The sequence below is a fragment of the Herpailurus yagouaroundi genome, unplaced genomic scaffold (assembly GCF_014898765.1).
Source record: "Herpailurus yagouaroundi ecotype Mexico unplaced genomic scaffold, PumYag 162520, whole genome shotgun sequence".
In the NCBI taxonomy this organism is placed as follows: Eukaryota; Metazoa; Chordata; class Mammalia; order Carnivora; family Felidae; genus Herpailurus; species Herpailurus yagouaroundi.
In genome coordinates, this window is record NW_024423242.1 from 1 (window position 1) to 60,268 (window position 60,268).

At 39.2% G+C, this 60,268-nt stretch overlaps 1 protein-coding gene and 1 pseudogene across 1 annotated transcript; one reads left to right on the forward strand and one right to left on the reverse strand.

The window, feature by feature from the left end:
- The first annotated feature begins 29,118 nt into the window (after nt 1-29,118).
- LOC121026808 (histone-lysine N-methyltransferase SETD2) lies at nt 29,119-59,060 on the forward strand. The gene is made up of 10 exons (XM_040469589.1): nt 29,119-29,134; nt 30,804-35,167; nt 38,326-38,457; nt 42,032-42,160; nt 44,420-44,543; nt 45,527-45,604; nt 47,542-47,639; nt 50,154-50,280; nt 58,494-58,628; nt 58,881-59,060. Exons 2-10 carry the CDS (start codon nt 30,849-30,851, stop codon nt 59,043-59,045), a joined length of 5,307 nt encoding a protein of 1,768 aa, XP_040325523.1. The 5' UTR covers nt 29,119-29,134; nt 30,804-30,848; the 3' UTR covers nt 59,046-59,060.
- LOC121026809 (phosphatidylinositol N-acetylglucosaminyltransferase subunit C-like) lies at nt 39,742-41,050 on the reverse strand (annotated as a pseudogene).
- Nucleotides 59,061-60,268: the final 1,208 nt, after the last annotated feature.

A 60,268-nucleotide genomic window follows, 5' to 3' on the forward strand; every position in this document is an offset into this window, starting at 1 on the left:
CGGGAAGCCGGAGGAGACCGCCGAGCCACGGGCCGGCCGGGTTGGTGGGTCTTCCGTGGCGGTTGGGCCGGGCTGGTGGGGGAGGGGCGGCCACGGCCTCCGCCGCCGCCGCGTCCTCACCAACCCGGCCGGCCCGTGGCTCGGCGGTCTCCTCCGGCTTCCCGCGAACCCCTCAGGCCGCGCCGCAGGCGCAGAGACCAAGGCGGAGGAGCTGCCGGTGTCGGAGTCAGCGAGAGGGCACCGGCGAGGGTAGGCCGCGAATCCCCGGGCTCGGGTGGAAGCCCGGCCCGTCGCCCGGCCTGTCGCCCGGCCTCCCGGAGACGGCGGCTCGGACCGGAAGGGCCTAGCGTGCGTCGCTCGGCCGGGGTCCGTGGAGGGTCCGCGCTGCACTCTCGGGTTGTTTTTTTTTTCTCCCCGTCCTGGAACTCGATCCCGGCCTCGCAGTGCTTCCGGCTTCAGCTTCTGTACCTTTGGCACTTGGGTTTTGTAATGGTGGCGAGGTTTGTGTGGCCCCGATGTTGAGGTGACACCGGGTTTGTTTTTCCGCCTGAAAATGAAAGCCTTCGGAGGGGCATACGTTCTCTTCCAGATTGTGGGATTTGCACACTTTGGTACACTACTTCCTTGGTAACAGGAATCTTTTACCCTAAATGGATGACTTTCTGCCGCTCATAAAGACTTAAAAACGGAGGATCGTGTGAGGATTCTCTAAAGAGACAGCGTTCCAGAAAACTGAAATAGTTTTGCCCGGCCGTATTTTTTCAGACTTGGGCAATTTTTTTTTTTTTTTAACACATTTCTGTGGAGGGCTGTAGCTGCTACTGTATCCAATACCTCCCGAGAGCTTCCACTCCAGAGCCTGGCTTCACTTCTTTCCCTCCGCCCTCACAAGACTATTGTTTTAAAAAGCTATTCTTAAACTCCATTTGCTGGTGTTGGTCGGAGTCTACCTAGAGATATGAACGTACGACTCTTCGCAAACTTAACGGTTGGTAGGGATTTCGGTTGAAACTGTCACTTTTGTGAGCAGAATGATTCCAAGAGATTTGCTCTTTTGACACATTTTACCTTAGCTCTGCTATGGCTTTTTTTTTTTTTTTTTTTTTAACTCTTTGCCCGAAGCTTTGCAACTTGGTCCAGTCATGTCTGTATCTTACTTTTAGATTTAGTCGCAACACAGAAGGATTCTGTTGGGGTGTTGATGGTTTCTGCACCGAAAGAGAAGTACTTACGCTACCTTTCTAAACAAACTCTTAACTTACAACAGTAAGTTGTCCCTACACGGCTTTATCCTTTCATGGGTTCCTTGCTTTTAGGTTAACATTACCTTGATTAGGTTTGTTTTGATTTACTGCACAATCCTCAGTCCAGTGACAAACCTCATGTTATATAGGCTTTGGGTGTGAGACTCAGAAAACCTCAAACAACTCTGTATCATGATCCAATAAACACTTATTGAACGGTTGTACAAAATAACATGCTATCCCTTGATCCGACTAAATGCCTGCTTACAGTTTTTACTTGGTTGTGTGGCGAAGTTCAGAGGCTTTAAGGATGACATCCTTCCACTTTTTTTGGGAAAACATTTTTCGTATTGTGTGGCAAAATGGACTCAGAAGTGCATCTTTGGTGGACCTAAGTGGGAAAGAATCAAGAATGTTTATTGTTTTACACAAGGTCTTGAGAGTTTTTATTTTCACTTCTTTTCTGTTGTTACTGCTTTGGATTTCTAAGTGACTGAGTTCCAAAGGGGGGTGGGTGGGTGGGTGTGTGTGTGTGTGTGTGTGTGTGTGTGTGTGTGTGTGTGTATTAACCTGCATGGAGTATATGGAGAATTATAAAATGTTTTCTGTTATAACGTAAGAGCTAGAGGGGATCTTCGTCGGCACCCTGGACAATGTCACTTGTCTTTCAGGTGCAGAAACTGAAGCCTAGAGCGTGAAGTGACAGGAAACCCTGTTGAGGTAGCATGTATACGCTGCCAGTCAGTCATGATACTCCTGGATAGACCAGAGCAGTACAGCGTAGGGGTAAAGAACTCGGATTTCAGAATCAGACCTACCTGGGCTTGTACACTCGTTGAACCTTGGGCAAGTGACTCCATGTCTCTAAGCTTGGGTTTTCCCATCTTTGCAGTCAAATGCTCTGCCCCCGAGCTCTACCCCCAAGGTTTTCCCATCTTTGAAATCAGGATCCTGACGGTAGCGACCTCATAGGGCTTTTGGGAGGATTGAATGAAAATTATGTGTGAAGAGCCCTTGGCACAGAGCGTGGCCTCTGTAAATGCTTCTCTCTCTCTGGGGTTATTAGGGAAAAGTTAAAAGAGGTAGGATTGTAAGTCAAGCTTGAAAAGATGAGGTGGGCTTGAGGGGGTGACATGACCAAGTGTCCCTTTTAGACTTTAGGTAGTTTGAAATGGTTCTTTGACACGGGAAGAAATTGAGGCACAAAATGTGAATTTAGTTTGATTGAAGAAACAGTTGGAGCCTGATGTTCTGTGTTTGTCTTGTACTCAGTCTTTAATCAGGCACAGCTGGGAGACCTGGCTTTTTTCCTGTGGCACATAGGATTGTATTTCAGGTGAAAATGGCTGTAATCACCTGAGTATCTGTGCGCTAGGTGTTTGCTATTGGGGCCAGGTGTTGAGGACGCTGCAAATTAGATCCAGTTAAAGTCTTCAAGGAACTTCTCTAATGAGAGAGACAGGCAAGTACTTAACAATGATAGAAGTGCTGTTCTTTGAAAATTTTTTTTTAATTTTTTTCAACGTTTTTTTATTTATTTTTGGGACAGAGAGAGAGCATGAACGGGGGAGGGGCAGAGAGAGAGAGGGAGACACAGAATCGGAAACAGGCTCCAGGCTCTGAGCCATCAGCCCAGAGCCCGACGCGGGGCTCGAACTCACGGAGCGCAAGATCGTGACCTGGCTGAAGTCGGACGCTTAACCGACTGCGCCACCCAGGCGCCCCAGAAGTGCTGTTCTTTGAACATATGCGTATTTTGTACCAGACACAGGCACGCTAGGGGTGGGTGGTATACAAAACACGCAAAATTTTGGCCTTATGGGCACCCCTCCTAGTGAGGGGTGCTAATGAATAATATAGAATGTTCAAAGGTAAGTGCTTTGAAAAATGGAGCAGGGTAAGGAGGATCCAGAATTTCGGGGGAAGATGTTATAGTTTAAAATGAGGTAGACTGGGTGAACCTTCTTGAGAATGATATTTAGGCAAAGATTTAAAGGGACAGGGATTAGCTGTGTTAATATCTGGGGTGAAAGCATTCCAAGCAGAGGAAATAGTTCCAAGGTGCTGAGGCAGACCTAGTGAGTTCTGCCTGGTGTGGCTAGAATGGAGTGGACAAAAAGAGTGATATAACTTGGGTTAGGGTGGGGCGTAGATCTCACCGTGCTTCGTAGAGCCTTTATGAGGACTTGGCCCAGAGTTTTCAATAGAGGAATGACATAGTCTGTTTTCAGCTTCAGGCAGGGGGGAACAGCAAAGCAAGGAGACTTGAAGGTAGCAATCTGGGAGAAAGATGCTGGTGACTTGTAAAGTGGTACTAGGACATGGTGAGAAATGACTGGATTCAGGATACACATTGAAGATCAAACCAATATGGTTTGTTAATAGATCAGATGTGGCAGATGAGAGAGGAGCCAAGGATGATTCCCAGGATTTTGGTCTGAGCAGTTAGAAAGATGGGATTTGCGATCAACCAAGGTATATATGACTTCGTGACCAGAGCAAGTTTGGGAAATAGATTAGGAATTCAGTTTTAGACATGGTAACTTTGGGATGCCTGTTAAACATTTGGGTTGAGTTGATATCCAGGTCAGACCCTGGAGACTAGACATGTATTTTGTGGTCATTAACTTAGTATTCAGAACCACAGCATTGGAAGAGATCACCAAGGGGGCCAGTGTAGAAGGAGACAAGAACCTGGGAGTGATCCCTTTAAATTGCAGTATTAAGAAGCTTTTGTTATATAGTGTGCCTTACATGGAAGGCATCCATAAACTTAGGGAGGGAAATTACCTCTTTACTACCTCTAACTAGGAGTTAGCACTTTGTTAAATTACCGATGTAAACAGCAAACTACAGTACTATTAGCAGTACTTGTGATTTTACTACTAGACAGGTCACAGATATTTTAATAATGTGCTGTGGTTATTGTTGATGTCTCAAAATACTGTTGATGTTTATCATTACATCCAAGTTATAGTAGAGATCTACCACTACTACATTGTTAAGAAGTATATATATTACTGTATCACACATTGGGGGTTTTTGTTCTCCATGTAATTGGTTTCATTTATAATATATATTTTATTTTATGCATTTAAAAATATTAAACTGAGAAGAAATCTACAGGCTTCATCAGACTGCTAAAATGGTCCAAAGAACAAAAAAAGTTAAACTTGGGGCTCTGGAGCCAATGGTTCCTGGTTTTAGAATTTCACCTCTTAATAGCTTTATGAACCTGAGCAAGTTTCATAATTACTCTCTGCTTTGGAGTCATTTTTTACAAAGTGGGGATCATAGTAGTATTTTCTGTGAAAGGTTTTATGAGGACTTAAAGATAAGGACAGTGTTAGATCTTTTATGATTAGCATTGAATGCATCTAGGAAGAAGAGTACAAGGCACCACGATAGGAAAAGCATGGTGAATTTAGCCAAAGTTTATTAACTGGGAAAAAATATTTCTACGTGTTCTAATAAAATACAAAGCAGTGAGATTATGCAAATGCTCATAAAATCCTTGTAATTCACCCTAGAGTGGGAATAGAGATACCTCAGGAAGCTGTGTAAGAGAAATATTTCTGGGAAGATTTCCTGGTTAGAAAGCCTGATGAACTATCCTAGTGCTTAGAACAGAGTATATACCTCTCCAGTATTCATGTTCCTCTTTGCTCTTTTTAAGATTTCAGGCGGACCATTCTTCTGACACATTATGTCTTTAGAAAGGTATCAAGCAACTGTTGATACAGTTGTGTTTTGCTAAGAAATGTTCAAACTGCCAAGACCTCCTTCATACATATAACATTATCAGCCAATCATACTTTTGTAGTTTCCTCAGTGGGAGTTTGATATACCCAAATCTTTTTTGCCATTTTTTTTATTGTCCTAATTGATTCCCTTTTAAAAATAGAAATGTATTATAATTTAGTCTTTAACAGATACGTATAATTTCTCTTGACTTGATAATCTGTGTTTTTCTGTGAGTGTTGTCAGTTTTTGAAGAGAAGCTAGAATAGTCATATGCTGGATGACAAAGGATGACTAGCCGGGGTTACAGAATCAAAAGTTGACGTTCATTTCTGTTAATTCTTCCAGGGTACTGTAGAGTACTTTATTTTGTAATGCACTAAGAGCTATTATTATAAGGCCCTGTGAGACCATTCGTATTAGAAACTGAACCATTACATCTGGAGGCACCAAACATCACGTTTAGAATCCTTCCTTTCTATTTGAGAGAAATCTACTCTGGAGTGGGGGAGGCATTTTATTCTGAAAAAATTTCAAACTTACAGAGAAGTTGTAAGAATAGTATAATGAATTTCCATATGCTGTTCATCCACATTAACCGGTAATTGAAAGTTTGTCCTATTGATGTATCTTTCTATATAAAAAAATAAATATACACGTGTTTATTTTTGTCTGAATCAAGTTGGAAACATCAAGACCTTTCACCCCTAAATATCTTCATTACCTTAGAAGCTTTCTCTCAGATAACCAATGTACAGTAATCAAATTCAGGCAATTTAATATTTGTACCTATACTGTTAACTGATAAAATGTTTGTATTTAAATTTTGTCAGTTGTCTCAATAGTGTCCTCTCTTTTCAGTGTAGGATTACAAATTTCTTTTAATTGTGATGCCTCTCAGTCTTTAATCTCTGAGGAGAGAGCTTGAAATTCAAGCTTTGGAGGTACTCTATTATTGTCTTTGTACTTACCACAATTGTGATATTTCAAGAACAATAACAGTGTCTGGTAGTATGTTTTAAATAGTTTATTTATTTATTTATTTTTAACTACCAAAACAATGGATGCTTATTGCAAAAGGGTAAGATAATGCAGATGTTTATAGAAGAAAAAGTAAAAACCCACCCTTAGCATTTCGTCCCTGCTCCATCTCTCCAAATTCCACGTCCAGGAGGGTAACCAGTACTAACAATGTAGGGTATACCTTTCCAGACCTTTTCCTTTTGTTTTTTTGTTGTTACTTAAGTGGAGTCCTACTACATATATCATTCTGTCTTTTTTCTACATACTGTATTCTCTGCATATTTGCATTTACAGGTAAGATATACTTATCTTTTTTAACAGGCAATATTGAGTTGCTTTATTTTCTTAAGGTGTCTGGTTGTCATGTTAAACAGTTTAAAAAGGCCTTGGGACATGTTGTGCTGTGTGGAAGGGGTCTCCTTGCAAATACGTTTCCCCACAGGGTGAGTATATCTGGTAATTTATAATAGTATTTCACCATTTTGTGTAGACTTTGACTCCTCTACTTCCTTGCTTTTAAAAAATCTATTGTGTATACTTATTTCTATTTGTCCTGTCTGGTGCTGGTGGATTAAGTAGTTTTTATTTCTGCCCTACTTAGATGAGTTGATTGGTTATTTTAAAAAGAAAACTCGAGGCATTTAAGTACAGTTTTTTTGAAAATAGTTGGTTTGAAGCTGGCCAACTGAAAATTCAATGGGTTTGTTTTTCATAATGGGATTTATATTTGGAAGTCTACTTGCATGGATTCAAATGAGAGGGAGTTTACCTTGTGTAATTTTTGGTCACTGTGTGCTAGTAAAATGTTGTATTTGAGTTCCTTAGGTTTGGAATTCACGTATAATGTATTTTAATTTGACAATCTTTTTTTTTTTTTTTTTTTTAATTCTAGCTAGTGGTTAGTTACTTCAGTGCCTTTTCCAGCTAAGCAAACACATTGGTCATTTAGATGGAAGTTGGTCTAAATTCTTAAAGATGCTTTTTAGAGTGCTTTTTCTGTCAGATGCTAACATCTCACAGGTGATTATATCGTTGGGTTGGTGTGGGTGTTGATAGGAGTGTGATCATGCTGGGAGGTCTGCTTTTTGGGAGCACTGCTTGTGGGCTTGCAAGAGCCTGGAGCAAGTGGTGGTTTCTGACTGTAGTTCTTTCTGCTGCCACTTCCTGCCAAATGCACTTAGATTCTCTTTGGGGAGAATTGGTTGTATAGTAATCATGGATATTTGCTTCATGATTAGCTCTTTGTGGAGACCCATGGATTAATTCTACTTTGAGTCTTTTGTCTGATATTTGGCCTCTTAGTGAATGGTTACTAATTACATATTTTCTACTTTAGTAGGCAGATGCTGCCAGGTTTAAAATTTTTATGAATTTTTGGGGCGCCTGGGTGGCGCAGTCGGTTAAGCGTCCGACTTCAGCCAGGTCACGATCTCGCGGTCCGTGAGTTCGAGCCCCGCGTCGGGCTCTGGGCTGATGGCTCGGAGCCTGGAGCCTGTTTCTGATTCTGTGTTTCCCTCTCTCTCTGCCCCTCCCCTGTTCATGCTCTGTCTCTCTCTGTCCCAAAAATAAATAAACGTTGAAAAAAAAAAAAATTTTAAAATTTTTATGAATTTTGTGTGAATGTAAAGTAGAGCTAATATTTTTCATAAATTACATAGATGGCAGCAAACTCTTTCTCTGGAAATCCATTTATTCTGATCTGGAGCACACACAGACTTCCTAAAATTACTTAGTTAAAAATACAACTCTTCCATTATTTTATCAATTCTAGACCAGAGTATCTGTGTCAACTATAAAACATAAGCTACATGTTTTATGATGCTACTTTTGTGCTAAAAATTACCTAAAGAGATGAATTTTGTTGACATACAGTAAAACTTTTTGTTAGTAGTAGGTGAAAATATACTCCTAAAATTTTCCCCAAGATAACCTTAATAGGTATGCTCTTTAAGCTTAAGTTTACCACGTCCTTTAATAAATAGTTTATTGTATAATTCAGGAAGCCAATTGTCCCAATCACGAAAAGTATAATATAGCTTTTCTGGAAGATTAACAGCAGTTTGTGTAACACAGTAATGTTAATAGCTGAATATTAACACATTGAAACAGTGGTAGTTAAATAACTAATGTTTCCCCAATTATAATAATGCTTGCATTCATTACAGAGACAGTGAGACTACCAAGAAATACTTGATGCCCATCTTTATTTGACTACTTATTAGAGAAGATAACAATAGTGCTAGAAGATATGAATTGGGGCAGGAGTTAGAACCTGGCTGTGATAGAGAACATTTTTTCAGCTATGCATATGATAGCTACAAAATTTGTTAGCTGGGTGCTTTTCTGAAATGTACCCATTGCTTAAGTATTTTTGTTCCCATCATGACTACTTTCCCACATAAATATTTTAAAAGATAAGTTTGCATGCATGTGCATTTTTATAATTCTCCAACTTTTAAGATACTTCAGGTGATTGCTAATATGAAGCATCAGGAAAGGCTAAACATTTCATTAGAGCTGTCTATCAGCATTCATGCATTCTCTTGCTCCTTTTAGGCTTGTTTGGGTCTATCTATTGCTAGGACCTAAGGGGTTTTGTCTCATGTACTCAAAAATCCAAGGAACGTGAGGAATATGTTATGGAGACTCTTTTTTTCTAAAAAATTTTTTTTAAATGTTTATTTTTGAGGGGGAGAGAGACAGAGACAGACAGCATGAGTGGGGGAGGAGCACAGAGAGGGAGACAGAATCTGAAGCAGGCTCCAGCCTCTGAGCTGTCAGCACAGAGCCCGACGCCAGGCATGAACTCGTGAACCACGAGATCATGATCTGAGCTGAAGTCGGACGCTTAACGGACTGAGCTACCCAGCGCCCCGAGACTTATTCTTCTAAAAAGAATCTCGGGGCGCCTGGGTGGCGCAGTCGGTTAAGCGTCCGACTTCAGCCAGGTCACGATCTCGCGGTCCGTGAGTTCGAGCCCCGCGTCAGGCTCTGGGCTGATGGCTCAGAGCCTGGAGCCTGTTTCCGATTCTGTGTCTCCCTCTCTCTCTGCCCCTCCCCCGTTCATGCTCTGTCTCTCTCTGTCCCAAAAATAAATAAACGTTGAAAAAAAAAATTAAAAAAAATATATACAAAAAAAAAATCTTTAAAATTGAGGCTTTTTTTCTCTAGGATAGCTGATGCTTTTTATACTGAAAAAACTGAAAATTTTATATGCTAAGCCTTAAACTGGAAGAAAATTATAAAGTTATATTCAGAGTTGGTGTTATTTTTTTTTTCATTATAATCAAACCTTTTAAACCTGATGCTAAGAAAAACTAGCTGAATTGAACTCTTGACTATTCAGCTAACATTTGTTGAATGCCAACCTTGTGATAAGGCTACAGAAGTAAGTACAGTGAGCTATAGCAGGGACATCTAACCCAGACTGGTAGAATAGAGGGGTAGATAGTTGGGGAGGGCTGCTCAAAGGATGTATACTTAGTCTGAAAGAATGGGAGTTAGGCAAAAAGGGTGAATGGAGGATGCTCTAGGATGACACTGAAGGGTAGGGTACATAGAGAAGATTGTCCCTATGTCCATTTCCTGTTAAAGATTCCTCTGCATTTGCCCCATTGTAAGCGGCTGAGCGGCACAAGAGGTGTCTTATGTAGGGAGGCCTTATTACCTTACCTAATGACTTCTCATTCCTCTGGCTTCCCCTGTTTTTTCCCCTTGACTCACTCATTACCGTGGTTTACCATGGCTTACCATGGCTGTGATTGTAAAAGGCATGGAAAATTGTGTCTCTCATTTTATAAATAAGAGAGGAAAAGAAGGCCTAAAGAAATTCAAGGTATGCTCACTAGTTTTGTGGCAGTACCACAACTTGAGCAAGGTCTCTTCGTTTAACAATTTGTCAAAGACTAACTTTTTAATGATACTAGGGAATACCATTTATATTAGCTCTGCCATTTATAATCAATTGGATATCAGTATTCTGAGTTAACTTATTTTCCTAGGGGTCTTCTGGATTAGTCTTGAGGTACTTAAAATAATTTAATTTGGAGGGTGCAGGGGATTCCCTCAAGTTATTTCTTTTCTCCAGTTTTGCAAATACATATGCTAGAGGATTAGAGGGCTGAACATCAGTCATCTCAGCAAAAGGTACACTGGATATGTGGATGATCCAGATCTGCTCCTTTGGCCAAGTGCCTTAAGTAGTCTGAAATCTTCATTGGAAATGAGCTTCTAGGAATTTTTAATCCCATGAGAAACTGCAGCCTTTATGTCATTCCGTATATTAAGGAAAACCAGAAGTACATAGGTAGATAACTTGCCTTTGTTAAGAGAGCTAGTAGGAAGAGAAGGTACACACCCCAGCTAATACACCAGATCCCCAGCACCACAAGCCTGGCAGTGTGCAAGTAGCCCAGACGGGCCACGCCACCCCACAGTGAATCCCGCCCCTAGGAGAGGGGAAGAGAAGAGGGCTAGTAGTTATTTTTGTCTTCGTGTCCTGCATAATACTGCACTGCTGTTTGTGCATTTGCCTTACCAGTTCATGCTCTGTCCAAGTGATGAGGTAGTTCTAGTTCAAGGGTTCTCTTAGGACTTTAACTCAAGGTTTTGGGACAAATGGACACATCTCACAAGTAGTGATAATGAACATATTTGTGAGACCATAAGATGCCAAAGAGACATCATTCCTTGTTTCTGACACTAGGGAATCAAAGTAGTTATGGCTTAATGGGAGAGACTGTGTTATCATGGCTACTGTGAAATAAACTTGTATGTAGCTTGCTTAGATGTCTATAGATATTTTTTCTATTTGAATTGTTTGGGAAATTAGACCATTATTACTCTTAACTTGTTCTAATTTGAACACCAAGACCCTAACTTAATGATTCTCTGATCCCGGAATTTGTATCATTAAAGGTTAATTTAAAAACCAGTGCTTAAGTCATGGAGCTGAAAAGTAAAAAAATAAATAAATAAATAAAAAATAAATAATAATAATAATAATAAAAAATAAAACAAGGGTTGGTGTAAACTATGGCTCACAAGCCAAGTCTGGTGGACCACCTATTTTGTACCTATGAGCTAAGAGTGGTTTTTACATTTTTTAATGGTGGGGGATAAAATCAAAAGAATACCTCGTGACATATGAAAATTATATGAAATTCACATTTTACTACTTATAAATGAAGTTTTGTTGGAACACAGCCACACACACAAAAACCAACCTCCCCCCCCCACCCCCGCCCCACCAAAAAAACCCCAGTGCTTATTTTTATGGTATTATGTAGATAGAAAGAAGATATAAAAGGTTGGTGAATGCTTAAATTGAGCCTAGATCATACTTTGATGAAATTTCTTGGTTAGTAAATTTTCTAATCTTTTGTTTTCATCAAAAGAAAGTTTGAAGAGGGTAAGTAACATTGTTTTCTCTCCATGGAGTTTCAGATTAGTTCTAGTTTAAGCCTAGGTTTAAACTAAATTGCTTTTGAGCTCATCAACAAATATCATACTTTGATTTTGTAAGAGGTGTGGTCTAGAATAGGGGTTGGCAAACTAGCCAGTGGGCCAAGTCCAGCCTTGCCTGTGTTAGTACAGACTATGAATTAATAATAATTATATCTTTTAAGTGCTTAAAAAAACTGAAAGAATAGTATCTTGTGACATGTAAAATGATAGGACATTGGAGTTTTTATGTCAGTAAATAGAGTTATTAGAGCACAGCCACACTCATTCAGTTATTGTATATGGCTGCTTTCACACAAGAGTTGAATAGTTGTGACAGAGACTGCATGGCCTGTAAAGCCTGAAATATTTACTTTCTGGCTCTTAATAGAAAATTTGCCTATACTTGCTCTAGAACACTGATGAAAAAAATCATTTCCAAGACTGCTTATGTAAAGTTTTAAGATAGGTTAAATTTTCAGGAAAGCATGGCCCATCCTAGTTTTATGCTTTTTTAGAGTGTCTTGGAAAGAAGCTCATTGTACCCCAACTTGGCATTAGTGATGAATATCACAGTGATATTAGAATAATTCTAAATAGGGGCGCCTGGGTGGCTCGGTCGGTTAAGCGTCCGACTTCGGCTTGGGGCATGATCTCACGGTCCGTGAGTTCGAGCCCCGCGTCGGGCTCTGTGCTGACCGCTCAGAGCCTGGAGCCTGTTTCAGATTCTGTGTCTCCCTCTCTTTCTGCCCCTCCCCTGTTCATGCTCTCTCTCTGTCTCAAAAATAAATAAACGTTAAAAAAAAATTTTTTTTTTAATTCTAAATTATTATAAACTTTTAAGAAGAAGCTTTAAACTTTCACGTTGTTTTTCTCTATATCAGTCAGAATATAGAATTTAAGGAATTGGTCAAAAGGGTTTTTGGAGAACTGAGAAAATGAAAAGGGGACTCTGAAGGTAGTGGTGATAGAAAGGCAGGAAGTAACTACCCATCTTAGCGCTGAGAGGAAAAAGGGAAAAAGGGTGTGGTTCTCAGAACCCGGAAGCTTGGAGTAGGGCCCCTTTGAGCTGAGATCTCTGAGGAAGGGGGTATTGGACATGCTGGTGTCTGAGGAGTTGCAGTCAGGCTGGTCTGGGATTATGGAAGAAAGGTAGAAACTGCAATCAGCGCCCGGGAGAAGTGTATTCGTGGATCAATACATGTGGGAACTGTGCCCAGTAGGAAGGAACAAGTTCCCTCCTACCTTTCCAGCTTTTCAGTCTTCCTCTAGCACATGCTATTTGTGTCAGAGGAGCAATGTAGTTTACTGTCACAAGAGTGTAGAAAGTGTGGGCAGGGAGCTGAAAGTATCTTAATAGAGGACAGATGGTCTAAACATATTGAAACATTTCTCAAAGCTCCAGGTAAGAAATGATTCTAGTATGTTTTCAGGAATCTGGGAAGGTAAAAAAGAAATCCAAAAAGAAGATTTTTGATATATTTTTTAAAATATTTATTTTTGAGAGAGTGCAGCAGAGAGGGTGACAGAAGTTCTGAAGGGGGCTCTGCGCTGACAAGCAGAGAGCCCCATGTGGGGCTCGAACTCACGAACTGTGAGATTATGACTTGTGCCGAAGTTGGATGCTTAACTGACTGAGCCACCCGGGTGCTCCGATGGTTTTTTTTTAAGTTTATTTATTTTGAAAGCATGTGCAGAGTTTGCTAGGGGGAAGGGCAGAGAGAGAGGGAGAGAGAATCCCCAAACTGATAGTGTGGAGCCTTATGCGGGGCTTGAACCCACGAACTGTGAGATCATGACCTGAGCCAATATCAACTGACTGAGCCACCCAGATGCCCCAAAAGGAAATTTTTGACAAGCATCATGAAGTGTGTGTAGAGGTCTTTTTTTTTTTTTTTTTTTAAAGGTCCTGATATCTGTTCCTCACACATTCTTTTTTTAAAGTAAAATCCTGGCTTTTGTTTACCTTGGTCTGTAGGAATGAAGAATATCTGAACTTTGTTAGATAACAGTAAAACCCTAACATATAAAAAATGGGGACTTTTTGTATATGCTTCAGTTTTGGATTTTCTATTACCTAACAGGAGAGTAAGTCCAGTTATCAATTATTAGGAAATAAGGGGTTCTAAATAGGATAAAGCCAATTTGCACATCATCTAGTGTTTCTCAAACTGCCTGTAGTTTATCATGGATTGGTATACCTTAAAAACATACAATAAAAATGAAGTCCTAGAAAAATGAAGTGAAAAATTAAGAATCCAACGCCACTGGTTGAACAGTTTTGTATCTTCATTGTGGTGGTGGTTACATGAATAGTTTTGCATAGAGCTACTTGCACACAAAAATGAGTATGAATGCAGGTTAAAAAGAATGGTGAAAACTGAATAAGGTCTAATCTGGTGAACAGTAATGTACCAATGTAAATTTCCTGGTTTTGATATTGGACCCCAGCTACGTAAGATGTCACCATTGGAGGGGACTGGGTGAAGTGTACAGAGACTCTTTGTACTATTTTTGTGACTTCCTGTCAATCTGTAATTATTTCAAAATAAAAAGCTTAAAAAAGTATAAGCCAACTGATCACTGGTCAAGGTCAAATTGCTATAAAAGTTTCCAAACTCTGGTCTCAATTTCTGTACTTGTAGATATGTAACAAACTTAGCCAGATGGCACTGGCCTAAAGACTACAGTTAAGTGTAACTTTTCAACTTCTGTAGCTACTCTGTATTTTTACCATTCTCCTCAATCTCTCTCTACCTTTCACCTCCTACTTCTGTGTCTCTATTAATTTGTTTAAAATTATTTACTATGCACCTTTTTAGTGACAAGACCTGGGGATATAAAAATGAGGAAGGTCTTTGCTATTTATGCTTATTTTCTAAAAGTGGAGACTATTTTTTTTTTTAAGTTTATTTTGAGAGCAAGAGCATGCAAACAAGTGGGGTGGTAGGGGCAGAGAGAGAGGGAGAGAGAGAATCTGGAGCAGAACCCATGCTATCTGTGTGGAGCCTGACCTGGGGCTCAATCCTATGAACCGAGAGAGATCATGACCTGAGCTGAAATCAAGAACTGGAAGCTTAACTGACTGAGCCACCCAAGTACCCCAAGACTATTAAAAAAATTTTTTTTCTTAATGTTTATTTTTGAGAGACAAAGAGTGTGAGTGGGGGAGAGACAGACAAGTCACACACACGCACACACACATGCGCACGCACACACACATGTGCACACACACACACACACACAATCCCAAGCAGGCTCCAGGCTCCAAGCTGTTAGCACAGAGCCCGATGCGGGTCTCGAACTCATGAACCGAGAGATCGTGACCCTAGCTGAAGTAGGCTGCTTAACTGACTGAGCTACCTAGGCGCCCCAAGACTATTTAAGTTTATTTATTTATTTATTTTTAAATTTTTTTTAAAGTTTATTTATTTTTGAGACAGAGCATGAAGGGGGGAGGGGCAGAGAGAGAAGGAGACACAGAATCAGAAGCAGGCTCCAGGCTCTGAGCCATCAGCCCAGAGCCTGACGCGGGGCTCGAAGTCACGGACCGCAAGATTGTGACCTGAGCTGAAGTCGGATGCTTAACCGACTGCGCCACCCAGGCGCCCCAATTTAAGTTTATTTTTATTTTGAGAGAGATAGCAAGTGGGGTAGGGGAGGCGGGGCAGAGAGAATGAGAATCCCAAGCAGGCTCTGCACTGTCCACACAGAACCCAGTACAGTGCCCGAACCCACGAACTATGAGATCACGACCTGAGCTGAAATCAAGAGCCGGACGCTTAACCAACTGAGCCATCCAGGTGCCCCGAAACTATTTTTTTTTTAACTGAACTGTAATTGACATCAGTATCTTATTAATTTCAGGTGTACATCATAGTGATTTATATTTTTATGCATTATGAGTAAATGCTGTTGTTAAGAATCTTACAAATATGTATCCAAATTGCTAACAATGCCCATTTATTTTGCGTATTAACTGTGTGCCAGGCACTATATGGAGGATTTTATTTATTTTTTTTAAGATTCTATTTTTATTTTTTTAAATTTTTTTTCAACGTTTTTTATTTATTTTTGGGACAGAGAGAGACAGAGCATGAACGGGGGAGGGGCAGAGAGAGAGGGAGACACAGAATCGGAAACAGGCTCCAGGCTCTGAGCCATCAGCCCAGAGCCTGACGCGGGGCTCGAACTCACGGACCGCGAGATCGTGACCTGGCTGAAGTCGGACGCTTAACCGACTGCGCCACCCAGGCACCCCTAAGATTCTATTTTTAAGTAATCTCCACACCCAACATGGAGCTCGAACTCACAACCCTGAGATCAAGGGTTGCATGTCCACCTACTGAGCTGGCCAGGTGACCCTACGTATGGAGGATTTTAAATTGATGTTCTCCTTGATCCTCTCTTTGAAGTAAATAGAGTAGTACTCTTTCAGCTTTATTTACTTAAGTTTTTTTTATTTACAGAGAGAGAGCTGGGACGGGCAGAGAGAGGGAGAGACACAATCCCAAGTAGGCTCTGCGCTGTCAGTGCAGAGCTCAAAACGTGGCTCAAACTCCTGAACCATGAGATCATGACCTGAGCGGAGACCCAAGAGTCTACCCCTTAATTGATTGAACCATCCAGGTGTCCTAATGTTTTTATTTTAAAACATGCCACTTTTATGTTGAAAATCTTAGTTCCTAATGACATTAATGGAATGGCTTATTTGCTTTATCCATTTTTATGTGACAGTTTCAGTGGTAATACCAGTATTATTATAACAGACTACTAACAGTGTAAGATTTCTTTATGATTTTTTTTTTTACCTTCAGGATATATTCCAGGAAGGTATTTTTAGTCAAAATAGTTCAACTTTTCTTCATGTTTGTGCCAGTCACCAATTTGGTATAGTTTTAATAGTTTGAATTTCTAGAAATTATTTTTTTATTTTCTCATTAAAAAAATGCATCATTTTACATGATTCCAAAGTTACTGCAATAAAAGAATGTTCAAAGAGGCATAGCTTTCATTCTTATTTTTTAACCATGTCCTTCAACATGTAATAATTATGTTTAATTTTGGTTGAGTCTTCCATTTTGAACATAGAAGCACACAAAACATGCTGTTTTGTGTCTTGCTGTTCACTTAACAATGTATTCTGGAGATCATACCAGAAGAGTATACAGAGCTCTTCATCATTGCTTTTAATGTTGTGTACTGCTTCATTGAATGGATGTGGCAGAGTTACTCAAACACTCTTTTGATGAACATTTAGGCTATTTCCAGTCTTTTGCTATCACATGGATAACCTTTGCATTTTATTTTAACCTTCATTTTCCATGCATGAAAGTGTGAGGGGTGGTGCTTTTTTTTTTTTTAAAGTGCATTTAATTCACAATGATCTTACATTATCATCAGCTTTGCCTTGTAAGAATAAGTATTTCAGGGTTTGTTTTTGTTTTTAGGCATGGGTATCTTTGCCATACTTCTCCTTGTGTTAGCTGACTTGAAACCTTTCTCTTTTACACCTCAAGCACTAATTTGCTATCTTGGGGAAAATACTTAAACTTCACAACAGTCAGAAAATAAATGGTGGCTATTATGTTTAAGGTGGTGTTCCTGAAGAAAACTGACCTTTATACCTTTTTGGTGTGTTGTGGTTTTGGTCTGGTGGTAATTTATTCTAGGAACTTTCTGAGTTGCTGTATTCATTGTGTTACCAAAATTAAATGCAGCCCATGTAGTTTTTTTTTTTTTAGATTTATAACAAACATGTGAAACATGAAAAAATGAAATTATTTTTAGAAGCATTTTTAATATTAACACAAAAGAAAGCAGATTTATGAAAGAAAATCCTGAATTATTTGTGTATAAAAAGAGAAACCTCTTTTGTCTCATGTGTAGATTTAATCACATCACATGTTTTACTTTCATTGTTTCAATTTTGAAAGTGGATTTTAAAGAGCCAATTTGCATCAGCATCTATAACCACATGAAGGAACTGACCACCATCTATTTTCCTGTTTCTGTTTAATGTGGTTAAGCAAGAGTAGGACTGGAAGACTGGCATTAAGTAGTCACCTGCTAAAATACAGGATAGGTACAGCTTTTTAATTACTAGTTTATATCCTACATTAACTAGTTTATATCCTACAGGTCTGTCTATAGTTAGCCATCTCCCTCAGACTCTTGGTATGACACACCTTTCAGTATAGTAGCTCTTCATAGAAGAATCTAGTCTGAAGTTGAGATGGGGGAAAAAACCCGAATGATTTCTTGCATCCAATTTAGGGGTTGTAATAGACACATGACCATCAGGACTGTTACTCTGTTTCACGATACAGCCCCTTCTGTTGCTAGGTAGATAAATTATTAGTACACTGAGTCAAAATATATTTCTCTGAAACTTTTTGCCCTTTGCTCCCAGTTCTGGGTAATAGCTAATAAATATTTGTTAAAGAGCAAGAGCTCTGCAGTCAAAAAAGCCTGGATACTTGTCTCTGTCACTTTGCTAGCTATGATGTTAGGTTTCTACATTTGCAAAATGAGAATACAAGTAGTACACCCTTCATAGTTTTTTGGACAAGATAAGCTAGATGTATGTAAAGCATTAAAGCTACTACCCCCAAAATAGGAAACATTCTGTTAGCTGCTTGTAGTGGTGATGGTGGTCTAATGGGGCTGTAAGACAATAGTGTAATGTGACCAGCTCACTAAGAACTTATCCTCCACTCTTTCTGTTGTGGTTCATTGCCTGGTACTAAAATTGAATTTCAGCATTTATGCATTTCTGTGTTTTAAAGATTGTTTGGTACTGGGTATCCCCTCCCACATTTGCTCAGTGAGGAAAATAAAACAGGTAATTTGAGATTTAACCCCAAATAGTGAATAAAGGTAGTGAAATCCATTTGTTTTTATTTATTTAAAAAATGTATATTTATTTATTTTGAGAGAGAGGGATAGGGAATGCAAGTGCAATGAGGGGCAGGAGGGGGGGGGTGTGGAGGGTTGGGGGCAGGGAGAATCCCAAGCAAGCTCTGCACAGTGAGTGCAGAGCTCTGCGTGGGGCTCAGTCCCATGAAATGTGAGATCACGACCTGAGCCGAAATTAAGAGTCAGCCACCTAACTGGCTGAGCCATCCATGTGCCCTGTGAAACTCATTTGTATGTAACAGGCCTTAAAATGTTCAAAATCACCATACACCCCAGTTTATGGGTTTTGGAAAAAGATTGCTTGAAGAAAACATAATTCACTTAATGCAGGTGCTCCTGCAAACTAATTTGGAAGACAAATTTAGAAACATTTCAAGTAAATATACAATTGTTAACATTTGGGATGATATTCTTACCTTCCCTCAGTGACTATGGAACTCTAAAGATCAGCTGTGTTTGTTTACAAAGTGATTGCTTGTTTAAAGAAAATAAGTTATTAGCTTTAATCACCATAATATGTAGGTTCTCTATTTTTTACAGTTTATTGAATTAGAGAGTGAGCATGAGCAGGGAGAGGCAGAGAGAGAGAGAGAAAGAAAAAAAGAAAGAATCCCAAGCAGGCTCTATACTGACAGACAAGAGCCCAATGCAGGGCTCGAACCCACAAACCACGAGATCATGACTTGATCTGAAATCAAGAGTCAGATGCTTAACCGACTGAGCCACCCAGGCGCCCCTGTAGGCATTCTGTATTAAAGTTTAAGCTTTTGGGATATAAGAATAGTTGATGGGTATGATATTGGGGGAGAGAGATGCAGTTTTGATCTATATCTATCTATCTCTCTGTTTTGATCAAATTATTTCCTGTGAGAATCTTCTTGCCTGTAACTTGAATAACATTTCATTAATTTTTTTTCTAGATTTAATCTGTATACATGAGCCTCTATCTGGAGCTCTCTGTATGCTTCAGATACTATGATAGTTGAAGATGAGGACTTAAAATGAGTGAGAAATAGTGCTTCTGTTTATCAGGTCCATTGGCACTAATTCAGGCTAGCATATTCATCCCAAAGGGCTTTGCCTAAAGTTTCTACACCTTTCATGAAAAGCAGTGTGGTATTCATGGTTTTATTATTTACATAAGTCACACATTTCTCATCAGTGTTTTAATTTTTTTTTTTTTTTTTTTTACATTTATTCCTTTTTGAGAGACAGAGCACAAATGGGGGAGGGGCAGAGAGAGAGGGAGACACAGAATCCGAAGCAGGCTCCAGGCTCCAAGCTGTCAGCACAGAGCCCGATGCGGGGCTCGAACTCACAAACCGCAGGATCATGACCTGAGCTGAAGTCGGACACTTAACCGACTGAGCCACCCAGGCACCCCTCTCATCAATGTTTTAATTCACTTGTCCTCTTGGGTCCTGTTTTTTGGATGAGAGAGTAGGGCAAATGTTATGAATTAATTTATGGCCTGTATGGCTTATTTTTTTCTAGGGTCACTTTTTAGGTGTTTCCCTCTTTTCCTTTGAGAATTGCTTGAGATGAGAAAGTTAAAACATGGTACTCTTGTTAAGGAATTTCTTTGATTCAAAAAGTAATGAGAATTTATGCTAGGGATGGTAAACCGAGGGGGGGATTACACACTAAGGACAAGAGTAGCCTTTGTCTCTTTGTAACTTAAACCCTAGTTGGGAAGGCAGAAACAGTAAATGGAAGTCAAGGTTGTATGTGATTGTCACTCTGCAAAGTACATGGTGTAGGGGTTGAGTTTAGTGGTAGTGTCTGGAGTGGTAAGGAAAGGGATAGGAAAAGGGCATACAGTACTGAGTACATACTTGATAATTGGCAAGTGAATGAAGGTGAGACCAAAGTGGCTGAGAGGATGAATAAGATGGGTTTGGGGGGGGAGGGGGTGCCTGGTGGCTCAGTCGGTTAAGCGTCCGACTTCGGCTCAGGTCGTGATCTCATGGTCCGTGAGTTCGAGCCCCGCGTCAAGCTCTGTGGTGACGGCTCAGAGCCTGGAGCCTGTTTCAGATTCTGTGTCTCCCTCTCTCTGACCCTCCCCCGTTCATGCTCTGTCTCTCTCTGTCTCAAAAATAAATAAACGTTAAAAAAAATTAAAAAAAAGGTTTTTTTTTTAATTTTGAGGGTTTGAGGGGTGATATAAGGGTGTGGAGGCTGGGAGAACGGGAGGAGGATGGTAGAATGAAGAGCAGGATGGAAAATTTCTTGAAGTCAAGACTGATCTCTATGAATTTGGAGGAGACCGTCTTACCTATTGAAATTCCTTCTGAGGAGTAGTGTAAAGAAAGCTTAGCTGGATAGGAAAGTGGGAATGATGTTGTCAGATATTTATTGAGTGCTTCCTATGTTCCGAGTAGTGTTTTTGGCACTTAGCTGTCAGCAAGATAAAACCAAGCTCCTGTCCCAAAGGAGCTTGTATTCTAGTGGAAGGAAACAGACTCTACAAAGAAAAAAATCTCACCTTGATAAATGTTAGGAATAAAATATGATAGAGTGATGGGGAATCTTGGGGATAACATTTGAGCTGTCATCTTATTGAGAAGAAGCAGTCTGTCGAAAATCTAGGAGGAATAGTATTCTAAGAAGGCACCTTCAGGTGAAAAGACCAGAAATTAGTTTGGAATGTTTGAGGTGCAGAAAGAGGGCTTATGTGGCTAGAACCTAGGGAATGAGGAAGGATTGTGAAAAGAGGTAAGGTCAGAAAGAGCATAAGCAGGTATATGCTAGGATCTGATTTAAGCTTTTGAAAGATCATCTGGTTGTTGTGTGTGTAAATTTATAATGTGTGTGTATGTATTAATCATTATGATTGGTACATGTGTAGAATAATTGTCATTAGCTCCATTTTGACCATGTTACATTTGAGATACTTTTGAGAGATCCAAGTAGAGATGTTCAGTGAGCACTTGGGTAAATAAGTGCAGAGAGTGGTTGGGTTTGGAGATGGGGGGCGGGTCACCAATCTACAGATGATACTGAAAGCCATGAATCTATATGGGATGAGGTAGGAGGGAAAAGAGTAGATGGAGAAGAGAAGAAGGAAGGCCAGCCAAAATTTTGGGTACTCCAATTTGAAGACATCTGGTAGAATAGGAAGAGCCAACAAATAGAGATTAGGGAGGGAGTCGCCAGTGAGGGTAGGAGGAAAACAGGAGAATGGGTTCCCTGAAAAAAAAAAAAATTGACCCTTGTCTTTTAGGATGTTGGTCCTTAATGACAATTCACCCTCCTGCCTTTTTTTTTTTTTTTAAGGTAAGGTATCTTTAAAGCTATTTGACTAATGAGAGTGAAGAAAAAGATACAGATGATAGAGGAAAGGAAATAGGAAATACATCTTTGAGAAGGCAAGAGGATGGGGCATAGAGTTAAGTGATGGGATCTTCAATTGAGAGTGGTCAGGGTCATGGTAGTGATGGAGATTTGGGGTGGGGGATGTGTGAAACAGGTACCTAGGAGAGTAAGGAAGGGAATTGAGTGGCACAAGTCATAGAGTTAGTGAATGGTAGGGATAGGATTCTGACCTAGGAATTATCAAAGTTTGATCTTTTTTGCTGTGTTACATTGCCATCCTAATAAGCAAAGTAATAAATGCTGAAGAAGGTATGCTTTCATGAAGGACAATCAGGAAATCGAGATGAGGTTGAGCTGAAAAAGGAAAATTAAAGAGAAAGCCCCCCCCCATTAGCCTTCTCATTTATGGAAATTATTATTACCTTGTATTATAGTTATTTGGTATACCTCTGTGCCATATTACTTCAAGTAAAGGATGAAATTCTGGGTAGGAACTGTGTATGAACTTGATATCTTGCCCTAACAGAGTTAACACTGCCTTCAGAAGGATAGATCCTTAAATAATTGTTGAACAAATAGTCTTGTGATTGATAAGAGTACTGATACTTGTAGTTAAGTGTTGCCTTTCTAAAATAAGTCGTTGGGCAATCCATCAGTGTGGTTGTGTGCTGTTGAAAGACATGTTGTGATGTAGTCTCCACATTTGCCTTAAGCTTCGCTAGCTCATGGTACGAAAACCTTGGCCTACAAAAGGATTACTCAGTTTGTTGAGAAGAGGTTTGCAAATGTGTGTGACCATAGGTGAGGCTGTGAGCTAGGTAGATATGATCTTTTGTAATAAAAATTTTACTTATGAAGACTGTCTCTCCGGTGTATTACTTTTCCATATCATTGAATATCTGAGACATTTAAAGTCTTAAATGTATGACACTGCAAGTGCCTAAACTGTGTAAATGTCAAAACCTGCCCGGCTTCAGTGCATTCAGACTTCTTTTTCCATGACAGATGTTTTTGTTTGTACTTGTTAGGGAGCGGGTCACAGATTTAGCAACCTGAAATGGAAACAAATGGAGGGGGGAGGAGAGTGGCTGAAGCTATGAAATTCCAGGTCTTCCCTAACGGTGGAGATAGTGACTTTAGTACTTGAGAAGCGCTGTGACCCTTCCTTGGACCTGGGTGTATACGGCAAGCTACCTTTCTTCCAGAGAGCTCAGAGTACTACTTGAGTATACCTCTGGGTGGGGTTGTGTTGCAAGCAGTGTTGGGAAATGGTCTTCAGTTTGTCATTGGTGGCTTCCTTCCTTTTGTTATCAACACTTCTCTTATCTCTTAAGTTTTTAGTTCTTCACACTACCCTGCGTCTGCAATTTCAGTCTAGTATAGGGTCTAGTTTTGATGTAGCTTATCCTCATCGCTGCTTTCCAGAATATGAATTTGGAACATTTGAGGTAGTGTTTCTCTAGCTGAGGCTCTAGGATCTTGAAGAGTCCATACAGTGTTTTTCATAAAAAATTCTTATGGGGTGTAGATTTTGTGAGGGTATTTAAAAGTTTTTCATATTTGATTGTCTTAAGTTGAAAAAATAATTTTTAGTTTTGAAATAATGTCAAACTTACAGAATGGCCAAAAACAATACAGAGATTTCCTGTATACCCTTCACCCCATTGTGAACATTTTATCATTTATCATTCTTTCTACACACATACATTGCTTTTTTTTTTTTTTCTGAAATGTTTGATGGTTATAGTCATGATGCCTTTTACCCCCATATCCTTCAGTGTGTACTTGCCAAAAACAAAGGCATTCCCTTAATATAATCACTGTACAATTATCAATTTTGAGAAATTAACATGGATACATTTCTGTTTGCTAACTACAAACGTTAAACATTATTTTGACCAGTTTTAAATTTTGAAATTTATTTTTCCTGAAAACAGCCACTTTCCAGTGGTAACTTTCAAGTAAAATAAATTATAACATATGAATTTTAATATTAAAAGAGTATTATTTAATATTTTAATATATTAATTTTCTTAGGTCAGTGTTCTTAAGTTGAGATCTAGCCTTAGATATCTGACAATTTTTTGTCTTCTTAAAAAAGGCCCATGTATCCCTCAAATGTGAGAAACACTGAGCATTTGAGGAGTATCTGATTTTTATTTTTTGTTTTTTATTTTTTCAGAGAGAGAGAGAGAAAGAACGAGCTAGCACTAGTGGGGGAGAGGGGAAGGGAAAGAGAGGGAAAGAATCTTAAGTAGGTTCCACTCTGAACGTGGATGTGGGGCGGGGCTTGATCCCACAACCCTGGGATCATGACCTGAGCCAAAATCAAGTCAGTGCTCAAAGGCTGAGCCACTCAGGCGTCCCAGGATTATATGAGTTTTTAGTAAGAAGTCTTTAAAGATGAGATAGGAGTGGATCTTTAAAGTGTTACTAAAATCCACATAAAGTAATAAGTGCTGCTTCTGATTTGTAGTTCAGGAAATTCAGTGGACTGAAGGCCTGGAATGAGACCTTCTAGGATCACACTTTTAGCTTTGCATCTAGGGCAGGAATTCTGTCTCATTTGAGGTAAGTTCTTACCCAGATTCTTCGTAAACATTTCTGATGAGGAGGAAACTTAAGTGCTCTGTACAGTGACACATTCTAGTTGCAGACGTATCACATCTGATTTTTATAAATCAGTAAGAAAGACCAACAACTCAACTGATTGGCCAAAGACCTGAAAAAGCACTTCCCAGCTAAAAGGAAACACCAATGACTTACAAACATGAAAAAGCTATGATGATGGTAGAACTAAAAATGAAGCTATGTCTGTTATATGTTGATATATAATACCTACGGCTTTAAATGAACAAAAACAAGGTATAGAAAGGTATGTTTCCTTTTGTGTGTTTTCTCCTTAAAAAGAGATACATATGCTCACATATGCACACAATTTCTGGAAGGATATACAAAACTTAACAATAGTTGCCACCGGAGAGAGACATCTAATTTTAGTTGTATATCTTTTTGTATTATGAATTTCTCTTGTGGGTGTGTGTATTTTTCAAATAAAATGAATTTAAAATGAGCTAAGATCTGTCATTCTGTCCTTCTGTTGGTCACAGGTCCAACTTTTGGAATTGTGCAAAATAGGACTATTTTATCTTTAAGTTTTCTGATATTTTATAAATAAATCACTGTGGTCTTGTAAGTGGTCTTTTCCCCAGTGTAACTAAAAATACTTGTTTAAGGGGCGCCTGGGTGGCTCAGTCGGTTAAGCGTCCGACTCCGGCTCAGGTCATGATCTCACGGTCCGTGAGTTCGAGCCCCGCTCGGGCTCTGTGCTGACAGCTCAGAGCCTGGAGCCTGCTTCCGATTCTGTGTCTCCCTCTGTCTCAAAAATAAATAAACATTAAAAAAAAATTTTTTTTTAAATAAAAATACTTGTTTAACTGTAACTATTTCTTGTATGACCTGATATCCAGAATAGACTCCCTTGCTATCCAACTTGTTTATATTTATGAATATTCTTGATATGGTCAAGTCTCTCTCATACCAGGCTTCCCTTTGGAGGCTTCAGTTTTTGTGTCCTAGCCAGAGAGATTGGGTAGTTAGTGGGTTGATTTTAATAATCATGTCATTTCTTTGGATCTTCGAACTGCTGTGATGAAATCTCTTTTTTTTTTTTTTCTTCAACGTTTTATTTATTTTTGGGACAGAGAGAGACAGAGCATGAACGGGGGAGGGGCAGAGAGAGAGGGAGACATAGAATCGGAAACAGGCTCCAGGCTCTGAGCCATCAGCCCAGAGCCTGACGCGGGGCTCGAACTCACGGACCGCGAGATCGTGACCTGGCTGAAGTCGGACGCTTAACCGACTGCGCCACCCAGGCGCCCCGGAATCTCTTAATTCCTTTTCCACATGTGCCCTGTGACCTCATTGAGATTTGTCACCATGTTGACCCAGATTAATCAACATTCTTGAAACAGTTCCTCGGCAAGCTGCAAATATTTGTCCTGTACATTTTTGACAGCTTGCTTCAATATTCCTGATTTTTCTTCTGTAGTAGCTTTTCAAAAGAAGAAATAAGGCCGTTCCAGCACAATCTTATGCTAAAGAGTTAAATGCCTGTTTGCGCATGCCTCATTATTTTTCATGTCAGAGATCCTGGGGACTCTATACCTTTGTTCCATCAGCCTTCCCTTGACATGATGTTATGTTATTTACCAAAACAAGTTTCCTTGTTATTAAACGTTTGTGACTGATTCTTGCTATTAATTGTGGCCTCACAATTTCACTTCTTCAAAAAGGTCTTGTCCTCTTATTGCAGTGGCAGTCTGCTTCTATGACCACAGCGAGCTATTGTCATTATTGGAAATGTACCCTAACTCTGTTACTCTGACCAGAATTTCCAGTTCTTTCACCTCACCCTTTTACCTCACTTTCTGGTTTCCAGCACATTTACTCTTTGAAGCTTCAAGTATCTTGCCCTTACCCTGTTCCTTCAGTTTATCAGCTTCTTCCAGATTTCTCTCTTCTCTGTTATCTATGGATTACTAGGTCAGTCATTTCAGTATTCTTGGGAATGCCCTCAGTTCTCTCATCTTGCTTGCTTTCTACCTCTCTTGTCCCATCCAGCTTCCTGGAGTAACTCACCAGTTGTTTCTTCTGGTTGTTTCTAGATAGTTTAATGCTGCCAGCCAAGTAGAATAAGTGTGCTGATAAGCTCTTATATAAATTAGTAATATAGTCCACTTCCATTTCTGTTTCTTACACTTGAATTTTGTTTAAGTATTTTGCCCTGTTTCTTCTCTCAACTTTCAGCTGAGGATGTCAGAGAGAAATGCTTACTTTATTTTGAAACTTAACTGTGTCTTCACTTATCTGTATTTCTTTCTGTCTTTCTTAAAAAAAATTTTTTTTATCTTTATTTATTTTTGAGAGAGAGAGAGTGTGAGTTGGGGAGGAGCAGAGAGAGAGTGAGATACAGAATCCGAAGCAAGCTCCAGGCTCTGAGCTGTCAGCACAGAGCCCGACGTGGGGCCTGAACCAATAAACCATGAGATAATGACCTGAGCTGAAGTCAGAAGCTCAACCGACTGAGCCACCCAGGTGCCCCTCTTTTTTTTTTTTTTAATTCATTTTGGGAGAAACAGAGTGAGTGGGGGAGGGGCAGTGGCGGGGGAGGGGAGAGAGAGAATGAATGAATGAATGAATGAATGAATGAATCCCAAGCAGCACAGAGCCTGTTATGGGGCTTGAACCCATGAAACCATGAGATCATTACCCAAACCAAAACCAAGAGTGGGACACTTAACCGACTGAGCCACCCAGGTGCCCCTGTGTCCCCTTCTTTCAAGATCATTCCCTTCAATCTGTTGTAGTGATTCCATACTTTTTGTGATCTAAACACCTTGTTTGCTCACCTGCTCTATTTGTGATGAGGGAGAGAAGCAAGATACAGAATGGCTTGTATGGTATGATTGCTATACTTAAAAAGATCTGTGTTTAAGTACCACCCCGCCCCCACCGACAACCACGTACACAAAAGAAGCATTAGAGGGCTCAGTAGACTAAGGTGTTAACAGCAGTCTCTGGATGTTGGATTGTGGACTCTTCCTTTTGCTTGTTTTGTAATTTGAATTTTCTCTATTGAAATGCTTTTGCCATGAGAAAATTAAAAGGAAATTTATATTTCCCCCCGTATTTTTTGTACATGCTTATATTCTTTTTATTACAAACATCTTATTATCAGGTTCTGGGAAATGTCTTGCCATCTCTGTCAAGCAGTTCTTTGAATATCCACTGAAAAGGGAGTATAAATAGGAATGACCTTCCAAATGCTCTGACATGTCCAGGTACCTTTTATGTTCTTGAAAAAATTCCACATGATACTAATTTAAATCAAATCTAGTAGGTCATGGATTGTAAGACACAACTATCTTATGAACCACTAAGAAAGGAAAACATTCTGCCAATCAAACTATGATGTTATTGATAGTATGATGCAGAGGTGTTATATGTGGGGAAAATGTACCTCACAGAATTAATGAAATATAGTTGTTCTCAGATTGCATCTGTGAAGTGTTTAGTGGTTTTGGAATAGGAAAAAAGTGTTTAACCTTGACCTCGCTTCCAATCTCATCCTTGTATTGCCATCCTTTCCCCCTCTTCATTACTTGGTTTTTGTATGGCTATGTAGACACTGGTGAATGGACTGAATTATGATGGAGTGAAGCCTACATTTGGAGACCAGGTTTTTGTACATTTCTTTTAAGGGACATTTCAAACAGCTGATTATACTCCAGTCTTGCCATGTAGCCTGCAGAGTGGTCTGCTTAAAATCCTAATCTGGCTGTCATCATCCAAAGCCCTTTTGTAGCTTCCTTTTCCCCAGGATGCCTTGGCACACTGGTGTACACCAGACTTTTGGCTTTTGATTCCTCAGTCTCAGGACACAGTGTGGTTACCTTTTTTAGAACATAACTGTGAGCTCGGAGAGCCACATGCTGTGATGTGGAGCAGAGCGTATACCTTGTGTTCAGCAAAGGGACTGCTGAATGGACACCACAAAGGATTGAGAACCCTAATCCATTAAATGAACTGTGTTTCTCCTTATGAGAAACCTGTCTGTGGACTTGGCTACTGTCCCCTATATTGGCTACTTTCTGCCTTACACTTTATACTCCGGTAATGCTGAACTGTTTATAGTTTTCTTGCACATGTTGTTCTGCGTTTTAATCTCTTTGCCTTTGTGGGGAATCTTCCTCTGCCTGGGATCTCCCTACAAATGTATCTTCAGGAACTACTCTTCTATTAGGAAGGATTTTTTTGCTTTCCTATTCTTCTACTAAACTGAGTTATTAAACTGCATTTTCTCCCTTTGCTGTTACACTGCACGTATTTCTTTGTATTTATTCCATTATGTTGGAATTACTTTGTAACAAAATTGTATTTTGTTTTACAGGACATTAAGCTTTTTATTTATTTATTTATTTATTTTTTCAACGTTTATTTATTTTTGGGACAGAGAGAGAGCATGAACAGGGGAGGGGCAGAGAGAGAGGGAGACACAGAATCGGAAACAGGCTCCAGGCTCTGAGCCATCAGCCCAGAGCCTGACGCGGGGCTCGAACTCACGGACCGCGAGATCGTGACCTGGCTGAAGTCGGACGCTTAACTGACTGCGCCACCCAGGCGCCCCGACATTAAGCTTTTTAAGGGCAGGGACTGTGTTCACCTTTTATTTCACAGTGCTGGTATTATCTTCAATAAATATTTGCTGTACTAAATGTAATTGAAACTTTGAAGGAATGAACAGCTCATGTCAAAAACCTATAGGCTGTCGGTATCCTAGGTTTTAATAATAAAAAACTTTGATTTCAATTGTTTTTAGTATTTATGATTTCTTTTTATTCTTTTGCATGCTCTCTTGGCTGGATGGCAATAGAGAAGAAGAAAATGAGGTAAGTATAATTTAACTAGTTATTCAATGATTATTGGATTAAAAACTCAAAATTTAGCTATGGTTTTTGTTTTGTTTGGTTTTTAAGATTTTATATTTAAGTACTATCTACCCCCAGCTTGAGGCTCGAACTCAACAATCCCAAGACCAAGTGTTGTTGCATGCTCCACTGACTGACTGAGAGCCAGGTGCCTCCACTGACCTGGCTAGAGCCAGGTCCCTCTAGCTATTATTTTCAATGTGAAATGAAGAAATAGTTTTTGCTGAATTTTTGAATCTGTAGTAACTCCATTCCAAGGAGGAATGTTGTATATCTCAAGGAAATGGTTTTTAAAATGGAGCTTCAAAAGCTTTAGGCAAGGTAGAGGAAGCTGGGAGCTCTGGAGACAGCATTTACCTGTTTTTATATATTGAGCTACCATGTAAGATTTCATTTCACAAGTGCATTCTGTTTCTTAAAAAATATTCGAAGACAACTGCTTTATGATAATGCATGAGAGAACATTTTTTTTCTCACTTGATTAGTGTATAATGTTTAAAACTGATGGCAGATTTTACCATATTGAAGGAGAAAACTATTCTCTTAACCAGAGTTGATTAAAGAACATCCATTAAAAAAATATTGCGGATGACCAGTGTACCATCTTTAATTTAGACTTGAGTTTGTTTCTTATAGATTTTTCTGATGTTCTCTCTACCACCTAGGTTTTGCCTTTAACTTCTAAAGCCTACCATTTCCTTTGGTGGTTTGGCAAATGATGGAAGGAAAAATTTTCTTAGGTATATACTTTGTAGTTGTTGCTCCTAGAGTAGGGTTGGACTATAAATCAGCATGGCCTGAGTGTGTGAGGCCCGGGCAGAGACAGTGGTAGTGTGCCAGGGCAGAGTAATTTATAGCAAAGCAGAAAGATCTGGGCCTCATTTGCTTACCTCATCTATAAAACGAGATAGGAGACTGCTCTAGACCAGTGGTTTTTCACATCTGTAAAGTCCATCAGAATTGTCTCATGTGCTTGTTTTCCAAAAACAAAACCAAACAAAACATACTTTGTTGCCTTAGATCTAGTTGTGTTGCAGATCTGTATTTTATGAAGCACCTAAGTGATTCTGTGTGATGCCAGAACACCACTATAATGGCTTCTGATGTTTCTTCTCAGAACACAGGAACAAACTATTTTCCACACTGAGATGTTAATTATTGCTCTCTATCTACATGTCATTTTGTGTTCTATATTGAAGTACATGTTGGATTTTTTTTTTTTATTCTCGTTAAAAAGTCTCGTTAAAAAGTCCTCTGAGCTGTCAGCACAGAGCCTGACGCGGGGCTCGAACTCATGGACTGCGAGATCATGATCTGAGCTGAAGTCGGCCCCTTAACCGACTGAGCCACCCAGGTGCCCCAAAACAGATAAATTCTTTATGTAAGAGACAAAAATAGGAAAGTATGGGTAATTGTTGAAACTTGGGGTGGGTACTTAAGGGTTTATTATACTATTCTCTATACTTTTGTGTATGTTTCAAATTTTCTATAATGAAGTTTTATCTAGCTTAGTGAAATTCATACTGTCCTTAAAGAGGATTTTTCATTTTCCTGACATTTTAAACTGTAATGCTAGCCATTTGAAAGTAACTTTATTGTTGTAGTAACTGCTTGTTTTGTTCACTTATAGGCAAAGATTGAAAATGTGCAGAAAACAGGTTTCTTCAAAGGACCAATGTTCAAAGGTGTTGCTTCTAGTCGATTTTTACCTAAAGGCACCAAGACAAAAGTTAATTTGGAGGAACAGGGACGACAAAAGGTGTCTTTCAGCTTCAGCCTTACAAAGAAAACTTTGCAGAATAGGTTTCTGACTGCACTTGGCAATGAAAAGCAAAATGATACTCCAAACTCCCCAGCTGGACCTCTTCAAGTAGACTTGACTCCTAAAATTAAAATGGACGTTGGAGATACCTTATCTACTACAGAAGAATCTTCCCCACCAAAATCAAGGGTAGAATTGGGCAAAATTCATTTTAAGAAACACCTGCTTCATGTGACGTCCAGGCCACTGCTGACTACAGCCACAGCAGTGGTGTCTCCACCTCCTCCAGTAGTACCATTACCAGCAGTCATAGCAGAATCAACAACTGTAGATTCACCACCCTCTTCTCCACCTCCACCACCTCCACCTCCCCAGGCCACGACACTCTCACCAGCACCAGTAACAGAGCCAGTGGCCTTGCCACACACACCAATCCCAGTTATGATGACAGCACCGGTAGATGTAGCAGTTAGAACACTGAAGGAACCACCAGTTACGACTGTACCAGAATCTTCAGACGTGGACACTAAGCAGGACGCTGTATCTAATAGTTCAGAAGAACACATAACTCAGAATTTGAATGAGCAAGCAGATACTCCCTCACAAAAAGAAGATTCCCATATTGGGAAGGAAGAAGAAATTCCAGATAGTTCTAAGAGTAATCTGGGCTCTAAAAAAACAGGTTCTAAGAAGAAATCCTCACAATCCGAAGGCACCTTTCTTGCTTCAGAATCTGATGAAGATTCTGTACGGACTTCCTCAAGTCAAAGATCACACGATTTAAAATTTTCAGCAAGCATTGAAAAGGAAAGAGATTCAAAAAAGAACTTAGCACCTTTAAAAAGTGAGGATTTAGGGAAATCTTCACGATCTAAAACAGAGAGAGATGATAAATATTTTAGCTACTCAAAACTTGAAAGAGATACTCGGTATATATCTTCTCGATGTAGATCAGAGAGAGAGCGAAGGCGGAGCAGATCTCGTTCAAGATCTGACAGAGGCTCTAGAACTAGTTTATCCTATTCCCGGTCGGAACGATCCCATTATTATGACTCTGATCGTCGCTACCATCGGAGTTCCCCTTACCGAGAGAGAGCTCGCTATTCTCGGACATATACAGATAACAGAGCTCGGGAGAGTTCTGACTCAGAAGAGGAGTATAAGAAGACCTACTCAAGGCGCACCTCATCCCATTCCTTCTCTTACAGAGACCTAAGGACATCATCATCCTATTCTAAATCTGATCGGGACTGCAAAACTGAGTCCTCTTACTTAGAAATGGAGAAAAGAGGAAAGTATTCTTCAAAAGTAGAAAGAGAATCCAAAAGGACTTCAGAAAATGAAGCAATGAAAAGATGTTGTTCTCCCCCTAATGAACTGGGATTCCGACGGGGCTCATCCTATTCCAAGCATGATAACAGTGCTTCCCGTTACAAATCTGCCCTTTCAAAGTCTGTATCCAAGTCCGATAAATTTAAGAATTCTTTCTGTTGTACAGAATTAAATGAGGAAATCAGATCATCTCATTCTTTTAATTTACAGGCTCCTTGTTCAAAAGGTAGTGAATTAAGAATGATTAGTAAAATTCCTGAAAGAGAAAAGACTGGGTCTCCATCACCATCAAATCGATTAAATGATTCACCTACTTTTAAAAAGCTAGATGAATCCCTTATTTTTAAATCTGAATTTATAGGACATGATAGCCATGATAGTATTAAGGAATTAGACTCTTTATCTAAAGTGAAGAATGATCAGTTAAGAAGTTATTGTCCCATAGAATTAAATATAAATGGATCTCCTGGGGCAGAATCTGATTTGGCAACATTTTGCACTTCTAAAACTGACACTGTTTTGATGTCTTCTGATGATAGTGTGACTGGATCAGAGGTATCCCCTTTGGTCAAAGCATGCATGCTTTCATCAAATGGATTTCAGAATATTAATAGATGTAAAGAGAAAGACTCAGACAATACATGCATGCTGCGTAGTAAGTCAGGAAGCCCATTTAGAGAAACAGAACCTACAGTGTCGCCACACCAAGATAAACTCATGTCTTTGCCAGTTACGACTATAGATTATTCCAAAACTGTAATTAAAGAACCAGTCGATATGGCAGTTTCTTGTTGTAAAACCAAAGATTCAGATCTATACTGTACTTCAAATGACAACAACCCTTCTTTGCGTCATTCTGAAGCTGAAAAGATTGAGCCTTCAGTTATGAAGATTTCTTCAAATAGCTTTATGAATGTGCATTTGAAATCAAAAACAGTTATATGCGATAATAGAAATCTGACAGATCAGCACTCAAAATTTGCACGTGAAGAATATAAGCAGAGCGTTGGTAGCACCAGTTCAGCTTCTGTTAATCATTTTGATGACATATATCAACCGATAGAGAGTTCAGGCGTTGCTTCATCTCTTCAGAGTCTGCCACCAGGAGTAAAAGTGGACAGTTTAACTCTCTTACAATGTGGAGAGAACGCATCTCCAGTTTTGGATGCTGTGCTGAAGAGTAAAAGCACAGAGTTTGTAAAGCATGCAGAGAAAGAAACCATCATAGAAGTAGGTAGCGGCCTTCCTGATTCAGGAAGGGGATTTGCCTCTTGGGAAAACAGGCATAATAATGGGCTCTCTGGGAAATGTGTGCAAGAGGCTCAAGAAGAAGGGAATTCCATAGTGCTTGAGAGAAGAGGAAGGTCAGAAATCTCTTTAGATGAAGAAGGAGGGAGAGGACATGCTCATACTTCTGATGACTCAGAAGTTGTATTTTCTTCTTGTGACTTGAATTTAACCATGGAGGACAGTGATGGCATAACATATACCTTAAAATGTGACAGTAGTGGTCACGCCTCAGAGATCGTATCCACTGTCCATGAAGATTATTCTGGTTCTTCTGAAAGCTCAAGTGATGAAAGTGACTCTGAAGATACAGATTCTGATGATAGCAGTTTTCCAAGAAACCGTCTTCAGTCTGTTGTGGTAGTCCCAAAGAATTCTACTTTGCCCACGGAAGAAACCAGTCCGTGTTCTTCTCGGAGTAGTCAAAGTTACAGACACTATTCTGACCACTGGGAAGATGAGAGATTGGAGTCGAGGAGACATTCATATGAGGAAAAATTTGACAGTGTAGCAAGTAAACCCTGTTCTCAGACTGAGAAGTTCTTCCATCATAAAGGAACAGAGAAGAATCCGGAAATTTCTTTTACACACCCCAGCAGAAAACAGATAGATAACCACCTGTCTGAAATTGTTCATCCTCAGAGTGACGGGGTTGATAGTACAAGTCATACAGATGTGAAATCTGACTTTCTAGGTCATCCAAATTCCGAGGAAACAGCAAAAGCCAAAATAGCCTCTAGGCAGCAAGAAGAGCTGCCAGTTTATTCTTCTGACGATTTTGAAGACATCCCGAATAAGTCTCGGCAACAAACCATTTTCCCTAACAGGCCAGATAGTAGACTGGGAAAAACAGAGTTGAGTTTTTCTTCCTCTTGTGAGATCTCCCGAGTGGATGGCTTCCGCTCATCAGAAGAGCTCAGGAACCTAGGGTGGGAATTCTCTCAACAAGAAAAGCCTACTACCACATATCAGCAACCTGACAGCAGCTATGGAGCCTGTGGTGGGCACAAGTATCAGCAAAGTGCAGAACATTATGGTGGGACACGTAATTACTGGCAAGGTAACGGCTACTGGGATCCAAGATCAGCAGGTAGACCTCCTGGAACAGGGGTTGTGTATGATCGAATTCAAGGGCAGGTACCAGATTCCTTAACAGATGACCGTGAAGAGGAGGACAGTTGGGATCAATGTGCAGGGTCTCACTTTTCAAGCCAGTCCAGTAAATTTTTTCTATCCCTTCAGAAGGACAAGGGGTCCGTGCAGGCACCTGAAATAAGCAGCAATTCCATTAAGGACTCTTTAGCTGTGAATGAAAAGAAAGATCTTTCAAAAAACTTAGAAAAAAATGATATGAAAGATAGAGGACCTCCTAAAAAAAGGAGACCGGAATTGGAGAGTGATTCTGAAAGCGATGGTGAACTTCAGGACAGAAAGAAAGTTCGAGTGGCAGTAGAGCAGGGAGAAACGGCAGTGCCCCCAGGCTCAGCACTGGTTGGGCCTTCCTGTGTCATGGAGGATTTCAGGGACCCACAGCGATGGAAAGAATGTGCCAAGCAAGGGAAGATGCCCTGTTACTTTGATCTGATTGAAGAAAATGTTTATTTAACAGAAAGGTAAGCTTAATTAATGCTTGTCCAACAAATTTTAATGTCTTTTTGTTGAAAAAGTTAGCTTTCAACAGTTCAGAACATATTGAGGTCAATTGTATGAAATACAGTTGCATAATAGGATATAAGTTAAAAAGTCTAAAAAGCCTATTCACCTATTTAAATTTGATGGCAGAATCCTTCCCTCAGTATCCCTTCCTCCACCCCCCACAGGAAGGGGATGTCTAAAAAAAAAATTTTTTTTTTTTTGGTCTCATTATCTTTTCGGTTCTGAAAGTATGATTTAGGCCAGCCCTATTTTTAAGTTCCTTTTACATGTGAAACTGATGAAACACAAAATAAAGTCCCAGCAAAACAGTCTGCTCTTAAGAAAAAAGTAGTTGTGCTGGATTTTTTTCCTTTTGAAAAATGTTCATAATGAAGTGTCTTTGAAGGATGCTTTATAAAGCGGATGCTTTATAAAGCGGGAACCACATTAGAACATCATTTTCTGTTCATTGTTTTTTAGTCTGTTGCTAATTGATTACATTTGGCAATAGCATAACCAGTATTTTAGAAATAAGTGGTATAGTGGTTTCCTAAAGACCCCTAACCTGAAACAAGGGGATAATGAGAATAGGAGTAATGGAAGACAGACTCCTTCAAAGCAGAGCTGCTCAGTCTGCTTTCTTTCACCCTTCCTCGACAGTTTCTTCATTTTTCTAGTATGAATATATGTGAAATATGCCTTTTTGAAAAAAATCTGTCTTACATCCATTTTCCTTTTGGAAATTTCTCCTCTATTTGAAAATCTGCTTAACCATCATCCCTTTAAGCGTTAAAAATTTTTTTGTTTAATGAAATTTTTTCACTGGTTAAGGTAAAATTAGGTCTCATGAGAAGTTTTTCATATTTTAACAAAAACCTTTTTATGATATAGAGAGCCTCTTCTATCTAGTAAATTAGGTTTAAATTTAAAATATTGAATCTTTTAAGTAGTAGTTTTTAGGAATTGTGTGAGTACATTGATGCAGCTTCCAGGGTCTTTGTAAAAGAATAGAAGTAAAACTAATCAACCCAACCCTCTGGGATTTACTCAGCACTGAGATCCAGATAAATCTACCACCTGCATATATGCATTATAGATCTGGTTTGGTGGAGGGGGCACCTGGGTGGTTCAGCGGTTAAGTGTCCGACTTCAGCTCAGGTCATGATCTCACAGTTTGTGAGTTTGAGCCCCACATTGGGGTCAGTGCTGACAGCTCAGAACCTGGAGCCAGCTTCAGATTCTGTGTCTCCCTGTGTCTCTGCCTTCCCCCGCTTGTGCTCTGTCTCTCTCAAAAATAAAAATAAACATTAAAAAAAAAGATCTAGTTGGTGGAAACATTGGAGAGCCTTTTTAGAGTGGGAACATTTTTAAAGAGCCTATTGTTATATGCTGGGCCTTTCGGAGCCACCAAGAAAACTAATTATTGAAAAATAGTATTGAAGATGGTGAAAAAATTGTTCTTAGGTCTAATGAAAATAGGGTTACCTGAATCTGTGGCCATGAGTCCTTATCTGACCTTATGGAGCAATACAAAATAAAGCTACTGCTGATTCTTCAAAATTACAATTCTTAAAGTACTTGTAAACAGATATTTTGTCTTCAGTCCTGATTTCTTCAGGCTGAGAATATTCATATACTCATTAATGAATTATATCTTGAAACAGCTGAGTCATTCTTGTTTTACTCATAGGTAGTTGAAACCATCAAGACACTCTTCAGGTACTTTATAAACATTGAACATATGTTGAAGATGAAAGCAGATTAGTTAGGAGATTAAGACAGCCACATAGAACAGCGGTGCTCTTCACTGTCTGATAGTTGGAGAGTAAGTCAGACTGCCCTAATCTTAAGGAGATCTTCTTCATTTCTGATTTTTTTTTAACAAAAGAAAGTTCAACACAAAGGCCAGGAAATAATCACATTTTCACTTTTTCTTTGCAAACTCTGGCATAGGTATTTATGAACCTAACCCATTTTGAACAGTTTCCCCTTTTACTCCCAAATCAGTTAGTCGGTTGGGAAAGTTTAGTCCTCTGATTATTCTGTAATACCTGATTATTCTGTAATACAGTTCTATAAATTATACTTCATTCTTTTCTTATTCAGTTTTCTTTTAAACAAGATTTTTAGAAATACAGTGTTACTGAAAGATTCTCTCTGAAAGATTGAGTTAAACTCTTAATTAAAAATTACCTATTTTTAAATTTATTTTTTTTAGCAACTCCTTTTCTTCCTCTGCCTTTCTTTCTTTGCTGTGTCTCAACCATTATTTGTCCATCCAGGAGGACTAATTCTTATATGTTTTGTTTGTTTACTTTGAGAGAGTGAGAGAGTAGGGGAGGGGAGACAGGGAGAGAGAGAGAATCCCAAGCAGGCTCTGTGTTGATCGGGGCTCAATCTCATGACTGTGAGATCATAACCTGAGTCAAAATCAAGAGTTGGATGCTTAAGGGGCGCCTGGGTGGCTCAGTCGGTTAAGTGTCCGACTTTGGCTCAGGTCATGATCTCGCGGTCCGTGGGTTCGAGCCCCACGTCTGGCTCTGTGCTGACCGCTCAGAGCCTGGAGCCTGTTTTAGATTCTGTGTCTCCCTCTTTCTCTGACCCTCTCCTGTTCATGCTCTCTCTCTCTCTCTCTCTCTCTGTCTCAAAAATAAGTAAAATGTTAAAAAAAAAAAAAAGAGTTGGATGCTTAACTGAGCCACCCAGGTACCCCCAGGAGGACTCATTCTTAAACTTCACTTTCATCAGCTGTGTTACTTTCTGATCCTCATGAGTTTTCCTGTGTTTTATTTTTCCTGAGCCCAGTAGGACAGTTGACCCTTGAAATTGCTCAGAATTTGAGGTTTAATTGACTTGGACTGAGAAATGAGGGCTCAGTCCAAAATGATAGACTTGAACTCTTATCTTCCCACTTGCCAGGGCTCAGGTTGCCTCTTGTTTGTGTAACATAATTCTTAGTGTTTTCAGTTTCACAATTGCTAGTGATTAGATGTTTTCTTTTCTTCCTTTTGAATGTTTAACTTAACCAGAATCATTAAATATGAAACTAATGAGATTTAGCACATATTTGATTGTGTACATTGTATCATTACCAGGAGATTTCTTAAACCAATTCTTATAAAATTTTATCTAATAGAAAGAAGAATAAATCACATCGGGATATTAAGCGAATGCAGTGTGAGTGTGCACCTCTTTCTAAAGATGAAAGAGCGCAAGGTGAAATAGCATGTGGGGAAGATTGTCTTAATCGACTCCTCATGATTGAATGGTAAGTAAATTGAAATGCTCTGATTTTGCTCATTCTGTTAAATGTCCCAAAATATTAATTAGTAATGAATAAAATTTAACCTTTCTTCTTTTACCTAGTATTATTTATAAGCAATAAAATCTCCAATGTATAATAGCATTTATAAGGAGACAAATTTTCCTTGCATTATTCATTATAGTATACATTTTAAGTGCTCTGTAAAGTAGCCCTTAACCTTTTGTTTCTTATGTTTGTCCTGAGAGGCAAATGTTGGTCTTTTTTAGCTTTTACTATCAAATAAGATAAAATCCTAGCATTTCAAAAGGGTATAAAGTAAAATGTCTTCCACTTCCAAACCTCAGTCTCTCTGTTTGTAGTCTTTTCAGATAATTTTTATGCCTATACCAAAATATTTCCTCATTTTATGTATAGAAATGAAATCTTTCTATATGTACTTTTTTGAGTTTTATTCCCTCACCTTGGCCCAAACACACATGTTCTCACACATTCTCACACACTCTCATACACTCTTAATTAAATAAATTTTGGAGACCTGTTCAGTGCTACACGTGCAGACTTAGCTAAATCTTTCCCTTGGCTGCTTTATATAGTCTATTTATAGTTAACTCATAATTATTAATTTTCAAAGATAGATATTTGCTTCTGTATTTTTCTTTTTTTAAAAAATTTTTTTGAATGTTTATTTTTGAGAGAGAGAGAGAGAGAGAACAGGAGAGGGGCAGAGAGAGAGGGAGACACAGAATCCGGAGCAGGTTCCAGGCTCTGAGCTGTCAGCACAGAGCCTGATGCGGGGCTTGAACTCGTGAACTGTGAGATCATGACCTGAGCCAAAGTTGGACACTTAACTGACTGAGCCACCCAGGTGCCCCTGCTTTTGCATTTTTCTTATAAACGGTAAACATCTTTACATTGAAAATTGTGTGATTAAGATTTTTTACCAATTTTATGAAAAATTTGTTTCCTTAATTTTTTTTAATGTTTATTTGTTTTGAGAGAGAGCGAGCGAGCATGCGAGTCGGGGGAGGGGCAGAGAGAGGGAAAGAGAGAATCCCAAACAGGCTCTGAGCTATCAGTGTGTAGAGCCTGACACAGGGCTCAATCCCACGAACCGTGAGGTCATGATCTGAGTCCAACCCAGGAGTTGGGCGCTTAACCAACTGAGCCATCCAGGTGCCCCAGTATCCTTATTTTTTAACATGGAAAGAATATTAAGGTGATTTATAGTGTAGATACTTTGTTTTCAGTGTTGATGAATGGTTTTCTTTCTTTTTTTTTTTCTTTTTATTTTTTGGATGTGTTGGTTTTTTTTTAATAGAAACCACATCACTTCATTTGTTACAGCAGTAATGAGGCAATAATTCAAGAGGGTCCCAGAAAGCTTTTTCATCCACAAAATAACAGAAAGAAAAAGCACCTTCACCACTCACGCTCTTGGTTAGCTTTTTCTTTTGATCTCTGTTCCCCTACCCACAATAGTATGTTGCTTCCAGAATGGGATTCTGCCTTCGAATGTTGTATGAGTCGGGAGGCTAGTCTATCCGCTTCCCTTAAGACCGAATGGAAGTTCCTAACTTAGCTGAGAAACCTGGACAAGTCTTCTTTGATTTCAGCCTCATCCCAAGGCCCATGAATGTTTTCTTTAAAAAGCTGCAGGTGAATGAGGTAGAAAGGGCAGAGACAAGAGATGGAAACCAGCAGAAGGGCAAAGAGGATGGCTCCCACAGCACTAATGGACAGCAGGCCTCCCAAGGCTGAAAATGCAAAAAGCAGTGTGACACCCATGTAGCTACGGGGAGTACATGCCTTCAGTTTCTTCTGCAACATGGGCCACAGGGCAAAAATCTGGATGGCAAAAGTCAGCATGATGAAGGCATGCAGGGAACGGGGCAGGCATGAGGCAAGGCAGACAGAAGCTAAGGTGGCCATGTTCAAGGACAGTGTGCTGGATACAATGGCAGCATTGGCACCATAGTCAAAGAAAATGAGGCAGCCTAAAAGCATGAAGACTGACATGGCATAGATGGTGTCAGTGCTGACAGACTCTGTCAGGGTCTTCAGCACTGGGGAAGAACCGTAGGTGAAAGTAATGAAAATCAGGGCACTCTTCAAGTCAGCCCACCGGGTCTGCCCCCTCTTCTTCCGTCCTTCACCTCTGTCAATGAGATCAAACAAAACATAGCCAATCAGTGAAGAAGCCAGGCCAGTCCCAGAGAGCCATTGGGGGGCCAGAAGGCCCTCATCCATATACCACCAGATGACCACAAACACACAGACACTGCACACTGCTGTATCACCACGTTCGACTCGAAGACCACAGCCCGGTACTGGTATTTCCGGGCGTAGATGTTTTTCCGGAGCTCTTCCAGGAAACGCCGGTCCATGTGGTTATCGGGAAATGGCTATCGCTCGTACAAGACCTGCCACTTGGCCTGCTTAGTGTCAGCTACAGGCTGGGTCCCCATTACCCTCTCCCTCAAACTCAGGCCAGCTCAGTCTCCCTCGCAGAAGTCCACGTGGTTCTTGTTCCTTACAAAGTTCTGAAATAAGACCTCTCTGGAAATCCCATGCTGGGTGGTGGCTGATACTGCACTGACCTTCCCTTGCTTTCAAAGGCAGCAACCCAGGCTAGGCCTGCAACAGATGAGTTTGTTCTCTGAGGCAGGACAGTACGGCCAAGTTCCTGCCCGCAGTTCCTCAGGCTGCGTGGCCGGGAAGGGCGGCCGCCCGCCTCCTTCCCCATCCGGGGCGCCAGGGGTTGCTGAACTGTTTTCTTTCAAGGCCCAGATTTTGGTTTTGCTCATGTTCAAGTATTATGAGAACAAAACCTATACCTCAGAAAATTAAAGAGAAAGCATTTTTGGCAATTCCTTTATCTAAATTGAAAGTAGAGGGGCGCCTGGGTGGCGCAGTCGGTTAAGCGTCCGACTTCAGCCAGGTCACGATCTCGCGGTCCGTGAGTTCGAGCCCCGCGTCGGGCTCTGGGCTGATGGCTCAGAGCCTGGAGCCTGTTTCCGATTCTGTGTCTCCCTCTCTCTCTGCCCCTCCCCTGTTCATGCTCCGTCTCTCTCTGTCCCAAAAATAAATAAACGTTGAAAAAAAAAATTAAAAAAGAAAAAAAAAGAAAGTAGAGATGACATTACGCATGTAAGAAGAGGAGACGTGAGACTTAGCCCTATTCTCCTAAGTTGACAGTGTAGCTCTGGTCTCTGCGTTCTTCTGACTTTCCTGCCAGCCTTGCTAAAGAGATAGGAAGTATAGGATATCTTTCTTCTCATGTTTCTCACACTTAAACTTCTAGTAGTTGTCAGGATTAGGTTCAAATTTAGCCTGGTATGCAGAGCTCTTCATCGTATATCAACAACCTGCCTTTCCATCTTCCAGCAATCCACCTTTCTTGTTAGTCATCCTCAGCTGTTTTATTCTCCTTTCCTCAGGTGGGCCTTGTTTCCTATTTCTGCACATGGGCAAGCTCTGTGGTATCTCATTTGTTTGTTTGTTTGTTTGTTAATCCACATCCTATCTGTCATTAGAGATTCGGCTTTGAAGAATTGATTTTCTCTGTTTCTCATTTCAGTTCTTCTCGGTGTCCGAATGGGGATTATTGTTCCAATAGACGGTTTCAGAGAAAACAGCATGCAGATGTGGAAGTCATACTCACAGAAAAGAAAGGCTGGGGCTTGAGAGCTGCGAAAGACCTTCCTTCGTAAGTTATGTTGTAATCATCTTTCATTTCCTTTTTGTGTTGTTGAAGTTGGTTAGCTACTTTGTAGGAAGGAAAATAACGTGTCTATTATACTGAAGTTTAATAATGTTTATTGTGTAGAATGACCACCTGGTAACTAGTTTAAAAAATTTTTTTTTCCCATTTCTTTTAGGAAATTAAAAAAAGAAAAAAAAAAAACCTCCTCTGTCTCTGTATATGAAGAGCATTTTGTCATTTGTGACATTTGGACCAGATGGGTCCTTCTTTGTATGACAGTTACTTTTCCTTTAATTCCAAGCAGTTACCAGTGTTTGCTGTAGACCCCCAGAATCACTATGAAACTGTAAGGATTTGGGACAGAATTGATTAGTTAGTTTATATAAAACTGAGTTGGAGAGGGGGTGCCTGGGTGGCTCAGTCGATTGTCTGACTCTTGATTTTGGCTCAGGTCATGATCCCAGCGTCGTGGGATTGAGCCCTGTATTGGGCTCTGTACTGAGTGTGGAGCCTGGTTGGGAGTCTCTCTCTCCTTCTCTTCCTCTCCCCTCCTTGTGCTCTCTTTTTCTCTCTCTCTAAAATTAAAAAATAATAATAATTAAATAGATAAACCTTGGAGTAAGAGGGGAAGAGAGTATCTGAGATGATTGAGGTAGGGATTAAAAACAATTAATAAACATTTATTGAATGAGTAAATGTTGCTTTCTACCTAATTCCTGTAACTTTTTTGTACATAATGCAATAAAAGGTTCACTTTATTTTCTACCATATTTAGTGTTTCCTTTAAACAGTAAGTTTTTTATGGAAAGCATATTTAAGTATCATGAAAGATGAGTACCTTTTTCTTTAAATATATACAGATTACATGTGTTTATGATTGAAAAAGTCTTTTAAATATGTAAAAGGAGTAAAGGAAGAAAATAAAACTGTTTCTTAAAGCTTTCTTAAGCTCCTCACGAAGAACCCTGCTTTGGTAAAATACCCTAGACTGGATATTTTCAGGTTTCCCATATTTTCCTACTCCTTTAATTTCCATATGCTAATGGTAGTGCTGGTTTCATAAATTTTTAGTTCGAAACTGTGTAGATGTTCACGAATAGAGTATTCATTCCCGTTGAACAGGGACATTGTCCGATATACATAGAATTAGGAGTTCTTTGGAACAAATCTGCTAGTTAGTGTTAAATATCATGACATTCTCTCTGTATATTGTACCTGTTTCTTCTCTACTGAAGATACTAAATAACTGAGGAAAGACTGGTCAGGGGTGGAAGGTAACTTGAAAGAAGCCAAGGAGAGAGATTAATCATAATTACTGATAAATGCTAGAAAAAACTCACAGAGAATGCAGTCAGAGAAAAGATGGGTTTATAATTTTTTTTAAGTTTATTTAAGAGCGAGAACGAGCAGAGAGAAGGGGAGAGAACAGAATCCCAAGCAGGCTCTGCACTGCCAGTGTGGAACCTGATGTTGGGCTTGAACTCACAAACCTGTGAGATCGTGACTTGGGCTGAAATCAAGAGTTGGATGCTTAACTAACTGAGCCATCCACGTGCCTCAGGAGAAAAGATCTGCTTGACCTTTGACATCATTAGAGGTCTTTGAATAAAGGCAGTAGAAGGGCTGCTGTATTTAAATTATCTTTTTTCTTAGAACATAAAGCCTCTAATATTTCAGTGCCTCCTGATTTCTTCAGAGCTGTTTCTCAGCTGTGAATCACTGTTTTCATGGCATTGTAAACCAGATTTGAGTGTTTGTTTTAATGTCTAGTTAGAGCAAGGATACACATTTTGATAGTATGTATAAACATAAAAGCATCTTGGAATCAACATTTTTTTTTTAATTTTTTTTTTTCAACGTTTATTTACTTTTGGGACAGAGAGAGACAGAGCATGAACGGGGGAGGGGCAGAGAGAGAGGGAGACACAGAATCGGAAACAGGCTCCAGGCTCTGAGCCATCAGCCCAGAGCCTGACGCGGGGCTCGAACTCACGGACCACGAGATCGTGACCTGGCTGAAGTCGGACGCTTAACCGACTGTGCCCCCCAGGCGCCCCGGAATCAACATTTTTAAAAAAGTATTAGGAAGGAGAAAACCTCAGTTAGATGTTAGGTACTTTACATATATTTTAATTATATCTTGTATAAGACCGTATTTATTCTTTTCAATATTTCCTTAAATCTATTTTTTTGCATAGATATATGTGTTTTCCATACAGCTCCTAGGCAGGAAGTGCTATTGTTTCCCTTTTGTTTTGCCAGGAACACCTTTGTCCTGGAATATTGTGGAGAGGTACTTGATCATAAAGAGTTTAAAGCCCGGGTAAAGGAGTATGCACGAAACAAAAACATCCACTACTATTTCATGGCCCTGAAGAATGATGAGGTGAGCGGCACAAATGTATTTGCTTTGAAACAGATCTGGAAATTGTTGAGTTTGGAAGGGTCACTGATACAGACTGATCTTGAAAATAAATTAAGTGACAAAAAAGAGGGACAGAATAGTATATATAGCTTTTCTTTACAAAAAGGAGAGAGGGAGATGTTTTTGTTTACAAAAAGGGAGAGGGAGATGTTTACATATACATGTAAATGTAAACCTGTGAGCTTCATATTACAACTCTTAAAAATTACTGATACCCCAGAAGAGTTTTTTTAATGTGGGTTATATTTGTCAATACTTACATAAAAATTAAAGCTGAAAAATTGAAAAATATTTGTTAAACCACTTTAAAGTAACAAGTCAATTATATGTTGACATAAATAACATGTTTTTATGAAAATAATTTTCAACATATTTTTGTTTTAGTGAGGAGTGCAACTGTTTTACATTTTTACAAATCTCTTTAATGTCTGGTGTGATAAATTTTAGCTAGAGTCTTATATCTGTCTCTACATTCAGTCCTGGAAAACCTATTTCTAGATCCTACCCCAGACTTGCTGAATCTAGATCCTACCCCAGACTTGCTGAACTCTGGTGGTGGGTCCAGCAGGAGTTTTAACATGCTTTCCAGGGAATTCAGATACACATTCAAGTTGGAGAGATCCTGCACTGTGATGTAACATGCACTTTAAAATGGAGTTTTATACACATGAAGTGAGATTGGAATATAAGAGGATGTTAGAAGTAGCTAAAAGTAAATGGAAGAGACATTGATAGATATGGAGATCGTTTTGCCTGTAAGATGTTTATAGTTAGCAGATGTCCCAGAGGAAGTAGTTAGGTATTTGTCACTTGGATGTGTCTGTATGTGAAAGAGGAGGCGGGGTTGGGCATGCAGATCTTACATTTGCCTAATGCCTTTCCTTTGCAAAATATATGTATATTTTAGGTCTCATTTTTATCTCTTAAATGATCCTTTTCCCTAGATAATAGATGCCACTCAGAAAGGAAACTGCTCTCGTTTCATGAATCACAGCTGTGAACCAAACTGTGAGACTCAAAAAGTAAGTTGAGGTAGATTTAGAAGTTTGGATCTTTGTTCAAGATTGATGTTGTATTAATTTTAGAATCCATATCAAGGCTTCCCATGGATTTTATTTTTAAATCATTTTAATTGTTTTTTCCTATTGTTAAAAATCTTATTTTGAATTAAGTTCAGATTTATAAAATAATAGTGCAGAAACAGTACAGAGTTCCATATATCATCCTTCACCTAGCTTCCTCAAAGGTTCACATTGTAAATAGCCATTATACAGTTATCCAATCCAGGAAATACTGTTAACTATTAACTAATCTAAAGTCTTTATTCATATTTTGCCATCTGTCATTTTTCTGGACTAGGATCCAATCCAGGAACTCCCATTGCATTTAATTGTCACCTCTCTTTGCCCATAAGTTTTAACTATTATTTCAAAGGTGCCAAAATACAAAACTAAAATTGAATTCTGATGAAGTCCAGTGTGTACTATTCAGATTTTTATCAGCTCTTAATCCAGGTGCCAAATTTGGCTGCTTTAATAATGTAAGGGGGGGCTGAATGGCCACAGATAAGAGAGATCATATATCATGTACATGGAGTGACACTGCTTCTCCTCAACAAGGCCAGACTCCGAGTCATGCTCCTCTCTTTGTCCCTGTGCCTGGCACATAGTTGATGCTTGATAAATTCATTTATTGAATTTGGTAAAACATTTTGAGATAATTTTAGTACTGTCTCTAATTTGTGTTTTGATCTTAGATTAAAAAAAAAAATACACACACACACAAACGTTAGAACATTGGTTCTTTCTTAGGCTAAGAAAGCTATGGACCCACACCCTAGAAAAGTAGTATCAATGGTTCCCTCTCATAATAGTGCTTTCGGGGCGCCTGGGTGACTCAGTCGGTTAAGCGGCCGACTTCGGCTCAGGTCATGATCTCGCGGTCTGTGAGTTCGAGCCCCGCGTCGGGCTCTGTGCTGACAGCTCAGAGCCTGGAGCCTGTTTCAGATTCTGTGTCTCCCTCTCTCTCTGACCCTCCCCCGTTCATGCTCTTGTCTCTCTCTGTCTCAAAAAATAAGTAAACGCTAAAAAAAAAAATAATTAATTAATTAATTAATTAAATCGTGCTTTCAACTCCTGGATATTTTTTTTTGTCCTTTTGACCGGTATACTAATAGATCTTAGATACGGCTCTTCTGGGAGCCAAGCCATATAACGAATAGGGGAACACACTCCATGATCACTTTATGTAAGTTCTGTTCTAGTTTTGTCTGCATCTGGTGGCCATGTGTCTAGCTGTGAGATTTCCACTTGTACTGTGTCCCTTCATCTCTTTAAGTCTGGGGATTTTCATCAGTAATGTGCTCAAAAGATCTGAACAGGAGCTCTGCAGTCGAGTTACGTCTTACATGTTCTGGAACCACAAGTTCTAACCCCTGTGTATTTACTCCCATTTTAAATCTTGAGTTTTATGCAGTTGTTGTCATGCTTTCTTTCCCTTTCCCTATACTCAGTCATAGGACCATTGCTTTATGAAATTAAACATTTGGCATCATTCTTTCCCTGGTTCCATGCCTCACCTTATCTTGGAATATAGTTACTTTTAACATAATAATATGAATTTGCCAGTAACAGTCAATGACACCAAGCATTCTCTATCTGCTTATTTTTAGTACAAGTGAATATTTACTGTGTGGAAATGTGTATTAAGACAGGTATAAGTAGCAGTTACTTTTATTAGAGACAAATTATAGGTGATACTCAACCTGGTAGTTTATTAAATAAGATTAACACTTAAATACGGTAGTTTACTTCAAGAAAAAAGTTTCCTATTTGCTATTTGGTAAAGTCTTCTTAATTGTCAAAAGAGGCTCATGCATTATTAAGGCAAATGATCTTTAAAGAAAAACACACAGATTAATCGGTTACAAATTTCTTTTCTTTTAAAAACAACTTCTCAGTGGACTGTGAACGGACAACTGAGGGTCGGGTTTTTTACCACCAAATTAGTTCCTTCAGGCTCGGAGTTAACATTTGACTATCAGTTCCAAAGATATGGGTGAGTATTGTTTTTATTCTGTTTCGCTGCTTCTGGTGGGGAAATGGACTGTTCAGATACAGAGATATAAAACTTTGATATGAATTACTAAGAAGTTATATGGGGATGCCTGGGTGGCTCAGTTGGTTAAGCATCTGACTTCGGCTCAGGTCATGATCTCACAGTTTGTGAGTTTGAGCCCACACCGGGCTCTGTGCTGACAGCTCAGAGCCTAGAGTCTGCTTCGGATTCTGTGTCTCCCTCTCTCTCTGCCCCTCCCCCACTCAGGCTCTGTCTCAAAAATGAATAAAGGTTAAAAAAAAAAAAAGTTATATGTACCACCAGTTCTTTACTTTTTCAGTTTTCTGTGTTTTTTCTTACTGTGACATTTCCAGCCATTAAAGGATTTGTACAGGAACTACATAATTTTCTTCTGAATTTCATGCTGTCTTATTTATATATTATGTTTCTTAAGTAATTAGAAAACCCTTTAAATTTTGGAAATGTCTACAGTGTGTGTATAAGTGTGTATTTATCTGTCAGTTATCAACTCATGACTAATCTTTTCTCATCTGTACCACATTGTACTATGAAAAATAATTTACGTTCTTTTGAACCAAAATAATAACTGATACAATAACAGTGAATACCCCTAGCATCTATATTGTGGTTTCACAGAATCCCACTAAAAGGAACAGGGTTCCTTGGAGAAGTGTCTGATTTCAAGTTAAGACAGGAATTAGACAAGGGGATTTTGGTTTATTTTGTCATACCAGAAAACCAGTTATGAAAGATTAGGAGATTCTTGTCAAAGGGTCCCAGGAGCTAGCTTTAATAGGCTCTCAAAACAGTGGGAGAAGGGGGCGCCTGGGTGGCGCAGTTGGTTAGGCGTCCCGACTTCAGCCAGGTCACGATCTCGCGGTCCGGGAGTTCGAGCCCCGCGTCAGGCTCTGGGCTGATGGCTCAGAGCCTGGAGCCTGTTTCCAATTCTGTGTCTCCCTCTCTCTCTGCCCCTCCCCCGTTCATGCTCTGTCTCTCTCTGTCCCCCCCCCCCAAAAAAAACAACAAAAAAAAAAGTGGGAGAAGGGTGCCTGGGTGGCTCAGTCGGTTGACTTTGGCTCAGGTCACGATCTTGTGGTTTGTGAGTTCGAGCCCCACAAGGGGCTCCCTGCTGTCAGCGTTGAGCCTGCTTTGAGTCCTCTGTCCCCTTCTCTCTCTTCCCCTTCCCTGCTCGTGCTGTTTCTCTCTCAAAAATAAGTAAACATTAACAAAAAACAACAAGAGTGGGAGAGTTTTCATTAACACTTAAGCATTGAAAGGATAATAACTGCAGTGGTTTGAAACGTATGATGTAAAAACCATGAGATTTAATGATACTTTAAAAATAAAACTGCATTAGTCATAATAGAAGGGAACCAATTCATGATTTTTATAAAGTAGCTTAAAAGTCAGAAAAGGGGGGAGAAAAATCAAACACTTATCCTGCTTTCCCCAAGTGAATTCTACTTCAGGTTAAACCAAATAGTTGATGAGAGGAAGTTCTTCTTTTGGAGGTTCTTTTGTGCTAATGAATGAAGTAGTAACGGTATCACCATGTTGCATAACCTCGTGAACTAATGCATCAAGGCAGTGACCTAGCGTTCCGGGGATGAGTGCAGACCAGGTTCTGTGTACAGCTCCATGCTTTCTCCCTCTTACTTTTGCACTGTCCTATTTGAAGGAAGGAAAACTGCAGGTGCTGTTTGTGATTCCCTGCTCTATTTATTGAATAATTTATTTTTATGCCTTTGATTGCTACCATCATAAATTAAATCTATCAGTTTCCTTTTGGTATAGTTCTTCTTGCTTTTCTCAGGTAGTTGTGATCGCAGAATAAATAAATGGCCATGGTGGTTTGTACCCAGGCCTGTAGAGTTAGCCCTGTGTTGTTTCTACCACTTTTCCTGAACTCCACAATTATATTTACTTATTACTAAATTTCTTATTAGAGTCTCATCCTTAAGTGGTGATAACTTTTAATAATCATGTGTTTCCTTTTAAGTATCCTGTACATATTGAATTTCGTATCTGTGTACATCTATTTGTAAGAATATATTTGTTGTTCTTGGTGCCAGTTAAATATTTACATATGAGAGATGTTGAACTATTTAAGCAGTTTTGTTCTTAGCTCAATATATATATGATCTCTTATTTTTATACATTTTACACATGTCTACCTTTATATCTCTTTATGCACATATAAGTATAAAAATCCTTAATTTTTATACATGAGTAGGTACTCATAAAATGGAGAAATTACTCGTTAACTTCTTGGCTAATTTTGTCTAGCTAATAAAGGAGGATTAGAAAAAGAATATTTTTTTAAGAGCAGTTTTCAGGCATTTCCATTAAATGGTATTAGGTTTGTTGGAGTCTTTTAAAATAATTGTTTTTAGGCTGAATTGACTTCTTTCTTGTATGTGATTGTTAGGTTGTTGACATTTTTATGTGGTGTACTTTCACGTAACTGACATCTTTCCTATGTTCCTTGAACAGAAAAGAAGCTCAGAAATGTTTCTGTGGGTCAGCTAATTGCCGAGGTTACCTGGGAGGAGAGAATAGAGTCAGTATCAGAGCAGCAGGAGGAAAAATGAAGAAGGAACGATCTCGTAAGAAGGATTCAGTAAGTGTTTCTTTCATCCCTTTTTTTTCAACTTTTACCATATACCTTTAAAGGAGGGAGGTAGCTTTTCTGATTAAAATTTGAAAAGCCTTGGGGCGCCTGGGTGGCGCAGTCGGTTAAGCATTAAGCATCCGACTTCAGCCAGGTCACGATCTTGCGGTCCGTGAGTTCGAGCCCCGTGTCAGGCTCTGGGCTGATGGCTCAGAGCCTGGAGCCTGTTTCCGATTCTGTGTCTCCCTCTCTCTCTGCCCCTCCCCCGTTCATGCTCTGTCTCTCTCTGTCCCAAAAATAAATAAACGTTGGAAAAAAAAAATTAAAAAAAAAAATTTGAAAAGCCAAACAACAGAGAAATTCAGAATCAGAGGAGACCATTAGAGAAAGAAGTATGGTTGCTTTTTTTTTTTTTTTTAATGTTTATTTTTGAGAGAGAGAGTGTGCAAGCAAGTACAAGCATGAGAGGGGCAGAGAGAGAGGGAGAGAATCCCAAGCAGGTTCCGTGCTGTCAGCGCAGAGCTTGACAAAGGGCTTCAGCCCTATGAACTGTGAGACCATGACCTGAGCCGAAATCAAGAGTTGGATGTTTAACCCACTGAACCACCCAGGTGGCCCTGGTTGCTGTTTTTATTTCAGGTTCATAGAGATTAGAATTAGGTGTTGCTAAGAACTACTGAAGTCATTGAAAACAATGGACTGATAGTTTTTTTGGAGCCTGTAAAACTCCTAATCCTACGTACAAATAAGATGTTTATCTATTAATTTACTTAAGTCTGATCTACATTCCTAGTCTTTTAATGTTGGTTTGTTTTTTGTTTGGAACTCTTAAAGTTTGCACATGTTCTTACAATCTCTGAAAACCCTCTTTGGAGGGGTGTAAGGTGAGTTTTGAGAGGTAATAGGCAACCCAGGAGTGAAAATGAAATAGTGTAAATGGTCTTTTTTAAAAATGGTGATTGAGGGGTGCCTGGGTGGCTTGGTCGGTTAGGCACCCGACTTCAGCTGAGGTCATGATCTCACGGTCCATGAGTTCGAGCCCCGCGTCAGGCTCTGTGCTGACAGCTCAGAGCCTGGAGCCTGCTTCGGATTCTGTGTCTCCCTCTCTCTCTGCTCCTCCCCCATTCACACTCTGTCTCTCTCTGCCTTTAAAAAATGAATAAATGGGGGCGCCTGGGTGGCGCAGTCGGTTAAGCGTCCGACTTCAGCCAGGTCACGATCTCGCGGTCCGTGAGTTCGAGCCCCGCGTCGGGCTCGGGGCTGATGGCTCAGAGCCTGGAGCCTGTTTCCGATTCTGTGTGTCCCTCTCTCTCTGCCCCTCCCCTGTTCATGCTCTGTCTCTCTCTGTCTCAAAAATAAATAAACGTTAAAAAAATTAAAAAAAAATGGTGATTGATAACCTTTTTTCTACCCCAGCTCACCTCAGTTACTACGGAGGAAGGAGCTATCTTGTTAATCAAGGGACTCTTAACTGGGACAAGAGCTTCACATTAAAAAAAAAAAAACAAAAAACAAAAAACCTTTTTTCTGAAGATTCCTTCACCAGAATAGCGTTTCTCAGCCTCCGAATCACCTGGCAGGGTCCATTGTGAAAAAGCGCATTTCTGGGTCCATCCTCAGACCTGTGAATCTTATTGGGGGGGGGGGGGCTGAGGGGGTTAGCAAATTCCCCTGTGATTCTTTAGCAGTTAGCTCATGCCTGAGCTTTTCAGGAACTAATACATTAAGAAATATAAATGCTTAAGTTACATATAAATTAGTGTTTAGATGAGTAGATAGAAGATGTATAGGGTGAGGGGATAAAAGTATAATGGCTAAAAGGTGATGTCATTAAGCCCAAACTAAATTCTGTAAGAACCAAAAAGCATTGGAAAGGGCAGTTGAAAAAAAAGGCCATTTAAAAAGTGCCAAAAAGGAAAGCTTCAACAAATGGCCATGGTGGTAGACCACCCAAGACGAACACATGTTCTTTTGAGCATTGTGTGTACTTCCGCTCTGTTTTTGGAGAGCATATACTCTGTAGCAGTGTGCCAGACACTCAGCTCAGCTTTTGACATATGACTCATTTAATTCTCATAGCAAGCCTTGAAATTAGGTGCAAGGATTTTAACAGATGAGAACACTGAGGCATCACCCAGTAGGTGATGGTCTCTGCTCTGGTCTCTGCTCTTGACCATTGTGTTGCACTGCAAATTGTAGAGAATAATTCTATCTTCTCCCAACTTGGTGACCATTGTGGTCGGTCATAACAGCCAACATTTCTGCATTTTAAAACTTATTAAGTTGTTTTGTATAGGATTTTAGAAATGGTGTAATATGTACATTTCTGCAATTTGCTTTTTTTACTCTTATTTTAAAATTTGATCCACATTGACTTATAAACATATTAAAAATTTTTTTTTAATGTTTGTTCATTTTTGAGAGAGAGAGAGAGCACGAGCAGGGGAGGGGCAGAGAAAGAGGGAGACACAGAATCCGATGCAGGTTCCAGGCTCTGAGCTGTCAGCACACACAATACATGATCTTGAGATCATCACCTGAGCCAAAGTCAGAGGCTTACTGACTGAGCCACCTAAGTGCCCCTATATATATAAACATATTTTTAACTGCTGTAAAGTTTTTCATCATGTAACAGTTTATATATAGCCCTCCTAATGGACACTAGTGTTTTGTTTATTTTTTAATGTGTATTTTTGAGAGAGAGAGACAGGGTGTGAGCAAGGGAGGGGCACAGAGAGAGAGAGGGAGACACAGAATCCAAAGCAGGCTCTGGGCTTTGAGCTGTCAGCACAGAGCCCGACGTGGGCCTTGAACCCATGAATCATGAGATCGTGACCTGAGCTGAATTCAGATGCTCAACCGACTAAGCCACACAGGCTCCCCTGGACACTAGTGTTTTTAAGCTTTTCTCTTAATGTCATAATTTGTATCTGTATATGTCTCTTCTGCACATGTTTCTTTAAGGTGTATCCACCTTAAAGGCCTGTTAGGCTTCTTGACTTGAGTATTGCAGGAAACTTTTCTCTCAACTTTGTTAAGGTTGCTTTTATTTTTAACTTATAATTGATAGTTTGTCAGAGCAGCCACAAAATAGTCATTAAACATGTTGACCTATGTTAAAATCTCCATAAAAACTTCTCTTTGGCTATTTCCTGTTCTCAAAACTTACAGAATAAACTCTTTTTTTTAAATTTTATTGTTGGTGGGGAGTGTCCTTGTAATATGATGGTTTCTTAGGCAGTGTTACACCTCCATCATACCAATATCAGATGGCTTTCTATCTGATAAGATTCAAGAACAATCCCAAGGCACCAAAGTGTAGACATTCCTTTTCTTTGCTTATTTTTATTTTGGTAATGTTGTGTCCCATATCAGTATAGGCCTCGGTATTCTAGATGGAGTTTGGTGTAGCATGAATCTAGTCATTGTGGATTGCTCCAGCTATGAATTTGAAGTTACTCTGGAACAAGAATGATTTGGATAAGATTTTGCCCAGATAGAGGAATGAGTCTGAGTTCCGTAGAGGGGTTCTTTGCCCTGGCTGTAATGAAGAGTTGAACTCAAGTTAATTTTACTTGGATTGTCTCCTACTGAAAATCCCTTCTGCATGCCTAGATTCTGAATTACAGTCAGCTATAGTTGAAAGTCTTGGGAATTCTTTTGGGTAGAGGAGGCCATGGAAGGGATAAGATAGCACAGTTTAAAATACAGTTTTGATTATTGTAACTATTAACAAGAATATGTTAATAGCATTATAGTCTGCATCCCCATATTATCCCTTGATTGGTAAATTTTTTTTTTTTAATTGATCTTATGATTGCATCTCTATACAGCGTATCTCCTTAACAAAACTATAAGCTTTTCCAGTTGAAGGTGATAGTTTTTTTGGGGGGATGTCACAAATCAGGTAATTAAATACTTAGCAGATGGAGGTATAATAATTCCCTATTACCTGATGATATTTGTAGTTTGTAAAGTACAAACAGTAAATAGTCTGAACCTTCCCTTAGTCTGTTTTGTTTAAGTTTGCGAAACAAATTGATAACCAGTGTACACAATAAAGAGGGCAAGAAGACACCTAAGAGAGGAAATATTTGCCTTCAACACATAACACACAAGCACTAATAACCAGAGTATATAGAGAGCTACTACTAATCACTAAGGAAAAAGCCAACACAAAAGAAAAATAGACAACATCCAGACACTTCACTAATCCAGATAGCTAATAAACAGAGAGAGATTAATTAACATCATTAATTATCAGGGGAATATCAATTAAAACTATCAGATGTCATTTATATACTCATCAGATTGGTAAAAAGTCTGATGACTGACTCCTAGGAACAGGAGATCTCCTGCACTGCTGGTGGGGGTGTAAATGGATGCAACCACTTTTGAAAGTACTTTGGAATTGTTTACTAAAAGTGAATGTATGTGCATCAGGAGTCACAGCAGCATCTGCTTCTATTAGAAAAAGTAGAGGGGCACCTGGGTGGCTCAGTGGGTTGAGCGTCCAACTTCGGCTCAGGTCATGATCTCACACCTTGTGAGTTTGAGCCCCGCGTCGGGCTCTGTGCTGACACCTCAGAGCCTGAAGCCTGCTTGTGCTTCTGTGTCTCCCTGTCTCTCTGCCCCTAACCCACTCGCATTCTGTCTCTGTCTCTCTCAAAAATAAATAAACATTAGAAAAAGTAGAAACAAGTCAAGTATCTGTTAACACTAATATAAACAAATTCATAATGTAATCCTACAATGAAAAACTGGTCATGAAAGTGCAGGAACTATGACTGCATGCAACAGCATGGAGGGCTCCTAAAATTTAAGGATGAATGTAGAATGAGCATGACACAAAAGTTTTGTCCAGTATGATTTCCATAAAGATGAAAAATAGACAAAATTATTTAGGGATTTATACACAGATGGTAAATCTGTTTTAAAAATCAGACGATGATTTCCTAAAAAGTTAGGAGATGTTATCTTGAGAGCAGAGAAGAGGAGGTATTAGAACAAGGGAAGGGCCCATGGAGCACTTCAGGAATGCTGACAGTGTTGTTCCCCCACCCCGCTTTTAACCTGCAAGCTGGTTGCGTGGATATTGCTCACCTGTTTATTAAATCTGTTTGTTTACAGGTCATTTATATACTTTATGTGTGTTGTATTTCATCAGAAACTATTAAAAATTCTTAGACCCATTAAAGATAGTTCATGGCCAAAAGGACTAAAGTATTTAAATAAGAAAGAGTAAATAATTTCTTGGATTAAGTACTCAATAGAATGAATTTTTAAGTGCTATAGAATTATGCATATATGTATAAATGTTCAATTATCAGTAATTTATTAACATATTCCTTAATCATTTTTATACTTTTATGTTAGCTTATAGTTACTTCAAATCCTTTCAGGTAGGTTGTGACCCATAAATTAAAAATAAATATTTGTAGTAAATGTAAATTAATGAGAGCGGTCTGTTGGTCCCCTGGCTCCCTTCCTCCCAGATACCCCAAAAGTTATTAATTCCACAATTGATTGTCCACTTGAGTACCCCAAATTATGGAAGCTGTAGCATGTTACTGGGATTGGTATGATAACTTTTAGGTATACAATACGACTATTAATCTTATAATTGTAGTGGGAATGTTCAAAGGTTCTTCACCTTCTGTGTTGTTTGCAAAATTTTGTTATTTTTACTTTAGTTTCTACATTTTTACTGTTTATTTCCTTAAGATAAGACTGCTACTGTTTTTATATCCCAGTGGAGCTTTCTATGGTATAGTATCTATTCGATAAATGTTTATTAAATGAAAAATAAAATTTATTTATGTGAAAACAAACAATGAAGCAAAATGCTCCATTTTGTCTCTTAAATGTTCAGAGTTATAGAATCCTTTCATGCCTAAATATGAAAAGAAAACCCCATCGCTTAGTCCAGTAGTATTTGCATCTGAAACTCTGTCCAAAGTGAGGTTCTGGTTGTTGCATTGGGGGGGGGGGGGCGCGGATGTGGAATTTTATTTAATTTTTTTAATTTTTTTAAGTTTATTTATTTTTGAGAGAGACAAGGAGAGTGAACAGGGGAGAGGCAGGGAGAGATGGAGAGAGAATCCCAAGTAGGCTCTGCACCGTCAGCGCGGAGCCCGGTGCAGGGCTTGAACTCACAAACTGAGTTCATGACCTGAGCCGAAACCAAGAGTTGGACGCTTAACCGACTGAGCCACCCGAGTGCCCCGGAAACTGTAATTTTAAAGCCCTTTGTCTTTCCTGCTCTAATCCTCTAGAGTTTGGGACATAGGAAGTTCTATATTTAGGATATACAGGAGAAAAACATCCTCAAGGAAATGGTCTTGGATTAATATTTAACTATAAATTGATTTTTCTGTGTAAATACTTAATCTGTTCAAAACATAAATGATACTGGAAATGAGAAAGGAGCTTTAAATGTACATTTGGAAGGGATAAAATGAATTTACATTTCTTCATCTCGCAGATAGCATCTCATGTTTTCTTATTTATTTTTGTTCTTCACCATTATGTTATGTGAAGTTTGTGGTATCATATAAAAAGGAAGTGTTCAGTGCATTGCCTAAAATTGAGATGATTAAAAGTTACGTAACAGAAAATTTCCTCAAGATTCTTCTCTTTCAGATTTGCTTTTGTCTATCAGCACATTCTGGACTTCTTTCATCTTAGGCCATGTCAGTTTAATGCCATCTTTGTATCTCTTCTGCATCGGTCGCTATCTTGTGTAAATTTTGTTCTGTTATTGCTCCACTAATTATTCTCAAATTCCATTTCAATCAGATTATTCCCCTTTTTTTGGATTCAGTAATAGACCTCTCTTGCTCAGTCACATCAAATCCAGATTTTTTTATATCACCTCTGAGATCTTCCGATCTAACAAGCCTTCCTTTAAATGAGGCTTTTCTCACTTCCTCACCACACGCATTGTCTACTCCAGCCAGGTGAAGCTAGGCACTATCCTAATTTTCCATTTCCCTGTGTTCATGATTTTCCCTCTACTTCACTCTCCCCTTTATCTTACCTCCTGCTAACCCTGCTTCTGTGAGTCCCCTTCTGGTGACTCATTCTAAACCGATGCCTTCCTTCTTAGGCCTCTAGGTTTTTAACATTTACATTTAATGCTTCATTGTTTGTTTTCACATGAATTAATTTTATCTCCCCCAGAGTAAGTTCTGTAAGCCATCTTTATACCTTTTATAACACAGCTGGAAAACAACTGTTGGTAGGTTGATTTGTTGTTGTTCCCCCATTATTTAAATGTAATATTTGAAACACGCAGAGAATAGATGTAAGTTATAAGGTATAATTATAAAAGAACGTCTCTGCTTCTTGCTCCCTGCTTAGCCCCTGGAGAACACCAGTGTTTGGAATTGTGTCTTACCTCCATTGCCTTTTTAAAATTAATTTTGCAGACATGCATCTATAAAATTTTTGTTTCTGAGGCTTACAAAAACAGATTCATACAGCATGTAATCTGGAAGTTTTTTCATACAACATTATGTTTATAGGATTGATGAATGTTGTTGCATTTGGCTGCACTTTATTCCTTTCACTGTGGTAGAATGATCCGTTGTATGAACATGCTGGTTTATACAACCTGGCTACAGATGTTTGCATTGTTGGTAGTTTTTTGCTATTACAAGGGCTGTGCAGTGAACATTGTTTGGACTCTTTGAGTACACATGTGGAGAGGTTTCTCTAGGGTTTATTCTTAGGTGTGCAGTGCTAGGCATAGGGGATACAAATATTTATTTTTGAAGCCAGTGCTTTATTTTTTTCCGGCATACTTTTCACCTAACAATTTGTTGTTTGTCTCCCAAAAAGGGCAGACTTTTGTTTTGCTTCATTGCAATGTCTTTAGCACCCAGGATTATATTTGACATATAATAAGTAGTTGGTAAATATTTGATGAGAGAATGAAATGCTTTTCAAATTGATCATACTAATTTATACTTTCATCAACAGTGCATAAAGTGCCTTTTGATCCACATCTTTGCCTAGACTTGATATTATCAGACTTATTAATTTTTTTTTTTCCTGGGTTAATCTAGTAAATTTAACATGTTTTCTCACTCTGGGTCTAATTGCATTTTCCCTATTACTGACAAAGTTGAGCATCTTTTTTAGGCTGTTTGATTCTTAGATTAGTGGGGTTTGTTGTTTTTGTTGTTTTTATAACCAGATATTTTTCTTTGCTGTGGCAGGTGGATGGAGAGCTAGAAGCTCTGATGGAGAATGGTGAGGGTCTCTCTGATAAAAACCAGGTGCTCAGCTTATCCCGGCTAATGGTTAGAATTGAAACTTTGGAGCAGAAACTTACCTGTCTTGAGCTCATACAGGTGAGCTCTTTGATACTAATTTGTTTTTTATTTCTGAGTTTGTGGTGGGGCATCTAACTTTAAACCGTTTATTTTTTGTACACTTTTATTTTGCATCAATCAAAACAAAGTTTCTGGGTGTTTTGTGAATATAAACAAAAGTTTTATTCCTCTTTGTGGACCCTTTTTAATGCTGTGTTTGGTATTTCCTACCCCAACCCACCCCAACCCCATCCCAATACCCTGCATCTTGCTTCCCTTCCCCCATGGAAGAACACGCATTCACAGTCTTGCCTGAAGTCCTTTCTGGAACGTCATGGGCTGTCTTTGTTGTGGATCTGGATGGCAGAGCTAGGTGATGGCCGGGAAAGTAACCAGAAGCTTCAAGAAGAGGTCAGTTCACATTCAACTTGCTTGTTTTTTAAAACCACTATATAGATTACTTAGGTTGAGCGATAATATCAGTGGTAATGAATCTAGCACTATATTTACTACTGGTATTAAATAATTTTATTATCTTAGTATCATTCTTGTAACTATAACCTTTACTTAAAACTTGCTAGTAGTGAGTTTGCCCTATGGCTATAGAATCCCTATAGTTGATATTGTGTAGCTGGGAACTGCAAGAGCAAAATACAATATCATAGTTGAGTGAAAGATCTAGTTCGTTGCTAAAGCCATAGTTTTAAACAGATAGGAAGCCATATGAAACTTAAATTCTGGTGTTCTAAAAAATTAGTGAAGAGCTGAATTCTGGATGACCAGAGTAAGAACATTTTGAGGAGTCAATAAGTGTTTTAAAGATCTAAATAAATGTTCATTGCAGCATTGTTAGTGGAGTTGTGATGTTTATACCTCCCCATGAAATAAGCAATATTTTTTAACCTAGTCTAAATGTAGTTCTTTTTAATATAATACCAAAGTGTTGCATGTTACGTATAGAGAGAGAGAGAGATAATACCAAATAATGCACTTTTAAAAACATCAGGAATAAGCAAATAAGTGGTTATCTTGCCTCCATTCTTCTCCCAGGAGATTTGGCAATAAGTAGAAGTTGAGGAGGACTTGGGGTAGGTGGGTGGGTTGGTTGGTTGGTTTCTTTCTTTCTCTCTTCCTCCCTCCCTTCCTCCTTTTTTTCCTTCCTTTCTTCCTTCAAGATCTAGTTGACTTTATTAAATGATTTATGAATTGGGCAGCATCCTATCGAGCAAGTGGAGGGGAACTCCCTATCCTTGGGGTTTCTGTAGGACTACATTAGGGAGTACTTTAGAAGAAATTCTTGGATTTCCGGATGGAGGGGATGATTATCTCTGAAGAGAGAGTCTCATTTTGTTAGATAGCTATTTATCAAAAGCTAAACGAGGTAAGTAATATCTGCATTGTTTTGTGTGTGTATGTGAGACATCATTTAAATATATGTTGTTGCATAGTTCCCAAGCCTATATCACAGTCATTTGGGAAACTTCTTAGAAAAAGATACCCAGGATGAGGTCCACTAGCGTATGTATATATACGTGTGTGTGTGTGTGTGTGTGTGTATACACATACATATACATACACACACACACACGTATATATGTATGTGTATATGTATATGTGTGTGTGTGTGTGTATTTTTTTTTTTTTTTTAATCTCAGGTTTGAGAAGCACTGGTGGAGGAT

Bases quoted from the DNA above. Each gene is read 5' to 3' on its own strand.
- LOC121026808 (XM_040469589.1), top strand. From the start codon at position 30,849: ATGTTCAAAGGTGTTGCTTCTAGTCGATTTTTACCTAAAGGCACCAAG. The intron at 44,544-45,526 runs GTGAGCGGCACA...CCTTTTCCCTAG, and splicing joins TGGCCCTGAAGAATGATGAG to ATAATAGATGCCACTCAGAA. The intron at 50,281-58,493 runs GTAAGTGTTTCT...TTGCTGTGGCAG, and splicing joins GATCTCGTAAGAAGGATTCA to GTGGATGGAGAGCTAGAAGC.